At 44.6% G+C, this 66,479-nt stretch overlaps 3 protein-coding genes across 9 annotated transcripts; 1 reads left to right on the top strand and 2 right to left on the bottom strand.

The window, feature by feature from the left end:
- Positions 1 to 5,807: 5,807 nt before the first annotated feature.
- On the bottom strand, positions 5,808 to 30,353 carry LOC106604360 (coagulation factor VIII). Its single transcript, XM_045717952.1, has 26 exons — positions 30,029 to 30,353; positions 29,724 to 29,824; positions 29,474 to 29,596; positions 28,733 to 28,945; positions 27,150 to 27,326; positions 26,921 to 27,024; positions 26,395 to 26,515; positions 25,909 to 26,170; positions 23,332 to 23,497; positions 23,131 to 23,218; positions 22,656 to 22,873; positions 22,247 to 22,397; positions 21,889 to 22,098; positions 20,424 to 21,666; positions 19,201 to 19,366; positions 18,636 to 18,884; positions 18,222 to 18,450; positions 17,879 to 18,061; positions 17,566 to 17,682; positions 16,374 to 16,445; positions 15,901 to 15,986; positions 15,535 to 15,696; positions 12,490 to 12,634; positions 12,019 to 12,167; positions 6,761 to 6,943; positions 5,808 to 6,491 (listed from the first exon to the last, which is right to left on the bottom strand). The coding sequence occupies exons 1-26, from the start codon at positions 30,178 to 30,180 to the stop codon at positions 6,336 to 6,338; spliced, it is 5,226 nt and encodes a 1,741-aa protein (XP_045573908.1). The 5' UTR covers positions 30,181 to 30,353; the 3' UTR covers positions 5,808 to 6,335.
- A 5,904-nt stretch (positions 30,354 to 36,257) lies between these two features.
- Positions 36,258 to 54,829, bottom strand: LOC106604358 (MORC family CW-type zinc finger protein 3). 5 transcript variants are annotated; one of them, XM_014198913.2, is made up of 16 exons: positions 54,519 to 54,829; positions 54,299 to 54,371; positions 46,459 to 46,591; positions 45,874 to 46,094; positions 45,462 to 45,609; positions 44,903 to 45,065; positions 44,257 to 44,385; positions 43,936 to 44,055; positions 43,585 to 43,688; positions 43,309 to 43,452; positions 43,019 to 43,135; positions 40,447 to 40,524; positions 38,465 to 38,827; positions 37,307 to 37,832; positions 36,919 to 37,088; positions 36,258 to 36,803 (listed from the first exon to the last, which is right to left on the bottom strand). In XM_014198913.2, exons 1-16 carry the CDS (start codon positions 54,555 to 54,557, stop codon positions 36,644 to 36,646), a joined length of 2,688 nt encoding a protein of 895 aa, XP_014054388.2. In that variant the 5' UTR covers positions 54,558 to 54,829; the 3' UTR covers positions 36,258 to 36,643. The 5 variants fall into 5 exon arrangements, with proteins under 5 accessions (XP_014054388.2, XP_014054389.2, XP_014054390.2 ...); XM_014198914.2 differs by having other exon boundaries at positions 37,307 to 37,829; XM_014198915.2 differs by having other exon boundaries at positions 38,510 to 38,827.
- On the top strand, positions 53,965 to 62,645 carry syce3 (synaptonemal complex central element protein 3). Of its 3 annotated transcripts, XM_014199008.2 has the most exons (4): positions 61,315 to 61,390; positions 61,638 to 61,697; positions 62,090 to 62,198; positions 62,423 to 62,645. In XM_014199008.2, exons 3-4 carry the CDS (start codon positions 62,090 to 62,092, stop codon positions 62,581 to 62,583), a joined length of 270 nt encoding a protein of 89 aa, XP_014054483.1. In that variant the 5' UTR covers positions 61,315 to 61,390; positions 61,638 to 61,697; the 3' UTR covers positions 62,584 to 62,645. The 3 variants fall into 3 exon arrangements, with proteins under 3 accessions (XP_045573906.1, XP_014054483.1, XP_045573907.1); XM_045717950.1 differs by lacking the exons at positions 61,315 to 61,390; positions 61,638 to 61,697 and adding an exon at positions 53,965 to 54,203; XM_045717951.1 differs by lacking the exons at positions 61,315 to 61,390; positions 61,638 to 61,697 and adding an exon at positions 61,885 to 61,982.
- Positions 62,646 to 66,479: the final 3,834 nt, after the last annotated feature.

The raw sequence follows: 66,479 nt of genomic DNA, 5'->3' as shown, positions 1-66,479 counted from the left end.
CTGGCTGTATCACCCGTAGACAACATCACCCTGGCTGTATCACCCGTAGACTGTACATCACCCTGGCTGTATCACCCGTAGACTGTACATCACCCTGGCTGTATCACCCGTAGACTGTACATCACCCTGGCTGTATCACTCGTAGACTACATCACCCTGGCTGTATCACCCGTAGACTGCATCACCCGTAGACTGTACATCACCCTGACTGCATCACCCGTAGACTGCACATCACCCTGGCTGCATCACCCGTAGACTGTACATCATCCTGGCTGTATCACCCGTAGACTGTACATCACCCTGGCTGTATCACCCGTAGACTGTACATCACCCTGGCTGCATCACCCGTAGACTGTACATCACCCTGGCTGTATCACCCGTAGACTGTACATCACCCTGGATGTATCACCCGTAGACTGTACATCACCCTGGCTGTATCACCCGTAGACTACATCACCCTGGATGTATCACCCGTAGACTGTACATCACCCTGGCTGTATCACCCGTACACTGTACATCACCCTGGCTGTATCACCCGTAGACTGTACATCACCCTGGCTGTAACACCCGTACACTGTACATCACCCTGGCTGCATCACCCATAGACTGCATCACCCTGACTGTTGCTCTTGTTTAATCTTTTAACTCATCTCTCCCTCTGTTATCTTTTGCACGTTTCTGCTGTTATTTTCATCACAACGCTCACCTCAGATTTTCTACCAACTGTCAGCAATCTGTTCCTGAACCTCAACATTTCAGATATATATTTTTAGTTGTATTTTTTCAAGAAATGTTATAACAATAGATTTGAAATTAAGACTTATGCTGCTAGATAAACGCAATTTTTTCTGTGAAGTTATTTTGGATCTGTAGTAAAACACAATTTGTTATTGTTTTCTATTAAACCAACAATAAATGTTTAATATGATGAGAACTGCTTTAGTTTTCTTTGCCACTGCATTATACTGTATGCCTCTGGATATAACATACTTCCTGTAACACGTGTGTGTGTGTGTGTGTGTGTGTGTGTGTGTGTGTGTGTTGTGACTCATTGCGAAATTCACTGAGGCTGAGCATCATGGTGTATGTTAGCCGCCCCCTGACTAACTGCCGTGTTTGCATATGTTCTAGTTTAAAGGATGTGATATTACGTTCGCTCTGACTAATTGGGAAACAGTGTATATGTTAGCCCTGTGACTAACTGACATATTCTCATATGAACATGGTTTAGTTAGGTCCGACAGTAGCTATTACCATAAATGTGTTATGTGATGTTAAATGATGTGTTGTTTTAGCTCGGGTCTCAATATGACTCGGGGAAATGAAATTATGCCCATGTTATCCAACCCCTGACTGCCATATATTTCCATATGAACACGGCTCAGTGCAGCCAGGCGTCAAGCTGTTGTCTGTGGCCCAAATGTCACCCTATTCCTTTATAGTGCACTACTTTTCACCAGCGCCCATAGGGTGCCCTGTATAGGGAATAGGGTGACATTTGGATTGCACATGTTCTCTCCCTCTGCTCCCCGCTCTCCCTATTTGACCCACTTTACTCACTCAGCAGCCAATCGGCCAATCAAACACAATTTAGAACGCACACTCCATTGGATGCCCCAGAAAAGAATCACCAGAATTCTGTTCAGTTCTTAGAACTACTGGCAGCCAGGCATGTTGTACTACCCTGCTACACCCCTCTTTGGTGGCTACAATCACGCAAAGCAGGTCTGAGCCTGGCCTGTACTGGGATGGATGGATGGATGGATGGATGGATAGCTTGAGTGAATGGGTTTTAAGTAGAACAGTGGTGGGGATCAGGGGACTGTGTGAATAGACACAACGGGGTTGTTGCCAAAATGCTGCACAAATGTTTTTTTATTAATTTCTGTTGCTTTCTCCTGTGTGTGTGAATGGGGTTATATATACAGAACAAAAATATAAACGCAACATGCAACAATTTCAATGAATGTACTGAGTTACAGTTCATATAAGGAAATCAGTCAATTGAAATAAATTCATTAGGCCCTAATCTATGGATTTCACATGCCTGGGCAGGGGCGCAGCCATGGGTGGGCCTTGGAGGGCATAGGCCCACCCACTGGGGAGCCAATCAGAATGAGTTTTTCCCCACAAAAGGGCTTTATTACAGACAGAAATGCTCCTCAGTTTTATCAGCTTTCTGGGTGGCTGGTCTCTGACGATCCCACAGGTGAAGAAGCCGGATGTGGAGGTCCTGGGCTGTGGTCTGCGGTTGTGAGGCCGGTTCTACTTTTTAAAATGACTTTGGAGGCGGTTTATGGTAGATCATTTAACATTAAATTCTCTGGCAACAGCACTGGTGGACATTCCTTGCACTCTGGCTCAAAACTTGACATCTGTGGTATTGTGTTGTGTGACAAAACTGCACATTTTAGAGTGGTCTTTTATTCTCCACAGCACAAGGTGCACCTGTGTAATGATCATGCTGTTTAATCCGCTTCTTGATATGCCATACCTGTCAGGTGGATGGATTATCTTGGCAAAGGAGAAATGCTCACTAACAGGGATGTAAAACAAATTTGTGCACAGAATTGGAAAGAAATAAGCTTTTTGTGAGTAAGGAACATTTCTGGGATCTTTTATTTCAGCTCATAAAACAACACTTTTTACATGTTGCGTTTATAATTTTTGTTCAGTATAGATGGCTCTTGTAGGAAGAATAGGTTGGTTGGCCAGTAGGGACCCAGCAGTAGCTAACTGATGCACCAGCACAGCGTCTCCAGAAGAGGGAGCCGTCTCTGCTTCAGAACACAGTGAGTCATATGGTAGTCCTACAGAACACAACTAAACCCTATTGTTTCTAGGGACAACCCAAAAACTGCTAAACTTGACACATGTCATGTTCACTATGTAATGGAGCATGGAGAAATAAAATAAAAACCCACTATACCTTAGTACAGTATTAACACACACAGATCAACTGAACCATCTCATTGCATAACCATACATTCTTTGCCACATTGTGAAATCTACCTTCAGGGATTTGGCTCATTTTACATACTGTGGAAACTACTACCAGACTACGCAGAATAATCAGTTACATGGAAATCCCATTACTTCCTTTACCATAAAGACCATCTTTAAATACTTAAATTACCGAAAGTAGAAACTTGTGTGTGTGCGCTTCAGGGTCCTTAGAGTTATTGTTGTGTGAACATGGGCGCTGTGGTTTCAGGAGGAAGAGATGTAAGAGAAATGATAAGAGTGTGGCCATAGTGGTCCCCAGTGGTACGAGTCACACCTACTAACTTCCTTCCTATTCTGAAACTTCTCTCACACCAATCTGACACTAGAGGACCTGGAGCTCCTTTGATAGTGTCACATGATCTATATTGTTGTTACAAACTAACTTACACACCCATAGGAAGGAGGGTTTGCCAAGTAATAACAGAGTCCAGTCATCATTACTTACATGACTAAGTAAAGTAAGTAAGCCTGGTCCGAACCACAACAGCTCGTAGGGGCAAGTTAGAGCCTATGTCCTGTTTCTGTAGCGTGAGGAAGCTTGATGTACAAGTACACCCCCTGGACAGGACGTTAGTATGATTAAGACCTATTAAGGTTTTATTGGAGCAAAAACCAGGTGAATATACATGATCCTGTTCCCATTGTGATAGGGATTGTGTTCTGTTATTGTTTGGTCAGGGATAGTGTGACATGTTGTGCTACTGTCTGTCTGTCTGTCATCCCACCAGGCACAGACGTCAGCTCAACGTCGAGTTTTGATTTATATTTGGTTGAGTTGTCAAGGAACAAGAATTCAACGTGAAATCAACAAAACATGTCACCATGTCATTGGATTTAGGTTAAAAGTTATGTGGAAAAAATAGGAAATGCCGTTAGGTTCAAATCCAATCAGTTTTCCACATTGATTCAACGTCATCACATTAGATTTTTGGGGTTGAAAGGACGTGGAAACAACGTTAATTCAACATGTTTGTGGCCAGTGGGATGTTTTTGCCAACATTTGTCCAGCAGAGTTGTCTGTTTGTTTTCCCCATCCAAACCAAACATGGCTTTGTGGTCAACTTCCTCAGTGAGGGGCTGATAACGAGAAGATTTATGTGCCGCGTCCACAAACACACTGCTCATTGTACTCCCTTTCTCACACACACTGCGGTCTCTCTATCTTTCTCTCTCTCCCCCTCTTCCTCTCTCTCTCTACATCTTCCTCTCTCACACTGCTGTATTTCTCTCTCTGTTTTTCTACTACACTGAACAAAAATATAAACGCAACAATTTCAAAGATTTTGCTGAGTTACAGTTCATATAAGAAAATCTGTTAATTGAAATAAATTCATTAGGCCCTGATCTATGGATTTCACATGACTTGGAATACAGGATATGCTGATGGTCACAGACACCTTAAAAATAAGGTAGGGGCGTGGATCAGAAAACCAGTCAGTATCTGGTGTGACCACCATTTGTCTCATGCAGCGTTACACATCTCCTTCTCATAAAGTTGATCAGGCTGTTGATTGTGGCCTATGGAATATTGTCCCACTCCTCTTCAATTGCTGTGCAAAGTTGCTGGATATTGGCGGGAACTGGAACATGCTGTCATACACATCAATCCAGAGCATCCCAAACATGCTCAATGGGTGACATGTCTGGTGAGTGAATATGCAGGCCATGGAAGAACTGGGACATTTTCAGTTTCCAGGAATTGTGTACAGATCCTTGCGACATGTTGAAACATGAGGTGATGGCAGCCGATGAATGGCACGACAATGGATCTCGTCATGGTATCTCTGTGCATTCAAATTGCCTTGACTGTAGTCACGTCAAGACCCTGGTGACGACGACGAGCACACAGATGAGCTTCCCTGAGACGGTTTCTGACAGTTTGTGCATAAATCCTTCGGTTGTGCAAACCCACAGTTTCATCAGCTGTCCAGGTGGCTGGACTCGATCCTGCAGGTGAAGAAGCCGGATGTGGAAGACCTGGGCTGGCGTGGTTACATGTGGTCTGCGGTTGTGAAGCCGGTTGGACATACTGCCAAATTCTCTAAAATTACAGTAGGGAAATTATCATTCAATTCTCTGACAACAGCTCTGATGGACATTCCTGCAGTCAGCATGTCAATTGCACGCTCCCTAAAAACGTAAGATATCGGTGGCATTGTGTTGTGTGACAAAACTGCACATTTTAGAGTGGCCTTTTATTGTCCCGAGCACAAGGTGTACCTTTGTAATGATCATGCTGTTTAATCAGCTTCTTGATATGCCACACCTGTCAGGTGGATGGATTATCTTGGAAAAGGAGAAATGCTCACTAACAGGGATGTAAACTAATTTGAGGACAACATTTGAAAGAAATACACTTTTTGTGCGTATGGAACATTTCTAGGATCTTATTTCAGCTCATGGTTTATGGGACCAACACTTTCCATGTTGCGTTTATATTTTTGTTCAGCATAGATTATAGAGATTTCTGAATAACCGTATTGTCATCTTTATATCGTCATTTTCTGTACGAGTGGAACAATGGCCATATCAATCACACTTGCCAAATGCCTTGAGAGACTGTGACAAGAGGATAAGACTGAATAACAGTCTGGAGAGACGGGAATGAAGTAAAGGAAGGTGAAACCACCCTCCATAATCATAGAGAAACACAGAGCCACTGCCAGTATCCCCCTGGGCTGGAGCAAAGGAACAAAACAAAAACAAAGAGAACTGTTTGCTGTCACGGAGATGGTGAACAGGACAGGAAGAAAAATAATGGATACATGTGTGTGTCGCAACACTGACCTCTGAAACCAGACAACACTGACCTCTGTTTATTTAACAATATAAACTCTATCCCTCTCCACCCAGTGCATATGATATATTGCATGTACAGTACTGTATAGTATACTGTGCATACATCCATCCAGACAGAAAATATTAATTATATTGTACTATTTACATGTGGTTGATCACAGCTGGAATGTCAGAAGTCATCGTGTTAGTAGCAGTATACATGGTAAATGAGACGAACAAACTGTCCGCGAGTGTCAATCTTCATAAACTGACGTAATGTGTTAATAGTGGAGTGACCATTCTCAGCTGAAGCTCATCAATAGACAGTTACAACAGTATATCATATAAATAATATCATATATGACCGTGAACCTAGCTAAACAAACCTCTTACCTAGATTCACTTACTCTGTTCCTCCATCAATGACATGACTATTTCATGATCATCACGTCACTGCTATGCTCATTAAATATTCTCTAGGGAGATGATGACGATGAGGTGGGCCTGAGTGTGGAGCTGCACAGTGGGGCCCCCTGCCCTGTCTCTGTTTCTCAGAGACGCTGCTGGGTGTCACAGCCCATGAACTCCAGGCGCAGGGCTATGTCGTTGACCCAGCCTCTGGGGTGGATCCGTATGAAGCGGGCGAATAGAGGAGGATCAAAGAGGTTCAGCATCTCCTCATCTGGCTCACTGTTCCCCAAGAAGATCTGGGATTAAGGAGGAGGCAGAGTCAAACAGAGCTGGCTCACATAAATCACAGTTCGTAAACTCAAAGTTAAACATGTTACAGCTTTGTCACTATTTGCACTCTACAACATCAGGTTTTGTTACATCTGCCTGGTAGCACTTTGCCTTTAATAATCTTAACTTCTCTGAGGTTTCAAATCACATGTGACCCTGCATGCTAAGGAAGGTGTGTGTGTACTGAAACGTAGCCTGTGATAAATCTGAAGATAATGAGTGATGTGTGTGATACCTTCTCTCTTTGCAATTCCTCATCAACCACGTTGGACCAGGAGTGACCTTCATCGCTAATGGTTACGGAGAACTCTGTCACCATCATTTGAGTCAGGATAGACCACGCCCCCTGAGTCACAACCCCTGTGATGCGTTTCATAACCAGGAAGTCCACCTGCAGCCACTCATGGGGGTTATTGGCCTGGAGGAGAGAGGGAGGTAGGGGGGGTGGGTTATAACAGGTGCAAAACATTAAGAGATACACTGTGCACAGCAGTGAGTCTAGGTCCAGATGCTGGTTTTGGCAGGAACAAGTATTAAAAACAAGATTTAAAACAGTTGAAACAAAGGACGGAGGAAAATGGAGACTGACACGGGGAAAAAAACAAATTTACAACACTTCTACCACAGCATGTGACCATTACAAACAATTGTATCTCTTGATTGATTCCTAGAGTGTCTTCTAGGGAAAGAACATCAAGCTCAAAAAAGGTTACTCTCGCATAGATATTGGTCACTGATTCTACATTATTTCTCCACCTATCCTTGACTATTCAGTTTCAGAGAACACTTGGCACAGTTGACCTCTATGTACCAATTACAAGTGTTGCTCACATACCAACCCTTAAAAAGAAACACCAATCTGATAAGTTGGAAAAACACCATTGTCCAGTGTTTTCAGAGGAAGGCAGTAAATGTGATTAGCTAAAGAAGGGGAGAGAGATAGAGAGACAATATTTTTTTTTATTTTACCTTTATTTAACTAGGCAAGTCAGTTAAGAACAAATTCTTATTTTCAATGATGGCCTAGGAACAGTGGGTTAACTGCCTTGTTCAGGGGCAGAAGGACAGATTTTTACCTTGTCAGCTCGGGGATCCGACCTCTAACCACTAGGTCCAACTCTCTAACCACTAGGCTACCTGCCGCCCCAACAATGGAGAAGGGCCACGAGAAAGAAAGAGGGAGAGACAGAACACCTACCTGGAGGTGACTGCATTCCCTCCCCAATATGCCCCCCTAGACACAACTATGACAAAACAACCTGCAACAAGCTGTTGCAGCTCCGTCGCATGCTGGGTCTGTACATAGTCAATGGTAGGCTTCGAGGGGACTCCTACGGTAGGTACGCCTACAACTCATCCCTTAGTTTATCACAGACCTCAACCCAGAGTCTCTCAAAGCATTCACAGTCAGCTCACTGACATCCCTATCAGATCACAGCAAAATCACACTCTACTTGAAGAGAGAAATACTCAATCATGAGGCATCAAAGCCGAGGAAACTGCATACTATTAAGAAACACTATAGAAGGAAGGAAAGTAGTGTAGAAACCTACCAAAAAACAATTGGCAGCAACAAATTCAATCCCTTTTTAGTTTGATGAAGAATGCAAAACCCAGAGAAAGGAATTAAGGAACCTATCCAACCAAAAACACAGAGACCCAGAAAACCTCAGCCTACGCCTTCACTATGATGAAACACTAAAACAATACAGAAATACCCTAAGAAATCAGCTCAATGTAATTGAAGAATCCATAGAATCGAACCATTTCTAGGAAAATTGGAACACACGAAGAGCTATCTATCCAAAATGGAGATGTATGGATAAAGCACATCTTTTCGGCTCCATAACAAAGAGCAAACAGAAAAAACATACAGTGGCAAGAAAAAGTATGTGAACCCTTTGGAATGACCTGTATTTCTGCATATATTAGTCATACAATTTGATCTCATCTTCATCTAAGTCACAACAATAGACAAACAGTGTGCTCAAACTAATAACACACAAATTATTGTATTTTTATTGTCTATATTGAATACATCACTTAAACATTCACAGTGTAGGTTGGAAAAAGTATGTTATGTGAACCCCTAGGCTAATGACTTGGAATCAGGAGTCAGCTAACCTGGAGTCCAATCAATGAGACGAGATTGGAGATGTTGGTTAGAGCTGCCTTGCCCTATAAAAAAACCTCACCAAATTTGAGTTTGCTATTCACAAGAAGCATTGCCTGATGTGAACCATGCCTCAAACAAAAGAGATCTCAGAAGACCTAAGATTAAGAATTGTTGACTTGCATAAAGCTAGAAAGGGTTACAAAAGTTTCTCTAAAAGCTGTCGCACGCTGTTGCTACTCTCCCTAGGAGTGGCCGTCCTGCAAAGATGACTGCAAGAGCACAGTGCAGAATGCTCAATGAGGTTAAGAAGAATCCTAGAGTGTCAGCTAAAGATTAACAGAAATTTCTGGAACATGCTAACATCTCTGTTGACGAGTCTACGATACATAAAACACTAAACAAGAATGGTGTTCATGGGAGGACACCACGGAAGAAGCAACTGTTGTCCAAAAAAAAGTTGGCAAAAGTGCACCTGGATGTTCCACAGCGGTATTGGCAAAATATTCTGTGGACAGAGGAAACTACAGTTTAGTTGTTTGGAAGGAACACACAACATTATGTGTGGAGAGAAAAAAAGGCACAGCACACCAACATCAAAACCTCAATCCCAATTGTAAAGTATGGTGGAGGGAGCATCATGGTTTGGGGCTGCTTTGCTGCCTCAGGGCCTGGACAGCTTGCTATCATCGACAGAAAAATGAATTCCCAAGTTTATCAAGACATTTTGCAGGAGAACGTAAGGCTATCTGTCCGCCAATTGAAGCTCAACAGAAGTTGGGTGATGCAACAGGACAACGACCCAAAAGACAGAAGTAAATCAACAAGAGAATGGCTTCAACGGAAGAAAATACGCCTTCTGGAGTGGCCCAGTCAGAGTCCTGACCTCAACCCAATTGAGATGCTGTGGCATGACCTCGAGAGCAGTTCACACCGGACATCCCAAGAATATTGCTGAACTGAAACAGTTTTGTAAAGAGGAATGGTCCAAAATTCCTCCTGACCGTTGTGCAGGTCTGATCCGCAACTACAGAAAATGTTTGGTTGAGGTTATTGCTGCCAAAGGAGGGTCAACCAGTTATTAATTCCAAGGGTTCACATACTTTTCCACCCTGCACTGTGAGTGTTTACACGGTGTGTTCAATAAACACATGAACAGGTTTAATTGTTTGTGTGTTATTAGTTTAAGCAGACCGTGTTTGCCTTTTGTTGTGACCTAGATGAAGATCAGATCAAATTTTATGACCAATTTATGCAGAAATCCAGGTATTTCCAGAAGGGTTCACATACTTTTTCTTGCCACTGTACATGATCAACTACAAATCTTAGAATCAGCTATTAAAGATGACCAGAACCCACTGGATTCTCCAAGTACATTGAATGAACTACAGGACAAAATACAAACCCTCCAACCCAAAAAGGCCTGTGGTGTTGATGGTATCCTAAATGAAATGATAAAACATACAGACCACGAATTTCAATTGTCTATATTTAAACTCTTTAACATCATCCTCAGCTCTGGCATCTTCTCCAATATTTGGAACCGAGGACTGATTACCCCAATCCACAAAAGTGGAGACAAATATGACCCCAGTAATTACAGTGGAATCTGCGTCAACAGCAATCTCTGAAAAATTGTCTGCTGCAGACTCCAACATTTCCTCAGTCAGTGTAAACAATGTCCTGAGAAAATGTCAAATTGTCTTCTTACCAAAATACCATATGACAGACCACGTATACACCTGCAAACCCTTATTGACAAGTATTCTCATGCTTTGTTGATTTCCAAAAAGCTTTTGACTCAACTTCACATGAGGGTCTGCTATACAAATTGATGTAAAGCGGTGTTGGGGCAAAAACATATGACGTAAAATCCATGTACACAAACAACAAGTGTGCATTTAAAATTGCCAATAAACACACAGATGTATTTCCAAAGGGCTGTGGGGTGAGACAGGGATGCAGCTTGTAAATACAACCAATATTTATCTGTTTATTTATCTTCCCATACTATAACTATTTGCACATTGCTAAAACATAGCATCAATGCCTTCCTCTTGCAGGAACTGCTGACACACTCCAGCCACATGAGGTCTAGCATTGTCTTGCATTAAGAGGAACCCAGGGCCAACCGCACCAGCATATGGTCTCACAAGGGGTCTGAGGATCTCATCTCGGTACCTAATGGCAGTCAGGCTACCTCTGGCGAGCACATGGAGGGCTGTGCGGCCCCCCAAAGAAATGCCACCCCACACCATGACTGACCCACCACCAAACCGGTCATGCTGGAGGATGTTGCAGGCAGCAGAACGTTCTCCACAGCGTCTCCAGACTCTGTCACGTGCTCAGTGTGAACCTGCTTTCATCTGTGAAGAGCACAGGGCGCCAGTGGCAAATTTGGCAATCTTGGTGTTCTCTGGCAAATGCCAAACGTCCTGCATGGTGTTGGGCTGTAAGCACAACCCCCACCTGTGATTGTCGGGCCCTCATACCACCCTCATGGAGTCTGTTTCTGACCGTTTGAGCAGACACATGCACATTTGTGGCCTGCTGGAGGTCATTTTGCAGGGCTCTGGCAGTGCTTCTCCTGCTCCTCCTTGCACAAAGGCGGAGGTAGCGGTCCTGCTGCTGGGTTGTTGCCCTCCTACGGCCTCCTCCACGTCTCCTGATGTACTGGCCTGTCTCCTGGTAGCGCCTCCATGCTCTGGACACTACGCTGACAGACACAGCAAACCTTCTTGCCACAGCTCGCATTGATGTGCCATCCTGGATGAGCTGCACTACCTGAGCCACTTGTGTGGGTTGTAGACTCCGTCACATGCTACCACTAGAGTGAAAGCACCGCCAGCATTCAAAAGTGACCAAAACATCAGCCAAGAAGCATAGGAACTGAGAAGTAGTCTGTGGTCCCCACCTGCAGAACCACTCCTTTATTGGGGGTGTCTTGCTAATTGCCTATAATTTCCACCTGTTGACTATTCCATTTGCACAACAGCATGTGAAATTTATTGTCAATCAGTGTTGCTTCCTAAGTGGACAGTTTGATTTCACAGAAGTGTGATTGACTTGGAGTTACATTGTGTTGTTAAGTTACATTGTGTTCCCTTTATTTTTTTGAGCAGTGTATAATACTTGAAATGTTTTTTAAACCTTTTTGAGTGCAATATTTACTGTTCAATTCTTCTCACTTGTGTTTATTTAACTTGCTTTAGCAATGTAAACACGTTTCCCAATAAAGCCCTTTTATATTGAATTGAATTGAGAGAGAGATAGAAAGACTTGACACATCATAGAAAAATATAAGTGCCAGTAACAGAGGGAGGGGATGGCAGGAAAGTGTGTGTGGTTTGACTTTGTGTATGTGTGTTGTGAGTGTGTACCTTGGGTCGCCATGCGTTGGCGCTACCGTCCTGGCGGAGGCGTGCGAGGGCGGGGCTCCAAGAGAGCCTCCAGGTCTGCAGGAAGGAGGAGGCTCTGAAGCTGCTGTCTGGGACCAACCTCCTCTGGAGACCCAGGGGGAAGGAGCAGCCTGACAAACACACAAACACACACACACACACACACACACACACACACACACACACACACACACACACACAGAAAGATAAGATCCTAGATTGAAATTGCAGGCATCTTCTCATGTTTTCCTTCTTCCTTCTCTCAGGGATTCTATTCACCAGCACCTGAGATCTGACCGTCCCTGCACCTCCTCCCTTCCCCCGGTCACTGACCCCTGGCCCCTAACCACAGACTACCTGCTGATGTACCTCTCAACATACACCACCACTAAATGTAATCTCAGCTGTTACAAACTGTTACAAAAGGTGTTCCTAACTGCCACAGGGACTCACTGTTGAGGTCACAGCCCAGCAGCTCCATGCGAAGAGCAGGGTTCCTCTGGATGGTGACAGGCTGCAGTCTGATGTAGCGCCCCAGGATTGGGGGAAACAGATGGTTCTCCTTCACCTTTGAGCCATCCAGGTTACCGTTAAATATCTGAAATGAACAGAAGTCAACAGTAAGTACAAGAGGTGGCATTGTAGTATTTGTGATGTTCATGTTAAATTAGTTTGTGCCCCTTTAAGAGTGCTAACAGGAGGGAGAAACAGAACATACAATTTAAGAGTACAGGACAAAATGTAAATAAACAAGCCCAGGGTTCACATATTCCTCACACTGGATTCCCCTATTATTACTAAGCCATCAGAGTCAAAGCCCCATCTAAGCCGGGGGAGGGGTTCTACTTAAGCAATAATGCACGAGGTGGTGTGGTATATGGCCAATATACCACGGCTAAGGGCTGTTCTTACACATGACGCATCGCGGAGTGCCTGGACACAGCCCTTAGCTGTGGTATATTGGCCATATATCACAAACCCCCGAGGTGCCTTATTGCTGTTATAAACTGGTTATCAATGTAATTAGAGCAGTAAAAATACATGTTTTGTCATACACGTGGTATATGGACTGATATACGACGGCTGTCAGCCAATCAGCATTCAGGGCTCGATCCACCCAGTTTATAATAATCTATATGGAATTGTTTTAAGAAGGTCATACCAAGAATCGTTTAGCTATTTGATTTCGAATTTTAAGACCCCTTGAAGTAGCCCATACAAATGCATAGAATAACAGATTCACTACATTGAACAACAGATAGTCCCCCCCCACAAAATAAAAATTAAGTTTGTTCTGAAGTGTCTGTCCTAGATCTGAGAGATATAAGAAATATCAGGAAACTTTTTGGGGGAATATTTAATATATTTTTTGGCATTAAACAGTCTCCATATTTTTCCAATCTTTTAAAAAAACTGGTACCTGGGGACCTTCAGACGAGTCTTGTGAGGCCTGTGGGCGTCCTAGAGCAGAACAACCAACATGTACAGGTTCGGGAGAGTCTCACCTTTCCACAGAGGGGCATCACCTTTGCACACATATTAGTGTGTAGCCCGAACGGTTCGGACGCTACAGACAGAAGTTGGCAGATCGACTGTACCAACATCAGACGAGTGGAGGTCGGAGAAGAAAAACGGAGAATATCGTCGTGTTCGTGATAGTCTCCTCTTTCCATAGAGGGGGCATAATAGTTTGCAGGCCAAACCGTTTGGATGCTACAGATGATTTTGTGAGAAGACCTATTTCTCTCGTGGTCTGACAAACACCGCTCTGCCACCTTTCACCGCAGATGCGGAAGTGCTACATTTTTTAAAATGTATTATATATTTTTTTTATTTCACCTTTATTTAACCGGGTAGGCCAGTTGAGAACAAGTTCTCATTTACAACTGCGACCTGGCCAAGATAAAGCAAAGCAGTGCGACACAAACAACAACACAGAGTTACACATGGAATAACAAACGTACAGTCAATAACACAATAGAAAAGTCTATATACAGTGTGTGCAAATGAAGTACGATTAGGGAGGTAAGGCAATAAATAGGCCATAGTGGCGAAATAATTACAATTTAGCAAATGAACACTGGAGTGATATATGTGCAGAAGATGAATGTGCAGGTAGAGATACTGGGGTGCAAAGGAGCAAAAAAATGTAAAATAACAATATGGGGATGAGGTAGTTGGGTGGGCTATTTACAGATGGGCTATGTACACGTGCAATGATCTGTAAGCTGCTCTGACAGCTGATGCTTAAAGTTAGTGAGGGAGATATGAGTCTCCAGCTTCAGTGATTTTTGCAGTTCGTTCCAGTCATTGGCAGCAGAGAACTGGAAGGAAAGGCGGCCAAAGTAGGAATTGGCTTTGGGGGTGACCAGTGAAATATACCTGCTGGAGCGAGTGCTACGAGTGGGTGCTGCTATGGTGACCAGTGAGCTGAGATAAGGCGGGGCTTTACCTAGCAAAGACTTATAGATGACCTGGAGCCAGTGGGTTTGGCGACGAGCATGAAGTGAGGGCCAGCCAACGAGAGCATACAGGTCGCAGTGGTGGGTAGTATATGGGGCTTAGGTGACAAAATGGATGGCACTGTGATAGACTGCATCCAATTTGCTGAGTATAGTGTTGGAGGCTATTTTGTAAATGACATCGCCGAAGTCAAGGATCGGTAGGATAGTCAGTTTTACTAGGGTATGTTTGGCAGCATGAGTGAAGGAGGCGTTTTTTTGCGAAATAGGAAGCTGATTCTAGATTTAATTTTGGATTGGAGATGCATAATGTGAGTCTGGAAGGAGAGTTTGCAGTCTAACCAGACACTGAGGATAGGAAACCACCGATAAATCCACTATAATTGAGAATTTCAATAAGCATTTTTCTATGGCTGCCCATGCTTTCCACCTGGCTACCCCTACCCCAGTCAACAGCACTGCACCCCCCACAGCAACTAGCCCAAGCCTTCCCCATTTCTCCTTCTACAAAATACAGTCAGCTGATGTTCTGAAAGAGCTGCAAAATCTGGACCCCTACAAATCAGCCGGGCTAGACAATCTGGACCCTTTCTTTCTAAAATGATCTGCCGAAATTGTTGCAACCCCTATTACTCGCCTGTTCAACCTCTCTCTTTGTATTATGCTAATTGGATATTTTCGCGGGGGCAGACATCAACCTTAGGGGGCTAAGAACAGCTACACCACAGTATTGCATAGAATTACTCTACCTTGCATAGAATTACTCAGAAATATTTTAGGCATGGATGACATTTACAGTAACAAAAGGATACATGCACCTGATCTCACTACCTGATCTCACTACCTGCTCTCACTGATTGCTCTCACTGACTGCTCTCACTGACTGCTCTCACTGACTGCTCTCACTACCTGCTCTCACTACCTGCTCTCACTGACTGCTGGTTTGTATGGTACACAATTAAGCTCATGCTTTGTGGGTACAGTACTAGCCAGTAGGTACTGGTACAGATGGTTAAGGTACATGTAAGATACTGACATAGGATGGCGTGGTACTGTTCCCCCTGTAGTTAGTCCAGGTCTCCTGGTCTAGGCTGTAGGAGAGGGTGAAGTGCACGATAAAGTAGTCCTTCAGGCCCAGAGAGGCTCTGGCACCCTGGGTCTGAATCCCATGGAGCAGAGTGGGTCTCTGGAGGTCCACCTACATAGGAGACAACAGGAGACCAGAGTTGGGGCCAGGTCCATTTCAATTCAGTCAATTCAGGAAGTGAACTGAGGAAAACATAAATCTACTGAATCGAAATGGAATGGACCCCAACCATGCAAAAGACAGGGGCAGCTAAACCAGATGGCCTTTCAATCTACAAGGATCTTTCATAGAAGAACAAGAAGTTTAGTGTTGAACCTGGATCCATGATTTCTGATTCGTGCCCATCCAGGCGTTGACAGAACCAGATAGCTCCAGCCTCGCCAGCCTGGCCTCCCAGTTACCTGGCAACACACATATGCATTCAATCCCACTGGCTAACTGTATGCAGGCCTGACACAGAGTAGAGTATACTTTGTTTTCATAAACAGTATGTCACTGATTCATCATGGTAACATTTCTCCATTCTAGAGGCTTACTTATGCGTATACTGTGTATGAGCCTACTTCCTGACTTCAAATAAATTGATAATAATAATTTATTGGATTTTTATAACGCTTTTCAAGTGTTCAAAGTGCTTTTACATAGCAAGGGGCAACTCACCTCTTCCACCACCAATGTGAAGCAACCTTTTTTCTGTCAAAACGCTTGCCACACATCAGCTATCATGATGGAGAGGTGCGTAGTAACATTCTTGTGTTAACATTCTTGCATTGCTGAAACTTGCTTACCTATGTGGTCTGATGCCGTGATCTGGGAATCGTCTATTCTTCCCGACCTCAACCCCAGAGGCTGGATGCATCCTGCCAGGTAATCTCAGAAAATTACATTATAGTATTTGTATTGTCCGCATTTCACAAAAAACAACCAACAATGTCATTCTAAGACATTCCAAATAACATATTTCACACTTCTGTCTCAGTCTACTGAGTAAAGCTGTTGTGAGGTAACTATGTGTGGTACCTACATGGGTTGTGAGGTGTGGTACCTACATGGGTTGTGAGGTGTGGTACCTACATGGGTTGTGAGGTGTGGTACCTACATGGGTTGTGAAGTGTGGTACCTACATGGGTTGTGAAGTGTGGTACCTACATTGGTTGGGAGGTGTGGTACCTACATGGGTTGTGAGGTGTGGTACCTACATGGGTTGTGAAGTGTGGTACCTACATGGGTTGGGAGGGTGTGGTACCTACATGGGTTGTGAGGTGTGGTACCTACATGGGTTGTGAGGTGTGGTACCTACATGGGTTGGGAGGTGTGGTACCTACATGAGTTGTGAGGTGTGGTACCTACATGGGTTGTGAGGTATGGTACCTACATGAGTTGTGAGGTGTGGTACCTACATGGGTTGTGAGGTATGGTACCTACATGAGTTGTGAGGTGTGGTACCTACATGGGTTGTGAGGTGTGGTACCTACATGGGTTGTGAGGTGTGGTACCTACATCGGTTGTGAGGTGTGGTACCTACATGGGTTGTGAGGTGTGGTACCTACATGGGTTGGGAGGTGTGGTACCTACATGGGTTGTGAGGTGTGGTACCTACATGGGTTGTGAGGTGTGGTACCTACATGGGTTGTGAGGTGTGGTACCTACATGGGTTGTGAGGTGTGGTACCTACATGAGTTGTGAGGTGTGGTACCTACATGAGTTGTGAGGTGTGGTACCTACATGGGTTGGGAGGTGTGGTACCTATATGGGTTGTGAGGTGTGGTACCTACATGGGTTGTGAGGTGTGGTACCTACATGGGTTGGGAGGTGTGGTACCTATATGGGTTGTGAGGTGTGGTACCTACATGGGTTGTGAGGTGTGGTACCTACATGGGTTGGGAGGTGTGGTACCTACATGGGTTGTGAGTTGTGGTACCTATATGGGTTGTGAGGTGTGGTACCTACATGGGTTGTGAGGTGTGGTAGGCTACTTACGTGGGTTGTAGACCAGTAGTTTAGCCCTCATGCCGGCTTGCTGGTGCTCTCCTACTGTACACTCCACCATCCAGGTCCCCACCGTGGCCGGCCTCATCTCCACTGTGCCAAACACACCTGCAGAGGGGGACAGAGACCAAGGTGGGACAGGTGATTCATTCATTATGATTGACTATTATTTTATTGTATGGGCATGTGTATGTGTGTGTGTACAGTATGTGTGTGTGTGCATTTGCGTGGTTGTGTGTGTGTGGGGTAACTGTGGTTGTGTATGTGTTTGCATGTGTGTGTGTTTTTTAGTGTGTGTATTTACCAGGATAGAGTTTGTACACCCCCATGCGATGCTCCTGCTCCTTGTGAATGCTGAAGGGCAGACCGTGGAAGTGGGCGGCGTGATACTCCCCGTTGCCCCCGACATTCAGCAGGTGCCACCTGACTTGCTGGTGCTGGGCAACCATCAGACCAGGAAGTGTCTCTGCCACGTAGCCGTTTATCGCTACGGTAACAAGGAAAGATTTTCCAGAGAAATGAATCTCAAACAATCGATCAGATATGAGTATGAACCTAAACAAACAGAGAAATTCACTAGGAATCTATTTTAATGTATTTATTATGAAACTAGTATTGATATTAGGAGGGAGTCTGAGTAACTCTACCTGCAAACTTGTTGCTGAGCTGAAACCAGGGGTCATCTCTCCGGGCCTGGCAGGGCGGGGTGCAGTACTGACGGATGTTCTCCTCCAGGTACCAGCTCTTGGTCTCGTCGAAGGTGTGGAAGAGGAGGGCGTACTCCTGTAGGTTGGGCTGTAGGTTCAGTTGGGGGTGGAGGGTGCCTGGTTTACAGATTACTAAGGGACCAATCAGACCGGAGTGGAGGTCCTTCACCTGTTGAGGGGTGAGAACAGAACACAAAGCCACACAGTCAAATACACACGCCAGAACAACAAAGTGCATGCAGGGAAAAGCATGTCAAAACATTGATAAGCTGAAAATAAAATACACTTATGAGGCCTAACTATGAGCTAGCTTTTTAATATACAGGTAGAGGAAATGTTGACAGTTTCACCTGCCTTATTCTGTGTAGAGTAGTAGGCCCCGGCCTTACAGTCAAACTCTGCAGCGGTGGGCCCCTGCTTCCTGGTGATCCTCCAGGTGTAGACCCTGACCTCCCCAGGCTGGACCGCCTCCCCAGGGACCCCCGCCTCCCCAGCCCTGGAGGACCCCCACTGGGTCTGGGTCCATCCATCACCCTGGGTCTTATCATACACTCCATGGAGGTGCAGGGAGTACGGCCTGGACGCCATGTTCTTGAAGGTCACCTGTCGAGATCAAGATCAAGATCAGCATTGAGACAAAAAAACAGGTCAAGATTAAGATCAAGTGAATGTTTAACAGCATTATATACAGAATCTGATATCTGAGAATATGCCATGAAAATAAAATTGCAGTGAATTCAGGGGGTAATGCAACCTGGATTCAAACCATGGTTCCTGAAACTGTCCAACACCTTAGCCATAACACCAAGAACTCCGAAACACCTTGACGAGGTTACTAGTAGTTGAGCTAAGGCCACCAAAATATGAATTGATTTGAAACATCAGTGAATTAATAAGATGATCATTGATCTCCACGCACGGTAAGGAGGTCGTTGATCTCAGCTTTAATGATAGGACCCATGAGTCCCAGATGTTCCTGCAGCTCTCCTCTGGTGATGGGGATCTGGAAGTCTCTGTCACTGTAGGCCCTGAACACCACCTTCTTATATTCCGTCAGGAACTTCCTCATTCCCCTACGCCTCTCTCTGGGGAGGGAACAGTTGGGAGTTGATGAGCTGATCAAAAGCCTGATAAAAGACAGCTTGCCATTGATCAATAACCTGATAAAAGACAGCTTGCCATTGATCAATAACCTGATAAAAGACAGCTTGCCGTTGATCAATAGCCTGATAAAAGACAGCTTGCCATTGATCAATAACCTGATAAAAGACAGCTTGCCGTTGATCAATAACCTGATAAAAGACAGCTTGCCGTTGATCAATAGCCTGATAAAAGACAGCTTGCCGTTGATCAATAACCTGATAAAAGACAGCTTGCCGTTGATCAATAACCTGATAAAAGACAGCTTGCCGTTGATCAATAGCCTGATAAAAGACAGCTTGCCGTTGATCAATAGCCTGATAAAAGACAGCTTGCCATTGATCAATAACCTGATAAAAGACAGCTTGCCGTTGATCAATAACCTGATAAAAGACAGCTTGCCGTTGATCAATAGCCTGATAAAAGACAGCTTGCCGTTGATCAATAACCTGATAAAAGACAGCTTGCCGTTGATCAATAACCTGATAAAAGACAGCTTGCCGTTGATCAATAGCCTGATAAAAGACAGCTTGCCGTTGATCAATAGCCTGATAAAAGACAGCTTGCCGTTGATCAATAACCTGATAAAAGACAGCTTGCCGTTGATCAATAGCCTGATAAAAGACAGCTTGCCGTTGATCAATAACCCGATAAAAGACAGCTTGCCGTTGATCAATAGCCTAATAAAAGACAGCTTGCCGTTGATCAATAACCTGATAAAAGACAGCTTGCCGTTGATCAATAGCCTAATAAAAGACAGCTTGTCGTTGGAACGTTGGTAAATAAAGTATTGCATCGGAGCTACTAGAGAGCAGCTTTTCCTTGTCTTTTAGATTGAGCTGATCAATCAGAAACAGGATTTCTTTAATTAACAGATAGGGTCAGACACAGACTCGGCCTAGTTCTAGACTAAGAGGCATATTCAATTGAGATTCTCCATTGAAAGTGCTGCTCAAAGACTAAACATAAGTGTTCCAGATACTTACAAAAACCAAACACTACCTTGTTTTTATGAGCTGATGTGGTTTCCTGATCCCATAGTCCCATGTGATCTCCTGTGCAGCGATGTAGTAGCTGCGGTAATGTCCATCTGTGGTCCTCAGGTCCAGGTTGTTCTCTGTCCCCATGTAGGGTGTCCCAGTGTCCTTCTCACTATAGTCATCATACTCCAGAGACACTGCGTTCCTGGGAGCCGTCTCGTTGTCATTGGAGACATTGGAGAAGTCTAACAAATCCAGTAGAGGTGTGTCCGGATCTGTGTGAGTGTTGTTGTTTAGGGGATGCACCTCCCCAGCTTTCTGCTCCTCCCTCTGCTGCTGCACCTTCAGCTGATCCGGGAGCGCTTTCAAAGTGTTTTTCAGGGGGTCTAGATCCCTCCATCCATCTAACTCCAAGATTAGAGGGTCCTTATCTGCGTGATATGTGCTTAGAGGATGTGAATCTCGATCCAACTCCCCCTTTTGTCCCTGCTCCTCCTGCTGATCCAACACCTCCACCTTCTGCTCCTCTCTCTGCTCCTGCTCCAGCGCCTCCCCATATACCCGACCCTTCCACTCCTTCAGCACCTCCTCCTCACAGTTCTCCGCTAGCTTGTTGCTCTCTCCACCCTCCAAACTGGCCTGGCGTCTCTGTCTTCCGTTCCCCCCCTGCTCCCTGCCCAGACCTCCCTCCTCTACCTCCTCCCCATCCTCTCCTCCTTCTACCCTGGCCTGGCGTGTTTGTCTCTTCCCCCCCTGCTCCCCACCCAGGCCCCCTCCCTCCTGGGTCTCTGAAGCCATCCACTCTCCGTCCTTTTCCAGTTGCTTCAGAACGTCTGTGGGGATCCCTCCCTGGGAGAGCAGGTTGCCCTCCTCGTCAGCAGACGACACCGTCACATACCTGACCTCACAGATTGACCTCTGGTCCCCTGCCTTAAATGTGACATTGTTATCAGGCCCGTGGTCCCCAGATTCTCCGATGGCGACTTCGTTATCTGTGTCATTTCCTGTTTTCGGTGTTGTTGTGTTCTGGTTTAAGCTGGGTTGCTTCCTGCAGACTCTGACGGCTACGGTCCTGTTCTGTAGCCGGGGGCGGAGGGATCTGGGTTTGAAGAACTGGTCTACGTAATCAGGCAGGACGTCCTCCAGGCCGTACTCTAGGTCCTCGTTGTCCACAAGCAGTTCAATGTTACAAGACAGGACGGAGTAGCGGGCGCTCATCCCACGGCTTTTCAGGCTACTGTCGAAAGCACTGATCTCCCACTCACCTGAGGATGAAATAAACATCAGCTCACAGCACTTCAGAAAAGAATCTCTCAGGTCAGGGTCAGGTTTTAGTAGGGCGCACCGTAGTGAAACCTGTGTTCTTAATGGAGCTGTAGCACCTCTCTGTTTCTACATTTTTCTTCCATTTTATGCCTACTGAACACAACTGCAGCAGCATCAAAAACAGCAATGGCTGACAAACAAACATTGTCATTTGACCTTACCAATTAGCTCGGTCTCCATGGTAACAGTTTCCCCGGACATTGGGAAGAGTGTGAGAACGGACTCATACACGTTGTCCCTCATGAAGGGGTTTCCTGTGAAGTAGACGGACAGGAAGTCGCTCTGTGTCCCCACGTTGGCCAGGTGCCAGAAGGTCACGTCATCCTTACACAGCTGGATCATCTGCCCATTGAACATTATCCCGTTCACATCTGTAAACAAAAATGAGATCAAGATCCAGTTCAAAATCTAAAACATAGGAAGGGGTGACAGAGCAGACATGAAGGAGGTGTCACCACCTTCATCAAGAAATAAGGGAAGTTAGCCTACAAGATAACCAGGCAGGAAAACCCCACTTACTGTAGATGACATTGGAGTTGTAGAAGTCAGGGTCTGTAGGGTTGACCATGGAGGGGTCTCTGCTGTACTTCTGAATGTTGTCATTGATGTTCCAACTCTTGTTTTCATCAAACACAGCGAACATCAACTGCTTCACTTTATCTGGGCCCACCTGCAAATTGGACATCTTAGGTTAGGATAACCGCAACATCTCACATACTCTCACACTGCTACAAACAGCAACATCCAAGTTATCAGTGTATGACTTGAGCAAGCTGCAGGAGAGATAATGCATTGATATGTCATATTGGGACAGTTTCCCGGACACATCTCTATTTGCCATTGAACGTTATTCTTATTCCAAGACTTAATCTGTGTCCGAAAAAACAACCCGTGTGTCATTATGGACATATGAAGTGGCGAGTCTCACCAGCCGCCCCCTGGTGTCCATGGAGTCCTTCTTGCAGATGAGGAGTGGTCCTACGAGGCCAGTGGCCAGGTCTCTCTCAGGGTTGATGGTACTCTGGTACAGACGGGTCAGACACTGGGGGTCTCTCTCCAGGGGCCCGTCCTCTGCTGTTAGTTTCCACACGTACCCATATGTCCCGTTGGGGGGTACAGCCAGGGAGCGAAGGTCCTTTTCACCCTCTACACACACACACATAGACACCACGGGGGGAACAGGAATGACTAAGAGACTAAGAGATTTTATTAGTGTAATAGAATGACTATTAGACTAATAAAATTACTATAAAATCACTTTTTATGAGATTCTCCAGACCCCAACATATAAACACACCACATATGATGACTATATTCCACCAAGGACTTAGTTATGATTCTAAACCTAAATGCATAGCCAGTAATATTATCTTATCATAATGCCACCTTTTTGTTTATCTTACCATTCCCTGTTTTACGCAGTGGAGAAATCGTGGTGAGGCCGTTTGGATACATGTTGAAAGGACGACTTGCTAGGTTCTTGAACACTATCTGAAGAAACAATGAGAATGATCTTTACTTTCTTTACTATCTATTCAGATACATCTTTTTTGTTTACATGCTTTTTGTTTGTTTGTTTGTTTTGTTGATTGTGGTACACACACCTGGAAGTGTTCGTCAACCTGTCCTCTGAGCAGTGGTCCTAGCAGTCTTTTAACAGGTGATTTCCTCTTGGTGAAGGTCTGGTCAGTGTATTCTACATACACCACCTTCTTATACTCATGACCCAGCTGATGAGGCCCCCTGGGGAAGTATTCCGATAACAGTTGACTGGAACACAGAGACAATGGAGGGAGGGAAGTATCAGCATCGTTAGTATCATGAACTCTGAGCAATGCTATCTCTCCCTTCCTGTCCTAGTCTTTTTCGGTCCTCCCTCCCATCTGAACTCTTACTATACACAGTCTCTCTGACCCTCTCCCTTTCCTCGGTCCTCCCTCCCATCTGAACTCTTACTATATATACACAGTCTCTCTGACCCTCTCCTTTCCTCGGTCCTCCCTCCCATCTGAACTCTTACTATATATACACAGTCTCTCTGACCCTCTCCTTTCCTCGGTCCTCCCTCCCATCTGAACTCTTACTATACACAGTCTCTCTGACCCTCTCCTTTCCTCGGTCCTCCCTCCAATCTCTCTACTACAGTCTCTCTACCCTCTCCCTCTGGTCCTCCCTCCCTCCCTCCCTCCCTCCCTCCCTCCCTCCCTCCCTCCCTCCCTCCCTCCCTCCCTCCCTCCCTCCCTCTCTCTTACTTTCCATTTCCTTTTCACTCCCATTCTCCCACCTTTACCACCTATTCCTTCACCTACTCCTTCTTTCCTCTCTGTATCGCTCTCCCTCTCTCTTTCTCCCCCTCTCCCTCACTGAGGTGGGGTTTCCTACCTGTCTCCCTCACTGAGGTGAGGTTCTGTACCTGTCTGCCTCACTGAGGTGGGGTTTCCTACCTGTCTCCCTCACTGAGGTGAGGTTCTGTACCTGTCTGCCTCACTGAGGTGGGGTTTCCTACCTGTCTCCCTCACTGAGGTGAGGTTTTGTACCTGTCTGCCTCACTGAGGTGGGGTTTCCTACCTGTCTCCCTCACTGAGGTGGGGTTTTGTACCTGTCTCCCTCACTGAGGTGGGGTTTTGTACCTGTCTCCCTCACTGAGGTGGGGTTTCCTACCTGTCTCCCTCACTGAGGTGGGATTTTGTACATGTCTCCCTCACAGAGGTGGGGTTTCCTACCTGTCTCCCTCACTGAGGTGGGGTTTTCTACCTGTCTCCCTGGCTGAGGTGGGGTTTCCTACCTGTCTCCCTCACTGAGGTGGGGTTTCCTACCTGTCTCCCTGGCTGAGGTGGATTTTCCTACCTGTCTCCCTGGCTGAGGTGGGGTTTCCTACCTGTCTCCCTGGCTGAGGTGGGGTTTCCTACCTGTCTCCCTGGCTGAGGTGGGGTTTCTTACCTGTCTCCCTGGCTGAGGTGGGGTTTCCTACCTGTCTCCCTGGCTGAGGTGGGGTTTCTTACCTGTCTCCCTGGCTGAGGTGGGGTTTCCTACCTGTCTCCCTGGCTGAGGTGGGGTTTGCTACCTGTCTCCCTGGCTGAGGTGGGGTTTCCTACCTGTCTCCCTGGCTGAGGTGGGGTTTCCTACCTGTCTCCCTGGCTGAGGTGGGGTTTCTTACCTGTCTCCCTGGCTGAGGTGGGGTTTCTTACCTGTCTCCCTGGCTGAGGTGGGGTTTCCTACCTGTCTCCCTGGCTGAGGTGGGGTTTGCTACCTGTCTCCCTGGCTGAGGTGGGGTTTCCTACCTGTCTCCCTGGCTGAGGTGGGGTTTCTTACCTGTCTCCCTGGCTGAGGTGGGGTTTCTTACCTGTCTCCCTGGCTGAGGTGGGGTTTGCTACCTGTCTCCCTGGCTGAGGTGGGGTTTCCTACCTGTCTCCCTGGCTGAGGTGGGGTTTCTTACCTGTCTCCCTGGCTGAGGTGGGGTTTCTTACCTGTCTCCCTGGCTGAGGTGGGGTTTCTTACCTGTCTCCCTGGCTGAGGTGGGGTTTCTTACCTGTCTCCCTGGCTGAGGTGGGGTTTGCTACCTGTCTCCCTGGCTGAGGTGGGGTTTCCTACCTGTCTCCCCTGGCTGAGGTGGGGTTTGCTACCTGTCTCCCTGGCTGAGGTGGGGTTTCCTACCTGTCTCCCTGGCTGAGGTGGGGTTTCTTACCTGTCTCCCTGGCTGAGGTGGGGTTTCCTACCTGTCTCCCTGGCTGAGGTGGGGTTTGCTACCTGTCTCCCTGGCTGAGGTGGGGTTTCCTACCTGTCTCCCTGGCTGAGGTGGGGTTTCTTACCTGTCTCCCTGGCTGAGGTGGGGTTTGCTACCTGTCTCCCTGGCTGAGGTGGGGTTTCCTACCTGTCTCCCTGGCTGAGGTGGGGTTTCCTACCTGTCTCCCTGGCTGAGGTGGGGTTTGCTACCTGTCTCCCTGGCTGAGGTGGGGTTTGCTACCTGTCTCCCTGGCTGAGGTGGGGTTTGCTACCTGTCTCCCTGGCTGAGGTGGGGTTTGCTACCTGTCTCCCTGGCTGAGGTGGGGTTTCTTACCTGTCTCCCTGGCTGAGGTGGGGTTTCTTACCTGTCTCCCTGGCTGAGGTGGGGTTTGCTACCTGTCTCCCTGGCTGAGGTGGGGTTTCCTACCTGTCTCCCTGGCTGAGGTGGGGTTTCCTACCTGTCTCCCTGGCTGAGGTGGGGTGCGTAATCCCAGATGATCTCCTCAGCAGCAATGTAATGGACCCAGATTTTGTTCTTCCTCCCTCGGGAGCGCCCCACAGCCTGACCTTTCCCAGGCTTAAACACAAAGGTCTCAAACATGTCATCTCCATATTCATAGTCCTCCTCATTCTCAGACTGCTGGACCTGACGCACGTCAGGACCAGGCACCGTCACAGGCTCTGGGCAGTCCTCCACCTTAAAGACAGCACTCATACCCGCTGGAACAAAAACATACAGAGACACCTTATAGCAACTCACAAGACACCTTATAGATGCAATAGGAACACCTTATAGCACATTCTCAACCCCATAATAATTCATGCTACTCTGGCTCAAATGTACAAATGTACTCTGTTACCTCACACAGGAGTGCCAACTCAAATTGGGAACTTTGAAATTGATCAAAACTTTATTTCACAACTTTGAGAGAACATACTCTTACCGTGGCGGTGTGCTTGGATCTGACAGCTGATGAGGAACTTCCCCTGAGTACTGGGCTTCATCTCCGCTGTGGTGAAGGTCATAGGGGTCATCTCCACAGTAACCTTACGGTGGGCCATCACCTGGAATGACAAGGGTAGAGTTAGGCTCAGACTGAAATGCTGCTGAACTGGTTACACATTCTCACAAACAACTTATTTTTTATTTAACTAGGCAAGTCAGTTAAGAACAAATTCTTATTTACAATGACGGCCAACAGGGGAACAGTGGGTTAACTGCCTTGTTCAGGGGCAGAACTACAGATTTTTACCTTGTCAGCTCGGGGATTCAAACTAGCAACCTTTCAGTTACTAGCCCAATGTTCTAACCACTAGGCTACCTGCCGCCCCTATCTGCCGACTTATAACAACTGAACTGGCAAAATTATCGAAAGGAAAATCTCGGTTGATTGTCACATATGACCATTAGTTATGATTTGTTGACAACTTTAAGTAAACCCTGATTTGAACTTGAATTATCTGATGTACCTGTAGACTGTGATCCTGGAACTGTATGGAGTGGATCTCTGGAGCCGTCTCCATTCCAATGAGATGCCAGAACACATGATCTCGTCCCTGGCACATCGTCAGACCTACACACATACCAAACAACCAACCCACACAAAAACATATGTTTGAGTCTTCTACTACAGCATACTTGACAACAGGACTCTGAACTGTTGACTCTATACAGTAACATGCTAAACCAGCTCCTGACCTGGTAAAGTTGAGTTGACGTATCCATTGATAGTGTGATACTGTTTTCTCACACTGGCCTTCTTAAATCTTTCCCGGAAACTCCCCACCTCTCCGTACCAGCTCTTACTCTCATCAAAAACAGCAAAGAGCAGAATAAACTCTCTGCTTTTCCGAACTCCATTATCTGTAAATGCAGCTAGGAGAACCCAAGGGAAGCAGAGAATACAGGTAACACATTAGTCGATTTCTCTGAATATCACAGGGTACATTTGGTGAATTTACGCATTTAGTGAATTGAGGCATTTGGTGAAATTACTCATGTGGTGAAATTACTCATGTGGTGAAATTACTCATGTGGTGAAATTACTTGTTTGGTCCAATTACTCATTTGTTTAATAATCAGGCGATGTGGCAGTCTGGGTATTAAGATTCATCATGTGCAGTAAACTATTGACAATCCCTACTTAGTAAGGTGATTCAGACCTCCTTCTATACACAAAACCTTTCCATTAGGTAGGACATGATCACTTTATGACTGAGAGCAGAGCACATTATAAGTCCCAGTCAGCTATGAGTCCAGCAGCCACATTCATTTCCTCCTTTACCAGGCAAATATATGTCACAGTGGGTCTGACTGTACTGTAAGGGGAGTGTCATACGTAGAGAGAAAGTTGTGGAGGGTGTGTGGGAGTAACATAGCAGGAATAAAGTTGTGGAGTATCTGACTGTAAGGTGAGTGGGAGTAACATAGCAGGAATAAAGTTGTGGAGTATCTGACTGTAAGGTGAGTGGGAGTAACATAGCAGGAATAAAGTTGTGGAGTATCTGACTGTGTGTGGGAGTAACATAGCAGGAATAAAGTTGTGGAGTATCTGACTGTAAGGTGAGTGGGAGTAACATAGCAGGAATAAAGTTGTGGAGTATCTGACTGTAAGGTGTGTGGGAGTAACATAGCAGGAATAAAGTTGTGGAGTATCTGACTGTAAGGTGAGTGGGAGTAACATAGCAGGAATAAAGTTGTGGAGTATCTGACTGTAAGGTGTGTGGGAGTAACATAGCAGGAATAAAGTTGTGGAGTATCTGACTGTAAGGTGAGTGGGAGTAACATAGCAGGAATAAAGTTGTGGAGTATCTGACTGTAAGGTGAGTGGGAGTAACATAGCAGGAATAAAGTTGTGGAGTATCTGACTGTAAGGTGTGTGGGAGTAACATAGCAGGAATAAAGTTGTGGAGTATCTGACTGTAAGGTGAGTGGGAGTAACATAGCAGGAATAAAGTTGTGGAGTATCTGACTGTAAGGTGTGTGGGAGTAACATAGCAGGAATAAAGTTGTGGAGTATCTGACTGTAAGGTGAGTGGGAGTAACATAGCAGGAATAAAGTTGTGGAGTATCTGACTGTAAGGTGAGTGGGAGTAACATAGCAGGAATAAAGTTGTGGAGTATCTGACTGTAAGGTGTGTGGGAGTAACATAGCAGGAATAAAGTTGTGGAGTATCTGACTGTAAGGTGAGTGGGAGTAACATAGCAGGAATAAAGTTGTGGAGTATCTGACTGTAAGGTGAGTGGGAGTAACATAGCAGCAATAACGTTGTATCTCTAACTTGATTTGCAGATGAGCAGAGCCCCGATGAGCCCAGAGTTGAAGTCCTGTACAGTGTCCACCTGGGAGGAGTAGGAGTAGGTGAGGCATTCTGGGTCTCCCAAGGTCGGACCGTCTTTAGGGTTGATGTCCCAGACGTACTTGTAGTATCCTCCTGGAGCAATAGCATCATCCTCCTTCTCCTGGCTTGACGTGGCGTCATCGTATCCGGCCCCTAAAGAGAAAGAGATATATTGCTAGGAATATACGCATGTACACACAGAGACTGACATAGCAGATACACACACACACACACACACACACACACACACACACACACACACACACACACACACACACACACACACACACACACACACACACACACACACACACACACACACACACACACACACACACACACACACACACTTGTTCACGTAATTCAAGACAGTAAATAGTGGGTAAGCCCTTTATTGGATTCAGTCTACTTTATAACACCAGTGCTAGGATGTGACAGTGGCTTACAGTTTACGGTAAGTTAGTAGGTAGACATGCAGATTTAGTGTTTACGGTAAGTTGGTAAGTTAGTTGGTAGACATAAACACATTACCCTCAGACTGTTTCCAGTAGTAAGTTAGTAGGTAGACATAAAGACATTACCCTCAGACTGTTTCCAGTAGTAAGTTAGTAGGTAGACATAAAGACATTACCCTCAGACTGTTTCCAGTAGTAAGTTAGTAGGTAGACATAAAGACATTACCCTCAGACTGTTTCCAGTAGCTGACCCCCACAGGGCTGATACTGTAGGGCTGGGACGCCAGGTTCTTAAAGTGCACCACCACCCTGTCACTGGCCTGGGCATGGATCACCGGACCCTGGATACCTGCAACACAAAACACTCTGTTTAGCTCTCTCTCTGTGTGAGTGTGTGAGCGTGTGTGTGGTAGCGTATAATTCCAAAGATATACTTAAAGTAATTAATAATGAATGAATAAAGTTAGTACACATACCTGCCCATGTTGGTGTAGGCTTGGGGACTGAATATGTGGAATCAGTGAATTCTCTATAAACAGCTTTTATGTATTTCTGAGGGGGATCCTTGGTCCTCCTCCTGCAAATTCATAATCAACATGGATATTTAAAAAAAGGCTTATAAATCAATGATTAAAACATGAAAACAAATAAAATAGGCTACATGGTGATATACATTTGAAACTTTTAGTTGAATAGAAAAGCCTACAACAAAATTGACGCAAAAAAATGTAAAAAATAATAATTTGGATAGATATTAGGTAATGACTTGAGAGAACTTCACCTTTGTTCTGATGCGGGGTCAGCGCTGCCCCAGTAGAGATAGTCCCAACCGATCTCAACCGCGGCGATATAGAACTCTCTCGTGGTAGGTACGGCCAGGGTCTCCTCCACCCCGCTGAGGACGCAGAGGAGTGATATCAACAGCGTTCTCATCGCAAGGCACGCGCACCTGTCTGACTGAACGTCAATTCACTGGTGGTCGAGAAGTCAGATCCTCTGACCGGACCGTAGCAGGCAACTTACTACCGTTATTTTCCGTTAGGGGGGATATTTAAAGGGAAAGTTCCAAACCAGAGAGATGGTCACAGGTAGAGAAAGACAGTGTGTATAAATGTGAAGGAGGAGTGAGAGAGATAAAGGGAGAGAGAGTGTGTGTATGTGTGGGATCTGTACAGTGGCGACCAGTCATTCAGGGCAGGTGGGGCAGAGCCCCACATTTTTTGCAAAAATTAAAAATAATAAAACTTTTTTTTTGCATGTTATTTTGGCATTAATACGTGTCACATATCAGTTTGCAAACAATGTAATACATATATATATATTAATATATATATACACTGCTCAAAAAAATAAAGGGAACACTTAAACAACACAATGTAACTCCAAGTCAATCACACTTCTGTGAAATCAAACTGTCCACTTAGGAAGCAACACTGATTGACAATAAATTTCACATGCTGTTGTGCAAATGGAATAGACAACAGGTGGAAATTATAGGCAATTAGCAAGACACCCCCAATAAAGGAGTAGTTCTGCAGGTGGTGACCACAGACCACTTCTCAGTTCCTATGCTTCCTGGCTGATGTTTTGGTCACTTTTGAATGCTGGCGGTGCTTTCACTCTAGTGGTAGCATGAGACGGAGTCTACAACCCACACAAGTGGCTCAGGTAGTGCAGCTCATCCAGGATGGCACATCAATGCGAGCTGTGGCAAGAAGGTTTGCTGTGTCTGTCAGCGTAGTGTCCAGAGCATGGAGGCTCTACCAGGAGACAGGCCAGTACATCAGGAGACGTGGAGGAGGCCGTAGGAGGGCAACAACCCAGCAGCAGGACCACTACCTCCGCCTTTGTGCAAGGAGGAGCAGGAGAAGCACTGCCAGAGCCCTGCAAAATGACCTCCAGCAGGCCACAAATGTGCATGTGTCTGCTCAAACGGTCAGAAACAGACTCCATGAGGGTGGTATGAGGGCCCGACGTCCACAGGTGGGGGTTGTGCTTACAGCCCAACACCGTGCAGGACGTTTGGCATTTGCCAGAGAACACCAAGATTGGCAAATTCGCCACTGGCACCCTGTGCTCTTCACAGATGAAAGCAGGTTCACACTGAGCACATGTGACAGACGTGACAGAGTCTGGAGACGCCGTGGAGAATGTTCTGCTGCCTGCAACATCCTCCAGCATGACCGGTTTGGCGGTGGGTCAGTCATGGTGTGGGGTGGCATTTCTTTGGGGGGCCGCACAGCCCTCCATGTGCTCGCCAGAGGTAGCCTGACTGCCATTAGGTACCGAGATGAGATCCTCAGACCCCTTGTGAGACCATATGCTGGTGCGGTTGGCCCTGGGTTCCTCCTAATGCAAGACAATGCTAGACCTCATGTGGCTGGAGTGTGTCAGCAGTTCCTGCAAGAGGAAGGCATTGATGTTATGGACTGGCCCGCCCGTTCCCCAGACCTGAATCCAATTGAGCACATCTGGGACATCATGTCTCGCTCCATCCACCAACGCCACGTTGCACCACAGACTGTCCAGGAGTTGGCGGATGCTTTAGTCTAGGTCTGGGAGGAGATCCCTCAGGAGACCATCCGCCACCTCATCAGGAGCATGCCCAGGCGTGGTAGGGAGGTCATACAGGCACGTGGAGGCCACACACACTACTGAGCCTCATTTTGACTTGTTTTAAGGACATTACATCAAAGTTGGATCAGCCTGTAGTGTGGTTTTCCACTTTAATTTTGAGTGTGACTCCAAATCCAGACCTCCATGGGTTGATAAATTGGATTCCATTGATTATTTTTGTGTGATTTTGTTGTCAGCACATTCAACTATGTAAAGAAAAAAGTATTTAATAAGATTATTTCTTTCATAAAGATCTAGGATGTGTTGCTTAAGTGTTCCCTTTATTTTTTTGAGCAGTATATATATATCATTGAGTTAATAAAGCCGAAAACAAACATAGTCTCTTTTTTGTTTTCTTGAGTAAGGCAGCTCCAAAATGCAGGTGTTTCAGCCTAGCTCAGTGCTTTCTCTGGTGGTGGGGCAAGCCAGCAGAAAATATGGAGCATTGCGCCGTGATTGGCTCAGTGTTCTGTCAGTCATGGGGACACTACGTCACCGCCAAGTCTAAGGGTAGATCTATAAAATTCAAGCCTCTTGGGTGCTGCCATATATTTACATTATAGTGCCCATCCAAGAAGGCTCAAGGTCATTGGCCACAGAGAAAATTATGTCAAATCATGTTATATCTAGGACATCATACTTTCAAAATATTAGCTAGCAGACATCATCATGAATCAAGTCGACAATCGATTGGCAAATCCTTTTTAATCCTTATCGTATGAAGAGAAATTATAGATAAAACGTATCAGTGCTCATCGGCCAATGGACATAAACATTACACAAGTTGGAAATCGCAAATTCAGTGGTTTGGAAGGAATCAATGGCTAACTGCAAGCATTGCGAAGCAATCATTAGAATGCTATTCAGTGGAGTGGCTGTGTGGTCTCAGGTATAAGATTAAGGGTCTCTTTTCCAAGTTTAAAATTCAAGTGAGCACAGCACAAGGCGAGTCCAAAATGTATTGTATGCTACTGCATAAAATATGTAATATTTTACATTTACATTTTAGTCATTTAGCAGACGCTCTTATCCAGAGCGACTTACAAATTGGTGCATTCACCTATAATATCCAGTGGATATGCCAGGGAGATATGTATACTGTAGCTAAGAAAGTAATACTAAGTGTATGTTGTGTAATAAACTGTTAGTAGCCCATGTGCCTCACCCTAATAATTTGGTCTTGTTTCACCTCTTAATTTCACCTACTGTTCTGACTTGGTGGTGCACATGTAGCCTTTAACCTGTTTTTGAGAAATGCAATCATCGAATATTGTAATAGTTTCATTGTCTGCTTATATGCCCCCTTTATTTATCCTACGGTTCTGACTTGGTGTACAGGGAGAACACTGTAAGAACGGCCCATGTTCTGAATTCTGCCGCTGTACATATCAAAAGTGCTGAACAAATAGTTATATTGACTACGTCCGTCCTAGCTCGCTCATTCATGTTTTAATCGAAATGATGGATTACCTCTTATCTCCTTGTCGTCCCCTTATGCCATAGCTTGTACATCTCAATTGTCAGTAGAAACCATGTTTGTTTAAGCAAGTAAGCCATATCAGCTGTTTTTTTTAAAAGGCAGTAAATGAGGCTGAATGAACAGCTTCGTTTGCCAGACAAGACAGTGGTAAGGTGTTGGGATTCTGCTGTTAGGGCCTACATAAAGCTGTCCTAACAGTTTGCAGGCCTCATCTGTCACCGTTATAGTGCAATTCATGTATTGTTTAGTGGCTTTCCTGGCATGCATCCCACTTTGTTTATTTTGCCCCACCAAGATTTACATTCTAAAATCGCCACTGGTGAGTTGGAAATGGTGAAGTTAAACATGTCTGTTTCAGAGCTCCTCACAGTAAAAGAGAGTAAAAATGATGGCCACTCTGCCTACCTGTGGTCAATATTGTCTACTGCAGAATTTGATGAACTTTTGTTAGCTACTTCTCATTGGTTGAATTCAAACACACTTGACAACTTGCTTCAGACAAAAGGGGTAAGGTGAAAACAAAAATGTTGCATGTTCCACTCAAGTCAGACAAAAGATCACAAAATTCTTATATCTGGTTGATTTTTTTAAAAAGATATACAAACAAACAGTAAAAACTTGTAACGACAGGGTTGGTTAAGTTCAGGCTTACAGTATTTAGAATCTTTCATGGCACATTTTCAGATATTAAAATGACAAAACAATTAAACATATTAAAAACATTAGCAATGAAGAAAAACAAACAGTAATATGCTTCTCTCACACAAGCCATGGTCTCTGAATGACAAGGATAATTGAAGCAGAGACCGCTGGTTACCAATATGGATCCTTCCCATATGGTGAAGGTAAAACGTACAGTATAGCAAGCTGATCGGAGTACAGTATTACAACTTTCAACATCTCACACTCAGTGAGTACAGTATAACACATCTGAACTGCCAATTGGAGATAAAGTATTTACAATGTGACAGTCAGTGGGGATAATGCAATGTGAGAGTCAGTAGGGCTATTGGAGGGTCATCCGTTACAATGTAAGTCCGTGTGTGGATAATGTGTTGTGGACATTGCACCAGGGGTTCCAGGTTGGTATGAGCAAAGAAACAACATGTTACCTACAGTACAGTCGTGGCCAAAAGTTTTGAGAATGACAAATATTAATTTTCACAAAGTCTGCTGCCTCAGTGTCTTTAGATATTTTTGTCAGATATTACTATGGAATACTGAAGTATAATTACAAGCATTTCATAAGTGTCAAAGGCTTTTATTGACAATTACATGAATTTGATGCAAAGAGTCAATATTTGCAGTGTTGACCCTTCTTTCTCAAGACCTCTGCAATCCGCCCTGGCATGCTGTCAATTAACTTCTGGGCCACATCCTGACTGATGGCAGACCATTCTTGCATAATCAATGCTTGGAGTTTGTCCGAATTTGTGGGTTTTTGTTTGTCCACCCGCCTCTTGAGGATTGACCACAAGTTCTCAATGGGATTAAGGTCTGGGGAGTTTCCTGGCCATGGACCCAAAATATCAATGTTTTGTTCCCTGAGCCACTTAGTTATCACTTTTGCATTATGGCAAGGTGCTCCATCATGCTGGAAAAGGCATTGTTCGGCACCAAACTGTTCCTGGATGGTTGGGTGTGTTGGTACCATTCTTTATTCATGGCTGTGTTGTTAGGCAAAATTGTGAGTGAGCCCTTGGCTGAGATGCAACCCCACACATGAATGGTCTCAGGATGCTTTACTGTTGGCATGACACAGGACTGATGGTAGCGCTCACCTTGTCTTCTCCGGACATGCTTTTTTCCGGATGCCCCAAACAATCGGAAAGGGGATTCATCAGAGAAAATGACTTTACCCCAGTCCTCAGCAGTCCAATCCCTGTACCTTTTGCAGAATATCAGTCTGTCCCTGATGTTTTTCCTGGAGAGAAGTGGCTTCTTTGCTGCCCTTCTTGACACCAGGCCATCCTCCAAAAGTCTTTGCCTCACAGTGCGTGCAGATGCACTTACACCTGCCTGCTGCCATTCCTGAGAAAGCTCTATACTGGTGGTGCCCCGATCCCGCAGCTAAATCAACTTTGGGGGACGGTCCTGGTGCTTGCTGGACTTTCTTGGGCGCCCTGAAGCCTTCTTCACAACAATTGAACCGCTCTCCTTCAAGTTCTTGATGATCAGATAAATGGTTGATTTAGGTGCAATCTTACTGGCAGCAATATCCTTGCCTGTGAAGCCCTTTTTGTGCAAAGCAATGATGACGGCATGTGTTTCCTTGCAGGTAACCATGGTTGACAGAGGAAGAACAATGATTCCAAGCACCACCCTCCTTTCGAAGCTTCCAGTCTGTTATTCGAACTCAATCAGCATGACAGAGTGATCTCCAGCCTTGTCCTCGTCAACACTCACATCTGTGTTAACGAGAGAATCACTGACATGATGTCAGCTGGTCCTTTTGTGGCAGGGCTGAAATGCAGTGGAAATGTTTTTGGGGGATTCAGTTCATTTGCATGGCAAAGACTGCAATTAATTGCAATTCATCTGATCACTCTTCATAACATTCTGGAGTATATGCAAATTGCCATCATACAAACTGAGGCAGCAGACTTTGTGAAAATTAATATTTGTGTCATTCTCAAAACTTTTGGCCACGACTGTAGACTGGTGTGAATAAGTACTAATGTTGAGAGTGAGTTCGAGAGTGCAGAGTGAGTTCTAGAATGCTGAGAGTGCGTTTCTAGCAGTCTGCGAGTGGGTTCTAGAGCACTGAGAGTGAGTTTCTAGCGGTCAGAGAGTGAGTTTCTAGCCGGTCAGAGAGTGAGTTTCTAGCGGTCAGAGAGTGAGTTTCTAGCGGTCAGAGAGCGAGTTTCTAGCCGGTCAGAGAGCGAGTTTCTAGCCGGTCAGAGAGCGAGTTTCCAGCCGGTCAAAGAGCGAGTTTCCAGCCGGTCAAAGAGCGAGTTTCCAGCCGGTCAAAGAGCGAGTTTCCAGCCGGTCAAAGAGCGAGTTTCTAGCCGGTCAAAGAGCGAGTTTCTAGCCGGTCAAAGAGCGAGTTTCTAGCCGGTCAAAGAGCGAGTTTCTAGCCGGTCAAAGAGCGAGTTTCTAGCCGGTCAAAGAGCGAGTTTCTAGCCGGTCAAAGAGCGAGTTTCTAGCCGGTCAAAGAGCGAGTTTCTAGCCGGTCAAAGAGCGAGTTTCTAGCCGGTCAAAGAGCGAGTTTCTAGCCGGTCAAAGAGCGAGTTTCTAGCCGGTCAGAGAGTGAGTTTCTAGCGGTCAGAGAGTGAGTTTCTAGAGCACTGAGAGTGGGTTCTAGAGCGGAGACAGTGAGTTGGCGTCTATGATCTGCTGCAGGATGCTGTCTACGTCTGGCGTGTCCAGGCTGATGCCCTGCAGGTCCAGGTGGGGCAGGATGGCTGACAGCAGAGCCACCACGTTCCCTCGGATTTTGTGGAGATTCTCCAGCACAATGCTGGGGAATACAGAGAGTAGAAAGTTAAAGAGAATACAAAGCTAGAGAGCCGATGGATTGTGTGTGTATTTCTGTCTTTCTGTGTGTGTTTCTGTCTCTGTGTGGGTAAACACACCGGGAGCTCTGGTCCCTGGTCACTGGGCTGTCAGTCTGTCTCAGCCTGCTCTGGGGGTCAGCCTTCTCCCTCCTCAGTCTGCCCAGCTCAGGCTGTTCTCTCTGGGGCTGGACGCCATCCACAACCAGCCCTGGAACCCCTGGGCCACCGGGGGACGCAGAGCTCTCACACTGTAGAGAAAGGAGAGGGAGTGGGATACATTTCTCTATAAAAGCTTAAATTCAGAACAATTGACAGCTAGAATACAAGTTTAAACCAATAAGAAGGCTTGGAAATAACCATTTTATAATGTTCTTCATGTATTCTAATGGGGAGAGAACGTTTTTTGATTTCCCTAATCTTGTAAAACAATCAGACCTTTAGGAAATTCCCAGTTAACCCTACTTACCTCCATTTGGTCCAGTTTGGTTACCATGGCCACCGGTGTCTCCACCCCCACCCCACCAGCTGCCTTATCCCCAGAGGGAGCCTCTGTCATCACCACGTTGTCTGGCGTTGCTGGGAGTGCAGTGGACCCCAGTATCCTCCTCAGCCTCTGAGCCTCCTTCTCCAGTCCAGCCAGTCTCTGGACCAGGGCTCCCCTGTCTGACCCAGCCCCCTCAAGGGTCAGAGCCCGGGGCCAGGGGCCCTCCGGACGACTCAGGGGGGACACCACCACTGTCTGGGCTGAGGGGAGGGAGGGAGGCCAGGCAAGGCTGGAGCTGGGCTGGGAAGGGCCTACTCTGGTGGCCCCCAGTAGTGCCTTCTCCCCCTTGGTCTTGTCTGTCAGTCCAGTCAGTGTCTGTGGTTCGTTGACATCTTTCCCAGTTTGTTGCACCTCTTGGACCTCATCAGCGAACGGGTGTGGCTCCGCCCATGGTTGTGGTCTCTTGTCCATGTCCCTGGGCGGCCATATTGACTTACGCTTGTTTCTGCTGAGAGAAAGAGAGACTGAGTGTGTGTTTGTATCTATCTATATTTGTTTTGTGTGTGTGTGTGTGTGTGTGTGTGTGTGTGTGTGTGTGTGTGTGTGTGTGTGTGTGTGTGTGTGTGTGCATATGTACAGGTAACTGCCAAAATAAAGGAGAAACTTGAATAAATGAGTGATACAAATTATATTGAAAGCAGGTGCTTCCACAAATGTATGTTTCCTGTGTTAATTAAGCAATTAACATCCCATCATGCTTAGGGTCATGTATAAAAATGCCCAGTTGCCCATTATGTTGACTACTATGGCTAGAAGAGATCTCAGTGACTTTGAAATAGGAGTCTCAAAGGAGCATAGGCCGTTTAAAGGGTGTGTCTGTGCGTTTTTCAGTCACCAGATCTCAACCCAAAAGAACACAAATGTAAGATTCTGGAGCGGCGCCTGAGACGTTTTTCACCACCATCAACCAAACACCAAATAATGGAACTTCTTGTGGAAGAATGACGTCACATCCCTCCAATAGAGTTCCAGATACAGGTAGAATCTATGCAATAGTGCAATGAAGGTGTTCTTGCTCGTGGTGGCCCAACACCCTATTAAGACACTTTATGTTGGTGTTTCCTTTATTTTGGCAGTTACCTGTATGTGCGTTTGCATGCGCGTGTGGGTGCGCATGTGTCTGACCCAGACTTTGACTGTGCCATGTTGTCTTCCTCATCCTCCAAAGTGGCCACCAGTATAGCCACTGTCTTATTCAGTTCACTGTCCTCAGTCTCCTCTGTGAGCAGAGAAAGGGGGGCATCAGGGGGTAGGGGGCGGAGGAGGACCGGCTCAGACAGAGGGAGGGGGGTATCAGGGGATAGGGGGCGGAGGAGGACCGGCTCAGACAGAGGGAGGGGGGTATCAGGGGGTAGGGGGCGGAGGAGGACCGGCTCAGACAGGCCTTGGGGGAGGACATGGTGCTTCCGCGGACGGCCTCGTTTTCTGACCAGGCCTTGGTCCCTTTTTAGACACAGAGTGGAAACAGAAGTGAATGAACAACCGAGCTACAGGGCTGAGTACAGTATAGATAAGCATAGTAGAGTAGGCCTAAAGTCTGTTAAAAATAAGGAAAAAAATGCAACTGAAGGAGGAAGTCAGGTCTGCTCTGACACTGTGGTTTTGACCACACCGGATCTCTCACATTTATGCTGAGAATAACAATGTAAAACTCAGACGGCAAACCACAAACTGACACATGCACACAGAGTGCAAATACATGGCATTGAATGCACACATGCATAGCCACTAGCCACACACACACGAGCACACCCATGCACACAGACATCAAACAAAGTGCCAGTGCAGACGTTAACTGGCTGTACATCTGGAGTTGAGGGATGGAGTGAGAGTAGGGTGGAAAAGAGAGTAGGGTAGAAAAGAGAGTAGGGTAGAAAAGAGAGTAGGGTTGAAAAGAGGGGTTGGGCGATAATGGCCAAAATATCATGGTATGACACTATATTTATGTTTTTGATGAATACAATTTCTACATTTGCTTTATGAGTAGTGTGACCCTAGGGTGGCAACACATACATTCTAAGTGATTTCAATGGGTCTTTCTCCATTCTGATTGGTTTATACTGTTCAATTCAACTTCAACCTAAAATTATTTCCTGCATTTCCATCAATTTCTGCATTCCCTGCACTCATTTGAGATCATTTCCACACTGCCACGATATGGGCAAAAATACTAGGCCTTATTTTTAACCAAATGTTGCAAATGTTGTGATTTAGATCAAAACACTTGGGTGAACTTTTGGAATCATGGAAATAGAATGATTTTTATAAAAATTAGTTAGAATATAAATAATAGTGGGCACTTTGAATCCAGTGTAGTTTAACATGACTACGAATGAAAATGGCATGGACGAGTTATTGTGACAGGGTAGGAACCAAAGTGATGTTCAGTGTTTCCTAGGGGACCCTATAATCTTTGGCTACATTAAATCTTTATTCATGCTTCGTCTATTCCTCTTTGATTTAGAAGATACTGTTACACAAACAACATGCTGATTTAAGCCTCCACCAGTACTGGTATCAGGCTGTATTAGCTAGCTACGTTTGCTCTGACTCAGCACTTTTATTAGCTATTTCGCTAGCCAGCTAACTAGAGAATTAGCATTAGTGGCTAACACAATTCAGCTTAACTTGTTAAGAAAATACAAACTAGCTGTTTGCAGATGTAAGAAACACAAACTAATATTGTAATTATAGAAAGCTTGTGGATTTATATTAAGATTAAAGTGGAAACAACATCGTTGTCATCAACATTGTTGCATGGTCAAGCTACAACAAATACGCTCCTTGAGTGACAGGGGGAGGGACTAGGTCTGTGTGGAAAGCAGCATGGAGAGAGAGAGAGAGGAGAGGGATGACTCAAGTAGCGGAGTGAACTATAAAAATGGACATTACACACGGCGTATCACATTTAACAAACCAAACATTAAAATGAGAGTAGAGGAAAGAGTAGAGGTGAGAGTAGGGTAGGGTAGAGGAGAGCGTAGGGTAGGGTGGACATGAGAGTAGGGTGGAGTTGAGAGTAGGGTGAAGGAGAGAGTAGGGGCAGGTGGTGGAATATTTACTTCTTGTAGGTCTTCTTCGGGTAGCTTGGCGTTAACTCTGCTTCACTCTGCTCGGCTTCCTCTGGCAAAGAGCAGCTCCTGAAATACACACCACAGGTCAGGTAACGAAGTACAGTTGATGAGAACAAAGACCACCTCACATGCAAACACACTCATGAAAACTTGAACGCATGCACACTCATTGACTCCATTTCTCTGTCTCTCACCCCGCCTGTGTCAATTCAATTAAGTGGGCTTTTTTGGCATGGGAAACATACAGTGCATTTGGAAAGTATTCAGACCCCTTGACTTTGTCCACATTTTGTTACATTACAGCCTTATTCTAATGGATAAAAAAATATCCCCATCAATCTACACACAATACTCAAAATCACAAAGAACAAGGTTTTCAAAAATGTTTGCTAATTTACTAACAATTAAAAAAAAAAAAACACATTTAATAAATATTCAGACCCTTTACTCAGTACTGTGTTGAAGCACCTTTGGCAGCGATTACAGTATTGAGTCTTCTTGGGTATGACACTACAAGCTTCGCACACCTGTATTTGGGGAGTTTCTCCCATTATGCTCTGCAGATCCTCTCAAGCTCTGTCAGGTTGGATTGGGAGCGTTGCTGTACAGCTATTTTCAGGTCACTCCAGAGATGTTCGATCGGGTTCAAGTCCGTGCTCTGGCTGGGCCACTCAAGAACATTCAGAGACTTGACTCCTGTGTTGTCTTGGCTGTGTGCTTAGGGTCGTTGTCCTGTTGTAAGGTGAACCTTCGTCCCAGTCTGTGGTCCTGAGCACTCTGTAGCAGGTTTTAATCAAGGATCGCTCTGTACTTTGCTCTGTTCATCTTTGCCTCGATCCTGACTAGTCTCCCAGTCCCTGCCGCTGAAAATCATTCCCACAGCATGATACTGCCACCACCATACTTCACCGTAGGGATGGTGCCAGGTTTCCTTCAGACGTGACACTTGGCATTCAGGCCGAAGAGTTCAATCTTGGTTTCATCAGACCAGAGAACCTTGTTTCTCATGGTCAGAGTCTTTAGGTGACTTTTGGCAAAAACCAAGCGGTCTGTGCGCCTTTTACTGAGTGGCGTCTGTCTTGCCACTCTACCATAAACGCTTGATTGGTGGAGTGCTGCAGAGATGGTTGTCCTTCTAGAAGATTCTCCCATCTCCACAGAGTAACTCTAGAGCTCTGTCAGAGTGACCATCGGATTCTTGGTCACCTCCCTTACCAAGGTCCTTCTCCCCTGTTTGCTCAGTTTGGCCGGGCGGCGAGCTCTAGGAAGAGTCTTGGTGGTTCCAAACTTCTTCCATTTAAGAATGATGGAGTCCACTGTGTTCTTGGGAACCTTCAATGCCGCAGACATTTTTTGGTACCCTTCCCCAGATCTGTCCTTCGACACAATCCTGTCTCGGAGCTCTACGGACAATTTATTTGACCTCATGGCTTGGTTTTTTGCTCTGACATACACTGTCAACTGTGGGACCTTACATAGACATGTATGCCTTTTCAAATCATGTCCAATCAATAGAATTTACCACAGGTGGACTCCAATCAAGTTATAAAAACATCTCAAGGATGAACAATGGAAACAAGATGCACCTGAGCTCAATTTCAACTCTCATAGCAAAGGGTCTGAATACTTATGGAAATAAGGAATACATATTTATTTTTTTAAATTGCAAACATTTCTAAAAACCTGTTTAAAAAAAGAAAATAATAATATGCATTTGTCACATGCGCTGAATACAACAGGTCAGGTATTGTCTGTAGATTGCTGAGAGATTACATTTTTTTAAATCCATTTTAGAATAAGGCTGTAATGCAACAAAATGTGGAAAAGGTCAAGGGGTCTGAATACTTTCCGAAGACACTGTTTGTTCAAGAGGGTGAGGCTCAAGCTGCATCCCTGTCTCACCCCCTGGCTCTGTGGAAAGAAATGTTTTTTGCTAATTTTAACCACTTACTTGTTGTTTGAGTACACGTATATAATATTGTCGTATGCTTTTCCCCCCCAACACCACTTTCCATCAATTTGTATAGCAGACCCTCATGGCAAATTTAGTCAAAAGCTTTTTTGAAATCAACAAAGGCTGAGAAGACTTTGCCTTTGTTTTGGTTTGTTTGTTTGTCAATTAGAGTATACAGAGTGAATACGTGGTCTGTCCTACGGTAATTTGTTTCAAAAACTATTTGACATTTGCTCAGTACATTGTTTTCACTGAGGAAATGTTCAAGTCTGCTGTTAATGACAATGCAGAGTATTTTCCCAAGGTTGCTGTTGAAGCATATCCCACAGTAGTCATTGGTGTCAAATTTGTCTCCACTTTTGTGGATTGAGGTGATCAGTCCTTGGTTCCAAATACTGGGGGAAGGTGCCAGAGCTGAGGATGATGTTAAAGAGTTTAAGTATAGTCAACTGGAATTTGTGGTCTGTTTATTTTATCATTTCATTTAGGATACCATCAACACCACAGGCCTTTTTGGGTTGAGGGTTTGTATTTTGTCCTGTAGTTCATTCAATGTAATTGGAGAATGCAGTGGGTTCTATTAGTCTGTCTGTCTGTCGGTCGTACCTGAGCATGGTGTTGGGGTTCTGGCTGCAGTTCCAGTGTTCAGGGGTGGAGCTGTAGTGGCCTTCTGGGACACGCCTCCACTTCAGACAGTCCTCACACTGCAGCCACACTGGACTCCTACACACATGTACAAACACATGCACACATACGGCACATTTTGTTATAGGCACACGAGTTAAAACACACACTTTTAATTACCTCTTTCTTAACCACAAGCCATCCATGTAAGCCCTGTACTTGCACTGTGACGTCCAACACACTTCAACCTAAAGACAAACATAAAAACTCACTCCTCCCCTTCCTCCTCCTCCTCATCTGAATCTTCCTCTTCATTCCTCTTTTCTGCTGCCAGGAACTCTCGTTCTCTCGCCTTTTTCTCCATCATCTCATTCCAGTAGTCGTTGAGCTTCAGCCCCAGGGAAGACAGGGTCAGCCTGTTTCAAACCACACAAATACAGTGAGGAGGTTCCCATCCAGAAGTTAAAATAGCATGTCAATCTGACAATCAGCTCTTCTGATTCATGATAATACTGACTAATTTATGTGTATGAGTGTGTGTGTTTTACCTGTACTCTTTGGTGTATTCAAAGTCTTGCTTGTTGTGAGCCGGCTTCAGGAAGTTGCACTCAATGACCCCAATAACTCCGACCCCTGCCCTCTGACCTGATGACTGAAGAAGAGAGGGAGGGAAAAAAGAAGAGAGAAATATAGGTCAAGGAAAAGTAGAGGGAGAGGTGGGGAAAAAGTGCAGTAAATATGGACAGAGTGAGATGTAGAAAGAGGGTGATTTAGAGGGAGGGAAGATAGGAGCACAGTATTGTCTAAAACTATTAAATCAAACCCTCACACAATATCTCATATATCTTGTTTGTTATTGACAGATGAATTAAAGACTGTAATGTTGAGTTTATCTGTACCTTGATCTGGTAGCCAACCTTCTCATAGGACTTGATGAGGCGGTTCTTGTGGTACATCATGATGCCATAGTGGTCTTTGTTTTTACGGTTGAACCCAAAGGTGACCTTAACCCTGTCTTTCTGATAGAAACGGTTAAGGTTAAGTTTAATGGGCGTACGCCAAGACTGAATCCTGTACAAGTGACCACAGTACTTTGCATCGTCAATATTTAAGTTAATTAAGTTAGGTTAAATGAAGTTATATTACTTACAGAAGACTGATAAACACAATTATTGATAGAAATGAATGGACAAACAGATTCTAGTTCTACAGAAGGATACATTGAATTGGGGTTTATAAACGTCATTCTCGATCTGTGACAGGCTCTTGGCAACCAGCTTGGTCTGAACCTTCTTCTGTCGCAGGATGATCTGAGTCCGAGGCTTCAGGTACAAGATGCTGAGGTAGGCCTGTGAGAGTGATAGAGTGTGAGATAAAAAAAAAGGTGCGAATGAATGATACTTTATTTGGGCTCCCGAGTGGCGCAGCATCTAAGGCACTGCATCTCAGTGGTTTGATTCCAGGCTGTATCACAACCGGCTGTGATTGGGAGTCCCATAGGGCAGCGCACAATTGGCCCAGCGTCGTCCGGGTTTGGGGTTTGGCCTGGGTAGGCCGTCATTGTAATTAAGAATTTGTTCTTAACTGACTTGCCAAGTTAAATAAAGGTTAAAAAAAAAGAGAAAAAAAAGAAATGTATAGACATTTTTGAGGGGACTTCCTGTTCAGAATCCTATTCAAATCATCAAACCTTCCTTTATCACTCTGTAGGGCTATGCTGCATTCAAGGTCACAATCATCTGGTGAATAGAGTTGCAAAGTGACTGAAGAGTTGACAGTGAACTTTCTCTTAACCATCCTAACCGGTCTCTCATCACTTATTCTCATTGTAACACATCACTTCATCTTTTCTTAGTTATCACTCACCCTCAGGGAGTAGTCCATCTCTGGGATGGTGTGGTCAGTCCTCTGCGGTCCAGGGAAGCTCTTCTTCCTGCCTCTAGTCTTGGTCTCCTCTGAGTGGATCTCTGGCATCCGGATGTCAAACTCATCGGTCTCGAAATCCAGCTCCGGCTTACCATCTTTGTTCCTGTACGTGATATTGTAGAACTCATTACTTGTGTCAGCTTCCTTCTTCATAGAATTATCAAATACTTATCTGTAATTAATCTTTAATGGGCCACTGATCCCTTCTGCTTTCGGAGATGATACCCAATATCGTTTCATTACTAACAAATGTGTGTGTGTAACAGTTTCGCTTCCATCCTTCTCCTCGCCCCAACCTGGGCTTGAAGCAGGGACTCTCTGAATACATCGACAGCAGTAACCCTCGAAGAATCATTACCCATCGCACCGCAAAAGCGTAAAGGGAAACAACTACTTCAAGGTCTCACAGCAAGTGTCGATACAGATAGAAACGCTACTAGGGTGCACCGTTAACTAGCTAGCCATTTCACACTGGTTACATATGTGTGTGCATCTTGACCTGCGTATGTTCCAAATGAGGATCTTGGTGCCCTTCTTGGAGAGGATGGAGTCAAAGTGCTGCAGCAGCTCCTGCTGGGTGTGGATCAGAGAGTGGGTCAGGATGGCATTCAGACTGGCCTCAGAGTCCTCAGTCACTACCAGCATCTGTAAGACATAGTTAAGGAGAGCAACCAGGATACACACACACACACACACGCACGCACGCACACACAGGCAAGCACACGGATGCACACACACACACTTTTTCTTTCACTCTTTCTAATACACACACATGCATGTACTCTCTCTTCCTCTCTGTCTCTCTTCCTCGCTCTCAACCTCAATTGCTTTATTGGCATTTAGGAAACATTTCCAAAGCATCAATGGTACTGCATTGGGTCCTCTCTCCCCCTCTCTATGTGTAAGGATATTGGTCTGTTGGTTGAAGGGCACAATGGGGACGATGACAGCCTGTGCCTTTATAGCCTGTAAGTAGCTCTGGGACAGCATGCCGACGGTCAAACAGCCTCCGTTCTTAGTGAAGATCAGAGCGTCACGACCCAGACGCATGGAGCCAGACTTAAAGCCGTTTCCATAGACACCGATGGCCTGGTGGCTTCCCTTACCAGAACCTTTCTCTGTGAAACCAAAACTGAACAGACAAAGAGAAGGGGTGGGGTGAGATTGCAGCGTTAGTTGGAGAGGTGTGTCTGTATTGGTGTGAAGAGAGATAGTGTGTGTGTAGGACGTGTGTGTGATATAGAATGAGGGGGAGACAGAACGATTGTGTGTGTGTGTTTCGGTGAGAGAGGGAGAGTGGGCGTGAGTGAGAGAAAAGAATGGTGTGAGTGAAAGAAAAGGGACTGCTATGTGTTAGTAACTCATATGTCATTTATGTATGGTTAATTACAGTATAACAGTTCACATAGCAGTGTGTGTGTGTAGAGGCTGCAACATGGACGATCAAACAGCAGTGTGTGTGTGTATAGACAACTGTACGTATGTGTGTTTCTCACCTGAGCATCTTGTGCAGTTTGCTGGGGGTCATGCCGCTGCCATTGTCAGTGAAGGCCAGACAGAGCTGCTGTTGCTCCTCCACCACATCTATCCAGATCTGCCTGGCTGTCACGCCTGGGTCTGATGCATTATCTACACAGCACAAAGTCAGTCAATCAATCATTGAATGCATCTATAAAGCCATTTCTACATGAAAAACTGTTGTAGAACAAGTTGTAAACATCTTACAGTGCTTCACAGGGGTGTACTGTAATGATTAAAATCAGTTGACCAAGTTATCCTGAAGCAGGGGTGTACTGTAATGATTAAAATCAGTTGACCAAGTTATCCTGAAGCAGGGGTGTACTGTAATGATTAAAATCAGTTGACCAAGTTATCCTGAAGCAGGGGTGTACTGTAATGATTAAAATCAGTTGACCAAGTTATCCTGAAGCAGGGGTGTACTGTAATTATTTCCCAGTTTGGGGAACCCTGCTATAGCCTAACCAGAAGGCGTGAAGTAGGTGACCCGCTATCTATTATATTCTTAAAAAAGGCCTTGTGCAGTCCAAATGATATTTTCCTGTGTTTTATATCATATTGTGCAACAAACAGCTGATGAAACTAACACTGTAAAAGTGTTAACAAATTTGATCAGTGTTATTTCCTGGTTGCTGGTTGAAAATACAATCTACACAGGACCTTCTTGTCAGCAAGGGCAGGAGTTTTGCCTTTCCATGGTGACATATAGGAATAAGCTGGAATCATATTACACAGGCTCCACCGCCTGCAGCATGCGGCAGGGGCTACAGTCCATTACAGATTACAAAGGAAGACCCAACCGTGATCTGCCCGACGCTGCCTCTGTACCAGACCAACTCAATGCATTTTATGCACACTTTGACAACAACAACATCGTGTGAGGGCCATCACCGACCCAGAGGATTGGGCGATCTCGCTCTCTGAGGCCGACGTGAGAAAGGTTTTTAAATCAGGTCAACACCCACAAGGCCCGACAATATTCCAGGGCGCATTGTCAGAGCATGCGCAGAACAGCTGGTAGGCATATTCACGGTCATTTTCAACCTCTAATTGTCCCAGACTGTAATCCCCACATGTTTTAAGATGACCACCATCATTCCTGTCCCCAAGAACTCTAAGGCTTCATGCCACCATGACTACCGCCCTGTTGCACTCACTTCTGTAATCATGAAGTGCTTTGAGAGGCTGGTTATGGCACATATTAACTCCACCATCCCAGACACCCTAGACCCACAACAATTTGCATACCGCTCCAACAGATCCATAGATGACGCGATCTCAATTGCTCTCCACACTGCCCTCACCCACCTAGATAAGAGGAATACCTACAGTATTTGAGAATGCTGTTCATAGAGTACAGCTCAGCGTTCAACACCATTATCCCCTCCAAACTTTTTGACGGGCCGACCCCAGGTGGTGAGGGTAGGCAACATCACCTCCGCCACACTGACCCTCAACACAGGGGTGTGTGCTTAGTTCCTTCCTGTATTTGCGGTTACCCACGACTGTGTGGCCACGCACAACTCCAACACCTCATCAAGTTTGCTGACGAAATGATGAGTCAGCCTACAGGGAGGACAGTGACCTGGCAGTGTGGTGCCAGAACAATAACCTCTCCTTCAACGTCAGTAAGACCAAAGAGCTGATCGTGGACTACAGGAAACGGGCATGTCGAGAGCTTCAAAGTCCTCGGTGTCCAAATCATTAAAGATTTAAAATGATGCAAACACACGTGCAGTCGTGAAGAAGGTGCGACAGCGCCTCTTCCCCCTCAAGAGGTTGAAAAAGTTTGGCATGGGCCTTCAAATAGTTCTACAGCTGTACCATTGGGAGCATCTTGACTGGCTGCATCACTGCCTGGTATGGCAATTGCACCGCCTTTGATCGCATGGCGCTACAGAGGGTGGTGTGGACAGCCCAGCCGAGCTCCCTGCCATCCAAGACATCTATATCAGGTGTTGTGGTAGGAAACCCAGGAAAATCGTTAAAGACACCAACCATCTGAGCCATAGACTATTCTCTCTGCTTCTGCATGGCAAGAGGTACCAGTGCATCAAGTCTGGCACCAACAGGCTCTTCAACAGCTTCTATCTCCAAGCAATAAGATTGATAAATAGCTACACAGACTGAGTTAACCTTGCATCTTTATTGATCTTTTATTTTTTGCACACTCACAAGGCCCTACACAATCACAAACACACTCATAATTTGCACATACATTTATACTGACTCAACACAAAACCCACACACATACAAGCTGCTGCTACTCTGTTTACAGTTGAAGTCGGAAGTTTACATACACTTAGGTTGGAGTCATTAAAACTCGTTTTTCAACCACTCCACAAATGTTTTTTTTTAACAAACTATAGTTTTGGCAAGTCGGTTAGGACATCTACTTTGTGCATGACACAAGTAATTTTTCCAACAATTGTTTACAGACATATTATTTCACTTATAATTCACTGTATCACAATTCCAGTGGGTCAGAAGTTTACATACACTAAGTTGACTGTGCCTTTAAACAGCTTGGAAAATTCCAGAAAATTATGTCATGGCTAGAGGTCGACCGATTATGATTTTTCAACGCCGATACCGATACCGATTACTGGAGGACCAAAAAAAGGGGGTCGGTACCGATTAATCGGCCGATTATTTAATTTTTTTATTTTATTTTTTGTAATAATGACAATTACAACAATACTGAATGAACACTTATTTTAACTTAATATAATACATCAATAAAATCAATTTAGCCTCAAATAAATAATGAAACATGTTCAATTTGGTTTAAATAATGCAAAACAAAGTGTTGGAGAAGAAAGTAAAAGTGCAATATGTGCCATATAAGAAAGCTAATGTTTAAGTGCCTTGCACAGAACATGGGAACATATGAAAGCTAGTGGTTCCTTTTAACATGAGTCTTCAATATTCCCAGGTAAGAAGTTTTAGGTTGTAGTTATTATAGGAATTATAGGACTATTTCCCTCTATACGATTTGTATTTCATATACCTTTGACTATTGGATGTTCTTATAGGCACTTTAGTATTGCCAGTGTAACAGTATAGCTTCTGTCCCTCTCCTCGCTCCTACCTGGGCTCAAACCAGGAACACATCGACAACAGCCACCCTCGAAGCAGCGTTACCCATGCAGAGGAAGGGAAACAACTACTAGTCTCAGAGCGAGTGACGTTTGAAACGCTATTAGCGTGCACCCGGCTAACTAGCTAGCCATTTCACATCGGTTACACCAGCCTAATCTTGGGAGTTGATAGGCTTGAAGGGGTGGAACGTTCCAACAGGAATCTGTTCCAAAAAACGTAAAATAAAAGGTTGCCAACCAACAACGCATACAAAGTAGCAACGCATACAAACCTAGCTAACTAGCTGCCGAATAGGCATCAACTCACCACGTAGCTTATTCTTAATGTTTGTCCATAGGCAAACAGACATGTGAGGACAGACATTTTTCGGAATAAACGTGATGAGTGAAAAACGCAATGAAATAGACCACTCCCTACCCGGTATCTTATTCTGCCGCTATACAACTTTGTACGCGTTGTTTTTTGGAAACCTTGTTATTTACGAAATTTTTGGAATAGATTCCTGTTGGAACGTTCCACAAATTATACCCACCCAGGTTGAAGTCATAAACAGCGCAATGCTTGAAGCACAGCGAAGGGCTGTTTGAATGAATGCTTACGAGCCTGCTGCTGCCTACCACCGCTCAGTCAGACTGCTCTATCAAATCATAGACTTAATTATAATATAATAAACACACAGAAATACGAGCCTTAGGTCATTAATATGGTCGAATCCGGAAACTTTCATCTCGAAAACAAACGTTTTTTTTCTTTCAGTGACATACGGAACCGTTCCGTATTTTATCTAACGGGTGGCTAAGTCTAAATATTCCTGTTAGGCATTGATGTTTATGGTTAGGTACATTGGTGCAACGACAGTACTTTTTTTGCAGATGCGCTTGTTAAGTCAACACCCGTTTGTCGAAGTAGGCTGTGATTCAATGAAAATTAACAGGCACCGCATCGATTATATGCAGCGCAGGACACGTTAGATAAACTAGTAATATCATCAACCATGTGTAGTTAACTAGTGATTATGTTAAGATTGATAGTTTTTTATAAGTCTAATGCTAGCTAGCAACTTACCTTTGCTTCTTGCTGCCCTCGCGTAACAGGTAGTCAGCCTGTTAATCCTTGTGGAGTGCAATGTAAGGCAGGTGGTTAGAGCGTTGGACTGGTAACCGAAGGTTGCAAAAACGAATCCCCCCTGAACAAGGCAGTTAACCCCCGTTTCTAGGCCGTCATTGTAAATAAGAATGTGTTCTTAATCTGACTTGCCTAGTTAAATAAAGGTGTAAAAAAAAAATAATAATAATAATAATACATTTCAAAAAAAAAAATATTCGGCAAATCGGTGGCCAAAAATACCGATTACCGATTGTTAGGAAAAATTGAAATCGGCCCTAATTAATCGGCCATTCTGATTAATCGGTCGACCTCTAGTCATGGCTTTAGAAGCTTCTGATAGGCTAATTGACATCATTTGAGTCAATTGGAGGTGTACCTGTGGATGTATTTCAAGGCCTCCCTTCAAACTCAGTGCCTCTTTGCTTGACATCATGGGAAAATCAAAAGAAATCAGCCAAGACCTTAGAAAAACAATTGTAGACCTCCACAAGTCTGATTCATCCTTGGGAGCAATTTCCAAACGCCTGAAGGTACCACATTCATCTGTACAAACAACAGTACACAAGTATAAACACCATGGGACCACACACCTGTCATACCGCTCAGGAAGGAGACGTGTTCTGTCTCCTAGAGATGAACGTACTTTGGTGCGAAAAGTGCAAATCAATCCCAGAACAGCAGCAAAGGACCGTGTGAAGATGCTGGAGGAAACAGTAAAACGAGTCCTATATCGACATAACCTGTAAGACCGCTCAGCAAGGAAGAAGCCACTGCTCCAAAACCGCCATAAAAAAGACAGACTACGGTTTGCAACTGCACATGGGGACAAAGATCATACTTTTTGGAGAAATGTCCTCTGGTCTGATTAAACTAAAATATAACTGTTTGGCCATAATGACCATTGTTATGTTTGAAGCAAGCACGGGGGTGGCAGCATCATGTTGTGGGGGTGCTTTGCTGCAGGAGGGACTGGTGCACTTCACAAAATAGATGGCATCATGAGGATGGAAAATTATGTGGATATATTGAAGCAACATCAAGACATCAGTCAGGAAGTTAAAGCTTGGTCGCAAATGGGTCTTCCAAATGGACAATGACCCCAAGCATACGCCAAAGATGTGGCAAAATGGCTTAAGGAACAAAGTCAAGGTATTGGAGTGGCCATAAAGCCCTGACCTTGTGGGCAGAACTGAAAAAGCGTGAGCGAGCAAGGAGGCCTACAAACCTGACTCAGTTACACAAGCTCTGTCAGGAGGAATGGGCCAAAATTCACCCAAATTATTGTGGGAAGCTTGTGGAAGGCTATCCGAAACGTTTGACCCAAGTTAAACAATTTAAAGGCAATGCTACCAAATACTAATTGAGTGTATGTAAACTTCTGACCCACTGGGAATGTGATGAAAGAAATAAAAGCTAAAATAAATCATTATTCTATTATTCTGACATTTCACATTCTTAAAATAAAGTTGGGATCCTAACTGACCTAAAATGGGATTTTTACTAGGATTAAATGTCAAGAATTGTGAAAAACTGAGTTTAAATGTATTTGGCTAAGGTGTATGTAAACTTCCGACTTCAACTGTATCTTATCCTGTTGCCTAGTCACGTTTGCCTAGTCACGTTTACATTTGTCATTTAGCAGACGCTCTTATCCAGAGCGACTTACAGGAGCGTTTAGGGTTAAGTGCATTGCTCAAGGGCACAGACAGATTTTTCACATAGTCGGCTCGGGGATTCAAACCAGCAACCTTTCTGTTACTGGCCCAATGCTCTTAACCACTAGGATACTTGTCGCACAGTCACCTTACCCCTAGAAATATCTACCTCCAACACTCTAGTATCCATACACATTGTAAATATGGTATTGGAACTGACCCTCTATATAGTATGCTTACTTACTTGTGAACTTCATATTTCTCATGTTTGTTTTCCTGTTATTACATTGTCATTGAATTTCTGGGTTTTGAGTTTGTAAGAAATGCATTTCACTGTACTTGTGTATGTGACAAAACTTGAAACATCTCCAGGCGGTAAATTGGTTAATAGACCAATAACCAAAGGCATTCCAAACCTCTCTGCCAATAACAACTAGTTTTCAGTTTTCCCTCTCCACTCAGACAGTCCTAACAAAATTCTTGCTTGAGAAATAGTTATTCGTTAGTTATTTTAATGGAAATCTATTACAGTAAGGTACTTAATTGTTACCCAGAAATGATTTAATATTGATATAAAAACGGCTGCATTGGGCCTTTAATCAAAGTCACAACACAATGGGCTTGTTTGAGTTGAAAAGTGAAGTTGGGGAGGTGCATCAGCAACAGCCGAAAGTCGGACACGGATGTGGTTTTGCAACAGGAAGGCTCAGTGCAACATGTCAGTGTTGCCATGGTTTCTAAAAGGTTATATGTACTGTCAAAATAAATACGTCACCAATCCCCATATCACACACTCAAAAACTGTAAATATAGATGTGTACACTGTACTATCCATTGGTGAAAGAGAGACTCAAATATCATGTTCAACTGTACATGAATCGCAGCAAAGTTAGTTCCTGTTTAGTTACGTCTTTGGTCACGTTTGTGTGGGTCAAACAAAAACACCCTAATGATTAGTTGACAATTGCCTTCCACAATTCAGGTGATGGCTGCAGGAGGAAGTTGAAGAGCAACTGCGGAAATTTGCAGGTGTCTACAGACAAAACTTCATGACCATTGATGATGTGGTTTTTGTAAAGTATATGCAATCATCATGTAGGCGGACAATTTTTATCCCCATAACGCAACACACTTTGGAAAGTGGTGACCAACGACTTGACAAAAGTGCTCTGCTCCAAACACGCCCAGTATGTATCTTCAGTGCTTGACTAAAGTAGGTGCCGGTACTGTTTATATACAGGTGCAGGAGCTCCACAATACTTTTGAGCTAATATTCTAAGAGGAACAGGAGCTCAAGCAGTAGCAAATTTGAGGTGCTGGTAGTCAGCTACGTGAGCTCCTGCCCAAGTCAAGCACTGCGTATTTTAACCAAATGCAAGTCTTCAGTTTACACCTCAATTGGGGTTATTCCAAGCATGCAAATCGTAGGCTTTTACAAGCCAACAGACAATGCACACGGCACCAACCAACTTGTCAATTCCAACCAATGATCATGCACTGAGTGGAGGTTTCTCGGCGCTGACTGGTTGAAACACATCTACAGATAAAAAACGAACATGAATATAAAACATTCTACGCGCATTACAAGTGGTGTTACGGCGTTGATACTGCGTCGAGAAAAATATGTTCTGCATGCCTGGCAAGCGACGTCATGTCATAATAAAGTTACTGTAGGCAGAACATTTTCCTCCAAGTTATGGCACTTCATTTATTATACTTACATTTTATAACTAAAGTTATGTATATGCGACACACATTGCGATGAGAAAAGAACAGGTGGATGATAGACTGTCGATGAAGAGCGCGCACCACAGACATGGCGTCTATAGTATTTTTTTTACGCGGAAGCCATGTCACCAGTAAGTTTTTACGCACACACATTTGCAACGTTCCTACCTCCAGCAGAAGGGGAAATGACAACACAGAAAGTATCAAAATTAAAGTTGTCTGTTACCTATTAGTTCTGCAACTGCGCTGAAAGGCCACGTATGACTTGTTGAATTACTATTCAGGAAGGACGGACTCATCTGCAAAAAAACAACAACTTCGATATTTAGTAACTTTCTTTATAATAAAAACAAAACGTCAACAACCAATATAGACTATAAGAACGAATACAAATGCAATAGCTCATAACCCGTTTTTGCACAATAACTTATTTTAAAAATACATACGGAACTGAGACGAATCCCATGCTCGCTAAGCCTCGCCATGTTTTTACAGTGAAAGCCAGTTGCAGGCAAACGTCAACGACAGTAGAGTTTAAACTCTGTGCCTACGTAGTGAGTAGCGACAGGCCACACAAACAGGTCCGTCTTGCCGCGTTCACATTCTAGTCGGAACTAGGAAACTCTGAAATGTACGACTTGCTAGCCTAGTTATACCAGGGTCCTGTTCAACCAGATAGTAAGTCGGAAATGTCAGAGTTTCCTAGTTCCGACTAGTACATACACGCGGCATCTGTTCAGGGGAGGTCGTCACTAGCTTCTACCGCAAAGTCATAAACCACGCCCATTTCGACAATTTGTTTAAAAAATGTTTTAAATAACCCTAACCGTAACCACACTGCTTATCCCCCGGGGAGCTGCAAGGTGGTGCACCTGCTTTCCCCCCGGTGTTTTAGACGTATGGTTTCAAAGTTCAGAAAAGCTTTCGCAGAATAGAATAACAACTTCTATCGACAATGAGAGTGCCAAAGTAGTAAGTGTTGATGTGGTCTAAAACTAATAGTGTAGTAACGGAAACGCCACAATACGCCCCTTGTGCGCACAGAAGTCGTTTTTTTTAATCTGCCTTTTTAAAATAGAGGTGAGTTTGGTTTGGACAAACAAAAGCAGGCCTGTGTGTTCTAGTCTAGTGGACATTGAACCTTGACCTTACAGGCTTATCTCCTGTGTATTGAAACAGACCACAGAATGTTGCACCGTTCAGCCATACAAACAACTTCCTCTAGTCCAGCGATTCACACAAGTGGGCTTATAGGACCCCCAGGGGCCTCATAACATTCAGGGGGTCCCTTAAAGCAGGGTCTCTGGATAAAATGATCACGTTGAAAATAATAGCCGCAATGCCAAAATATCTCACATTTTAATGTAATAACTGTTTTACAGACATTAAAACATTGGGCAATTTCATATACAGTGCATTCAGAAAGTATTCAGACCACTTCCCTTTTTCCACATTTTGTTACATTACAGCCTTATTCTTAAATAAAACATTTTCCTCATCAATCTACACACAATACTCCATAATGACAAAGCGAAAACAGGTTTTTAGATTTTTTTTCACATGTATAAAAAAAACAAAAACAGAAATACCTTATTTACATAAGTATTCAGACCCTTTGCTATGAGACTCTAAATTGAGCTCAGGTGCATTGATCATCCTTGAGATGTTTCTACAACTTCCACCTGTGGTAAATTCAATTGATTGGACATGATTTGGAAAGGCAAACACCTGTCTATATAAGGTCCCACAGTTGACAGTGTATGTCAGAGCAAAAAAAACAAGCCATGAGGTTGAAGGAATTGTCTGTAGAGCGCCGAGATTTGATTGTGTCGAGGTACAGATCTGGGGAAGGGTACCAAAAAAATGTAGAGGTGAGTTTGGTTTGGACAAACAAAAGCAGGCCTGTGTGTTCTAGTCTAGTGGACATTGAATTGAAGGTACCCAAAAATTGAAGGTACCCAAAAACACAGTGGCCTCCATCATTCTTAAATGGAAGAAGTTTGGAACCACCAAGACTCTTCCAAGAGCTGGCCGCCCGGCCAAACTGAGCGATCAGGGGAGAAGGGCCTAGGTCAGGGAGGTGACCAATAACCCTATGGTCACTCTGACAGAGCTCCAGAGTTCATCCTTGGAGATGGGAGAACCTTTCAGAAGGACAACCATCTCTGCAGCACTCCACCAATCAGGCCTTTATGGTAGAATGGCACCTAAAGACTCTCAGACCATGAGAAACAAGATTCTCTGGTCTGATGAAACTAAGATTGAACTCTTTGGCCTGAATACCAAGCGTCACGTCTGGAGGAAACCTGGCACCATACAGTGAAGCATGGTGGTGGAGCATCATGCTTTGGGGATGTTTTTCATCAGCAGGGACTGGGAGACTAGTCAGGATTGAGGGAAAGATGAACTGAGCAAAGTACAGATGAAAACCTGCTCCAGAGCGCTCAGGACCTCAGACTGGGGTGAAGGTTCACCTTCCAACAGAACAATGACCCTAAGCACACAGCCAAGACAACGCAGGAGTTGCTTCGGGACAAGTCTCTGAATGTCCTTGAGTGGCCCAGCCAGAGCCTGGGCTTGAACTCGATCGAATATCCCTGGAGAGACCTGAAAATTGCTGTGCAGCGACACTCCCCGTCCAACCTGACAGAGCTTGAGAGGATCTGCAGAGAAGAATGGGATAATCCTCCATATACAGGTGTGCCAAGCTTGTAACGTTATACCCAAGAAGACTCGAGTCTGTAATCAGGCTGTAACGTAACAAAATGTGGAAAAAGTCAAAGGCCGTGAAGACTTTCCGAATGCTCTGTATGAGGTGTTCCATGTCATTTCAGCAAGCCATGACACCCACCATCAGATTGTTCTGAAATTGTTTCTGTAGTTAGAAAGGCAAGATTGGCATTCCTGAAACATTATTTTGTTGAAATGTTATTAAATCCCCAAGAAATTTGATTGCACTGAAATTGGCTATTTATAATGTATAGGATTCAGATAATATTAAATAAATATAGTACCAACGTCCAATTTGGAACAAACTTCTTCTTACAAATGAGTATGAGGAATCCTCCAAAAACAGTCTAAAGCCACCCACGGACCCCGACACCCAATGCCAATCCAACCCCAACAAACAGTATACAGTATCAGTTCTCTATGTTTGACAAATAGTATGAAGCTGTGGCTTGGAGTATTTCTTCTCCATACTATGTAATGTATTCCCTGTGAATCTGGTAATGTGTTTTTCAATAACTTATTGAAGTCACTTGCTTTATTTACCATAAAGTAGTGTGATAGGACCAAGTGTTGACCACTAGATGCCGCTGTTCCTGCTATATCCTGCTATATATTGTGTTATTGACTGTACGTTTGTTTATCCCATCTGTAACTGAGTTGTTTGTGTCGCACTGCTTTGCTTTATCTTGGCCAGGTCGCAATTGTAAATGAGAACTTGTTCTCAACTGGCCTACCTGGTTAAATAAAGGTGAAATAAAAAATTAAATAAAAAAATAAAATATCACCACACCGAGTTCTGCTAGGAGCAAACAGAACCTAGTATGCCGGCAGCTTTAAGCTACATTAGTTCAAATGGTTTCAATGTTATGGTGTCTAAGGGTCTTCAATGGTAAAATTCCCAAACACACTCTGTATAGTGTTTTGTGCATGGTAAGGGTGTTGGGTTCTATTAGGGTTGTCACAATATTTTAGTCCCTAGCCCATTTTTCCATCAAAGTTTTGGGCAGGAAAAGTCTTTATGAGAATTGCACCATAGGGATTGCATCAGAGAGCGGCCACTTGTTGGACTATTCAAGTAGAGTTGGTTTGAAGAATTAGGTTGCTAAGAGATGGACAAACTGAATTGCTTTCATGGAGGACTGGCATAAACCGTGAGGATGACCACACAATCAGTATTGGGTACAATCACTAGAGAAGACAGAAAAAAGCAATTTTACAACCTATTTGATGTGATAATTACATTGTTTGCTCTATAACCGGTTAGTTCATATGCCTTGCGACTGTGATATATATAGGCCAAGAAAATAAGAAGATACCGTCGCAGAATAAATACAACCACACCTTTCTTTCATCACAAAACCGGAGAGCAACCTCTGTCCACAAAGCATAATGCATGTAATTAACATTTACAGTGCATTCGGAAAGTATTCAGTCCCCTTGACTTTTTCAAAATGTTATTACATTACAGCCTTATTCTAAAATTGATAAAAATCAGTTTTTTTCTTCATCAATTTACACACGATACCCCATAATGACAAAGCAAAAACAGTTTTTTAGAAATGTTTGTAATTTATTCAAAGTAAAACAGGGGCCTCCCGAGTGGTGCAGCGGTCTAAGGCACTACAACAGACCCGGGTTCCATCCCAGGCTGTGTCGCAGCCGGCCGCGACCGGGAGACCCATGAGGCGGTGCACAATTGTCCCAGCATCGTCCGGGTTAGGGGAGGATTTGGCCAGCATGTCCTTGTCCCATCGCACTTTAGCGACTACTTGTGACGGCCCGGGGGCATGCACGCAAACTTCGGTCGAAGCATTGGTGTGGCTGGTTTCCGGGTTTAGTGAGCTGTGTGTCAAGAAGCAGTGTGGCTTGGCGGGATCGTGGTTCGGAGGACGCATGGCTCTCGACCTCCGGAGTCCGTACGGGAGTTGCAGCGATGGGACAAGACTGTAACAACCAATTGCATATTACGAAATTGGGTTTAAAAGGGGTTTAAAAAAAGTATTCAGATCCTTTACGCAGTACTGTGTTGAAGCACCTTTGGCAGCGATTACAGCCTCGAGTCTTCTTGGGTATAACATTACAAGCTTGGCACACCTGTATTTGGGGAGTTTCTCCTATTCTTCTGTGCAGATCCTCTCAAGCTCTGTCAGGTTGGAAGGGGGGCGTCGCTGCACATCTATTTTCACGTCTCTCCAGAGATGTTTGATTGGGTTCAAGTCCGGGCTCTAGCTGGACCACTCAGGGACATTCCGAGCCGCTCCTGCGTTGTCATGGCTGTGTGCTTAGGGTCGTTGTCCTGTTGGAAGGTGAACCTTCACCCCAGTCTGAGGTCCTGAGCGCTTTCATCAAGGATCTCTCTGTACTTTGCTCCGTTCATCTTTCCCTCGATCCTGACTAGTCTCCCAGTCCTTGGTGCTTATAAACATTCCCACAGCATGATGCTTCCACCACCATGCTTCACCGTAGGGATGGTGCCAGGTTTCCTCCAGACGTGACGCTTGGCATTCAGGCCAAATAGTTCAATCTTGGTTTTATTAGACCAGAGAATCTTGTTTCTCATGGTCTGAAAGTCTTTTAGGTGCCTTTTGGCAAACTCCAAGCGGGCTGTCATGCGCCTTTTCCTGAGGAGTAGCTTCCATCTGATGCTGAGATGGTTTTCCTTCTGGAAGGTTCTCCCATCTCCACAGAGGAACTCTGGAGCTCTGTCATTGTGACCATCAGGTTCTTTGTCACCTCCCTGACCAAGCCCTTCTCCCCCGATTGCTCTGACATGCACTGTCAACTGTGGGACCTTATATAGACAGGTGTGTGCCTTTCCAAATCATGTCCAATCAATTTAATTTACCACAGGTGGACTCCAATCAAGTTGTTGAAACATTTTAAGGATGATCAATGGAAACATGATGCACCTGAGCACAATTTCAAGTCTCACAGCAAAGGGTCTGAATACTTACGTAAATAAGGCATTTCTGTATTTTTTTGTAACAAATTTGAGCAAATTTCTAGAAACCTGTTTTCGCTTTGTTATTATTAGAATAAAGCTGTACGTAACAAAATGTGGTAAAAGGGAAGGGGTCTGAATACATTCCGAATGCACTGTATATAAAAAAGTATGTGGACATCCCTTCAAATTAGTGGATTCGGCTATTTCAGCCTCACCCGTTCCTGACAGGTGTATAAAATCGAGCATACAGCCATGCAATCTCCATAGACAAACATTTGCAGTAGAATGGCCGGCCTTAAGAGTTCAGTGACTTTCAACGTGGCACCGTCAAAGCCCTTATCCGTGGTATACTGGCCATATACCACAAACCCCCAAGGTACCTTGTTGCTATTATAAACTGGTTACCAACCTAATTAGAGCAGTAAAAAGAAATGTTTTGGCATACTCGTGGTATACGGACTGATATACCATGGCTGTCAACCAATCAGCATTCAGGGCTCGAACCACCCAGTTTAAAATTACAAATAATTTGTAGACTGCATATTGACTGCAAGAAGCCCAAACAGATATGGTTGACTAAAACATAATCATTTCAAACCTTACTTACATTTGTATACAATCACTTGTCTCTCTTTTATGTGTGGGAATACTTGGGAACAGATTTCTTAAATTAAAATCATTTGGAGCTCATTTCCTGGAGTTTGTACAGTCTTTTAATGTCCAACAATGAAAATGTAGAAACATTTAATTAAACAATTTAGCCCGGCGGGCCACCAGTTGGGGAACCCTGATCTAGTGGAAAGCCTTACCAGAAGAGTGGAAGCTGTTATAGCAGCAAAGGGGGTACCAACTCCATATTCATGCCCATGATTTTGGAATGAGGTGTTCGACGAGCAGGCGTCCACATACATTTGGTCATGTAGTGTATTTTCATAATGAGACAAATCTATCGGTTTTCTACCCAAAGTTGCAAAGGATCAGTGTCATCTAGTGGTCAAAACCTTGTATTTTCACCCTACTTTATGGTAGATAATGCCTTCAACTTCAATTACAAATTTCTCTGAACAGGGGAAAAAAATACATCTCCAGATTCACAGGGGAATACATTACATAGTATGGAGAAGCAATATTACAAGCCACGGCTTCATACTACTTGTCAAACATAGAGAGCCAACCGATACTGAATACTGGTTGTTGGGGTGGGATTGGTGTGAGGGGCCATGGGTGGCTTTTATATTTTTGGGGGATTCCTTCGTGTCTTACTCATTGGTAGGAAGATGTTTGGTCCAAATCAGACGTTGGGCACTATATTCATTGAATGTTATCTGAATCCTATAAATTAAAATGGTCAATTTGAGTGCAATCAATTAGCTTAATTTCTCTGAGATGAAATTATATTTAAACAAAATCATGTTTCAGGAATGCTAATCGTATCTGTTACTAACTACAGAAATTATTTCCGAACAATCTGAGATTGCGGGGTCGAAATCCTATTTTTTGTGCTTTTTTGAGGTGGAACAACCCTATATTATTGAATATGAGGAATTGTTGTTGGGCGATCCACTTTCAAATGCTTATTAATTAGTGGCCATTGGCTCCAGCACATGACAGGCTGGGTTCGATTTGTCTCTGGGAAATTCCATGGTAACAGAATTATGCTGAGACTCATTTATCACCTTATATTGTATACCAAACAAAAACCATTGATTTGAAAGTTTAACAAACCACATAACTCTATCCACAGAATACAATTCGAGAGCGATTTTATAGCAGATCTGTTACCAAAGTTTTCATATCTGCAGTTTTCCAGTAAAATATGTTTTTACTATGTAAATTGTTCGAAGTAATACTTTTATTTATTGGCATGACGATCCGCAAATTTGTTCCTCAGTGCGCGCGCAATCTTTGCTAACAAACAACGAAGATAAAATAGACTCCTAGCTAGAGCATCGTAAGTATTTTTTTTCTTGATTTTTAAATATTAATAACTAAGAATATGATTATTTTATTAAGGTACTCGAAATTGTGTTATTTAAACCAAACTTGATACAAGCTCACAGACTGCTTCATTTGTTTGGATACATTTTAGCAACGGTTTGAAGTCAGCTAGCTAACGACATGAACCTGTCAATCAAATGTCGCCAAAATAAAACGGATTTGAAAACTTATAAACTAGTTTATCCACGGCCATACCTTATACTTATTTACCGTATACGTATTTATCCCAATCATTTTGGTACGTTCATGAATAATTTACAGTGTGGTTGCTTTTGGTTGAAACAATTACAGTAACGTTATTAGTTAGTGTTTCGAATGTTTAATGAGAATATATGGGGTTTGTAGATGGCTGCTTCTCCTTCATCCTGCGACCATCAAGAGGACTGGGGCGAAGAGATGATGGAGTTGAACAAGGATTTAGAGAGAATGATTGAAGACGTGGAAAATATATCAGGTATGGCAACTAGCTTTATTAAACATCTGTATGATTACCTATTGTTATTCTGAGATAACTCTCCACCACCATTCAATTTACTACCAACCCTTTTTTATTACATTTAGAAAAGGGAATTACACACATCCATTATATAAATTCCACCTTGTGTTTTAAATCATACTCTGTACAACCCAATACTGACACCAACTGCCCTATCCCTCATCTCCCCTGTGGTTTCCCAGTACAGCTGACGTGGATGGCCTATGACATGGTGGTGCAGCGAACCAGTCCTGATCTGGGGGACTCCATTCGTCGGCTGGAGGAAGAGTTCCTCCGCTGCAGGGCTGTCATCTGTGGCTCCCCTGGGGAACAGGAGCCGAACCAGGGGCAGGGGATGGGATAGGAACTGGGACAGGGGCTGAACCAGGGGCAGGGAAAGGACCAGGGGATGGGATAGGAACTGGGACAGGGGCTGAACCAGGGGCAGGGAAAGGACCAGGGGATGGGATAGGAACTGGGACAGGGCCTGAACCAGGGGCAGGGAAAGGACCAGGGGATGGGATAGGAACTGGGACAGGGGATGAACCAGGGGTAGGGAAAGGACCAGGGGATGGGATAGGAACTGGGACAGGGCCTGAACCAGGGGCAGGGAAAGGACCAGGGGATGGGATAGGAACTGGGACAGGGGCTGAACCAGGGGCAGGGAAAGGACCAGGGGATGGGATAGGAACTGGGACAGGGGCTGAACCAGGGGCAGGGAAAGGACCAGGGGATGGGATAGGAACTGGGACAGGGGCTGAACCAGGGGCAGGGAAAGGACCAGGGGATGGGATAGGAACTGGGACAGGGGCTGAACCAGGGGCAGGGAAAGGACCAGGGGATGGGATAGGAACTGGGACAGGGGCTGAACCAGGGGCAGGGAAAGGACCAGGGGATGGGATAGGAACTGGGACAGGGGCTGAACCAGGGGTAGGGAAAGGACCAGGGGATGGGATAGGAACTGGGACAGGGCCTGAACCAGGGGCAGGGAAAGGACCAGGGGATGGGATAGGAACTGGGACAGGGGCTGAACCAGGGGCAGGGAAAGGACCAGGGGATGGGATAGGAACTGGGACAGGGGCTGAACCAGGGGCAGGGAAAGGACCAGGGGATGGGATAGGAACTGGGACAGGGGCTGAACCAGGGGCAGGGAAAGGACCAGGGGATGGGATAGGAACTGGGACAGGGGCTGAACCAGGGGCAGGGAAAGGACCAGGGGATGGGATAGGAACTGGGACAGGGGCTGAACCAGGGGCAGGGAAAGGACCAGGGGATGGGATAGGAACTGGGACAGGGGCTGAACCAGGGGCAGGGAAAGGACCAGGGGATGGGATAGGAACTGGGACAGGGGCTGAACCAGGGGCAGGGAAAGGACCAGGGGATGGGATAGGAACTGGGACAGGGGCTGAACCAAGTTATAGGGATGGAGTGTCCTAGACCTGTACATACCACCTCCATCCCACTGACAGATGTGATTGGCCGTGATTCACCAGGAATATCTGATGTTCTGAAATGGACCTTAATCCAAAGATAGTAGCCTGAAATGGACCTTAATCCAAAGATAGTAGCCTGAAATGGACCTTAATCCAAAGATAGTAGCCTGCGTCCTGTATGCTTGTCTACAATGTTGTTGCAGTTATATGTAGACTAGTCTCATCTCTGCAGCAGCAACCACTGCCCCACACTGCATGCTGTCTAAGATGAGCAGCAGGCTGTTGTATGGTGCTGTTGTATGTAGGTTATCGTTGTGTGTTATGTACCTTTGGATGGGTGTTCAATTAGCTTTAGTGTTGTGTTCTGAATTTGTGGTTTGGTCAAGTAGTAAGATAAACTTCAATAGCGAATATTGACTGTCAGCTTGTTTATTGGGATGCCAAAAGGAGTTGGTAAAATGTGCATGCACGTGTTGACGTTCTACATATTGATAGTCACATCCTAGTCGTACCCCCAGCAGTCATGGTACTGTAGAGTTGTACTTAAGGCTTACAGTTTCTAAAGCCTTTATCTCATTCTTCAGAGTACACTGAACAAAATTATAAATGCAACAATTTCAAATAATTTACTAAGTTACAGTTCATATAAGGAGATCAGTCAATTTAAATAAATTCATTAGGCCCTAATCTATGGATTTCACATGACTGGGAATTAAAAAATAAAAAAAAGTAGGGGTGTGGATTAGAAAACCAGTTTGTATCTGGTGTGACCACCATTTGCCACATGCAGCGCAACACATCTCAATCACATCAGGCTGTTGATTGTGGCCTGTGGCATGTTGTCCCACTCCTCTTCAATGAGTATGTTTACATGTACACTAATAATTCAATATTAAAACGGATTATGGCAGTAGGCAGATTATGAAAAGTTTAACAACGGCTGGACTCCACCTTAAATAAATTGAAATGGGTTGCGGGATCCTGGTACATAATCCAAAGACCAGAAATAGGACAGCAGTCCGCTAATTAAACTGACATTGACATACAGTATGAGCCCTTTTTCAGGTGCCAGGCAATGGCAATCAATGTCTCAACAACAAGACCTCACACAGAGAGGGCTGTGGGGGAAACATGACAATCTAATAAAGATACATAGACAATCAATACAATTACATTATGATGTCATTACCAAAGTGTTCGGCTTATTGACAACACTACAAACAACAAGAAAAATAACATTCCTCATTAAGGGGAAAGCGTGCACAAGCGGTTTATCCAATATGCCTCTCTTTAGAGAAGTAATTTATCCCCAGCTCTCGTACCTGGTCTTCACAAATTCAATGCCCATATAACGTAGGCAAATTATGCAATAGCCATGTAAACACCTTACTCTGCTTATTTTAATTGGCGTACGGTCAGAATCGAGGTAAGCATATGCCAATGGTTTTCTGAGCAATCTTTTGAATTATTAGGACATGTACACACCTTAATCATCGTTCCAGTGGTGTATTTGATCTGTGCGCAGTCATAGTTTTCACATACAAACGTTATATGTCCGAACTCAGAATCAAATATGCTTACCAAAAATAACATGTTTGCTGTGGTTGAGCGTTTTTTTTTTATTGGCAATTTTCTGCATTTATCAGAGTGCCATCAGGTAACCTGATTTCAGATGTGTCGATGCAAACAGGATTGTTAGGGGAATTGTTCTTCTTGCAAAACGTAAACGTTTTAATCAAACTATTATAGTAATCTGATTATCCACAATCACATTATTGTGTGCATGTAACCGTACTCAATGGCTGTGCGAAGTTGCTGGATATTGGTGGGAACTGGAAAACGCTGTTGTACACATTAATCCAAATCATCCCAAACATGCTCTTTCGGTGACATGTCTGATGAGTATACAGGACAGGGAAGAACTTTGAAATGTTCAGCTTCCAGGAATTGTGTACAGATCCGTGCGACATGGGGCCGTGCATTATCATGCTGAAACATGAGGTGATGGCGGCGGATGAATGGCAGGACAATGTATCTCGTCCCGGTATCTGCATTCAAATTGCCATTGATCAAATGCAATTGTGTTTGTTGTCTGTAGCTTATGCCTGCACATACCATAACCCCACCGCCACTGTGGGGCACTCTGTTCACTACGTTGACATCAGCAAACCGCTCGCCCACACAACGCCATACACTGTCGGCCATCTGCCCAGTACAGTTGAAACCGTGATTCATCCGTGAAGAGCACACTTCTGCAGCATGCCAGTGGCCATCGCAGTTGAGCATTTGCCCACTGAAGTCGGTTACGACACTGAACTGCAGTCAGGTCAAGACCCTGGTGAGGACGTCAAGCGCGCAGATGAGCTTCCCTGAGATGGTTTCAGACAGTTTGTGCAGAAGTTCTAAGGTTGTGCAAACCCACAGTTTCATCAGCTGTCTGGGTGGCTGTTCTCAGACGATTCCGCAGGTGAAGAAGCCAGATGTGGAAGTCCTGGGCTGGAGTGGTTACAAGTGGTCTGTGGTTGTGAGGCCGGTTGGACTTACTGCCAAAATCTCTAAAACGACGTTGGCTTATGGTAGACAAACATTTAATCATCTGGCAACAACTCTGGTGGCCATTCCTGCAGTCAGCATGCCAATTGCACGCTCCCTCAACTTGAGACATCAGTGGCATTGTGCACATTTAGAGTGGATTTTATTGTCCTCGGCACAAGGTGCACCGGTGTAATGATCATGCTATTCAATCAGCTTCTTGAAATGCCACACCTGTCAGGTGGATGGATTATCCCGGCAAAGGAGAAATGCTCACTAACAGGGATATAAACAA

Source organism: Salmo salar, chromosome ssa05 (genome assembly GCF_905237065.1).
Source record: "Salmo salar chromosome ssa05, Ssal_v3.1, whole genome shotgun sequence".
NCBI classification, from domain to species: Eukaryota; Metazoa; Chordata; class Actinopteri; order Salmoniformes; family Salmonidae; genus Salmo; species Salmo salar.
This window is presented reverse-complemented; position numbering and strand designations above follow the sequence as displayed.

What these genes read in the sequence shown, in the direction of transcription:
- LOC106604360 (XM_045717952.1), bottom strand. Translation starts at nt 30,180, where the DNA reads ATGAGAACGCTGTTGATATCACTCCTCTGCGTCCTCAGCGGGGTGGAG. An exon ending in TCTGCTCATCTGCAAATCAA is followed by an intron (nt 27,327 to 28,732) that starts GTTAGAGATACA and finishes GGGTTCTCCTAG; the next exon opens with CTGCATTTACAGATAATGGA. An exon ending in CGTCAACTCAACTTTACCAG is followed by an intron (nt 27,025 to 27,149) that starts GTCAGGAGCTGG and finishes GTATGTGTGTAG; the next exon opens with GTCTGACGATGTGCCAGGGA.
- LOC106604358 (XM_014198913.2), bottom strand. Translation starts at nt 54,557, where the DNA reads ATGGCGAGGCTTAGCGAGCATGGGATTCGTCTCAGTTCC. An exon ending in TTTATAAACCCCAATTCAAT is followed by an intron (nt 44,056 to 44,256) that starts GTATCCTTCTGT and finishes CGTTTCTATCAG; the next exon opens with AAAGACAGGGTTAAGGTCAC. An exon ending in GCATGCAAACGCACATACAG is followed by an intron (nt 37,833 to 38,464) that starts GTAACTGCCAAA and finishes TCTTTCTCTCAG; the next exon opens with CAGAAACAAGCGTAAGTCAA.
- syce3 (XM_045717950.1), top strand. An exon ending in AGACGTGGAAAATATATCAG is followed by an intron (nt 62,199 to 62,422) that starts GTATGGCAACTA and finishes GTGGTTTCCCAG; the next exon opens with TACAGCTGACGTGGATGGCC.